This window comes from Pristis pectinata, chromosome 5, assembly GCF_009764475.1.
Source record: "Pristis pectinata isolate sPriPec2 chromosome 5, sPriPec2.1.pri, whole genome shotgun sequence".
Taxonomy (NCBI): domain Eukaryota; kingdom Metazoa; phylum Chordata; class Chondrichthyes; order Rhinopristiformes; family Pristidae; genus Pristis; species Pristis pectinata.
In genome coordinates, this window is record NC_067409.1 from 52,747,132 (window position 1) to 52,819,220 (window position 72,089).

Genomic DNA, 72,089 nt, shown 5'->3' on the forward strand with positions numbered 1-72,089 from the left:
CCGTGACTCTTCTTTTCCTTGTTTCACTTCACATGATATCAAGAAATGGCTGAGAGCACTGCCCACAGCAAATACTATAGGACCAGACATCTCAGCTGTAATACAGAAGACACGTGCTCCAGAATATGCTTGCCTCTAGCTAAGTTGTCCCAGTACAGTTACAACACTGGCATCCACTCAACAATAGGGAAAACTGTTCAATTATGTCCTGACAGCAAAAACAGGCCAAATATAATCCAGCTAATTACCACCTGTATTGTGGAGGGTCGTGGCTGTTACATGACAGCATTGCCCATTACCTGGTCGAAAGACACACCACTGCCAATCAAGGTTTGGCTCCACCCCACCCATCAGTGCACACCTGACCATTGATCCCTTTAAGCACCTTTGTACTTGGCCTCGGGCCATTGGCCTTTGTGATCGATTAGTCCTTGCTGGCACTGGGCCATTGGCCTTTTTAAACTACCTGGGCTAGACCCCCCAGCCCTCCAGCACTATAAAGAGTGCCACATGTGCTCAGTTTGTTCTCTTTTGACTGCTCCGAGGGATTCACCCTCATCCCAGGCTTCATCCCAGGCCGAGGAACCGTGGAACGGTGCTGGAGAGATCGTTGGTAAGATGTGCACTGTTAATAGGATTGGGAGCGTTCTAGTTAGTATCCCCGGTAGCATAGAGCTGTGCTTGCACTGGGTCAAGCGGTGGTGGGTATTGTATTGTTTTTCCTTGATCGTTCGTTGTGTGTGTGTGTGTGTGTGTGTGTGTGTGTGTGTGTGTGTGTGTATATTCTACCCCTGTTGCGATTTTCCCATGCTCGCTATAAACAGTGCGCGTGTTGTTCCCGTTACCCTTTCCCTGTGTTTGTCTTTTGTAAGTGAATCATTTATCTCTAAGACTGTGTTCAGAGTCCTTGCCTCTGAGACCTCGAATCTGTTTCACAACAATTGGCGCTGTGAGCAGGGTCTCAAAGGTCTTGGCTGAACACAGACGCGGAGAGGGATGTTCTGGAATAAGGGCAAGAAAGCCAGTGCAGGCACCGAGGATAGGATTCCCGGGTGGACTGATGACAGCGAGGGATTTGGGAGCTTGGCCAGCATGCTGGCGGACCATGGCAAACCAGTGGACTGGGCCGAGCAGTTAGACCCCCGTGGTGACAATATGGGGCCCCACGTGGTCGCCCTCCTCCAGAGGTCGGAGTTCCCCAAGGCTAAGGGGAGTCAAAGGGGTGCCTTCTGGCTGCTTGTGTCCTTCCTGAGATGCCAGGTCAGGATTACTGGCCAGAAACAGGATATGTGTCTCCTAAAAGACAAGGAGATAGAGGTGCTCGAGCAGTGCTGCTGTATGCTGCAGGAGGCAGTCCAGGCTGCCTAGACCTGAGCCAACGACCTTGAGGCCAGAGGTACCGAGGTCGCCTGCAGGCTGGTCCAAATGCAGCAGGTGCAGGCAGCCCCCTGGTCTGGCTGGCAACCAGACCCACTCAAAATTCGAGCCCTGGTCAAGCGCGGCGACAAGCTGGATGCATGGCTGGGAGATGGGGATATATGGATGAATAATGACAAGAACGGGGTGCCCGAGGAGCCTGGGTCTCATCACACCCGCCCTCCTCCCTATGCACCTGAACTCCTGCATGCTCGACCTATCATCACGCGGTCCCAGGTCTGCCACGGAAGGGAGGGGAATGGGGATGAGGCCCCCTGTAGGGGGAAGTGCCTGTGGTCCCTCCGAAGCTACAGAGACCTGGGATTTCTCAGTCAAGGAGCTTACCCAGCTGGCAGATCGGTACCGCCAGTGGCCGGGCGAGCACCTGGCCGCATGGCTGCTCCGACTGTGGGATGAGGAGGCCCCCAACGTGAGCCTCTCTCATCAGGAAGCGAGCGCCCTGGGGAGCTTGTCTGATCAACAGAGTGTTAACAATGCCCTGCGGGCGCCACTGGAAGGGACCAGGGACGACGCTACCCTGTGGGATTGGGTAGTGACCACTGTGAGGGTTTGGTACCCTACCCTTCTTGAATGGGATTTATACAGGCGACCACAATGGAGCACAGTCAGTGAGGGCACTAGGATCATGGGGAATGGGCACTGGTGACTGGCATTTACGAGAGGGCCAGCGATCACGAGTTTTTAGAAAATACCAGGGTGACCAGCACGCTAGCGGGATACCTGGTCGCCACCACGCACCCTGAGTTGAGGCCAGTGGTCCTGCCTGTCATGGGACTGGCTAGTTGGAAGACCGTACGGGACGCCATCACCCTCCTGGAAGGGCTAGAGTACATGCAGCGGGGGGCACCCGCCCAGGTCCATAGCGCGGAGACGAAGGCCGGAGACACAACCCCTCGTTTCACGCACAAGCAGTTATACCTGGACCTGCTGCGCGCAGGGGTGGACCGCGCTAGCATAGATGGGATCCCGACCTCCACCCTTTACGCGCAGTGGAAAGAGATCTGTGGGGGAAATCCGGCTGGGGGTAGACCCACAGCCACCCCAGGACCAAGCCCGACACAGGGGGTGCCCCCAACCGCTGGACCACGTGGGCTGCCCCCATCGACACTGGCACTGCCTCTGCCCCTCCCCCACTCGAAACAGTCTCTCCTGCCCTCAGGGCTGAGCTCTGGGACCTGCTGAGACAGGAAATGTCCCATTTCTGCCAGCAGGAACCCTCACCCATGGGATGGCAGACCTCCAACCCCCTCCCATAGGATGAAGGCCAGGGTCCCTGGCGTATTTGTTCCATTGCCCTCCCCCGCCCGGGGGACCTGAGGCCACATATACCCGTAGCAGTACATTGGGGAAAGGGGAACATACAGAGGTGGATGGCACTCATTGACATGGGTGCCCAACACACCTTCATCCCGGGCAACTCCGCCGGGTAGAAAGGGGCACCAATGCAGATAAAGGGGTGGGGGGGGTAGTTCCCTTTTGCCTGCGAGGGAAGTCACGATCCACATGGCCATTGGGAACCAACCTCCTCGACCTGTAACAGTTTTAATAGCAGCCTCGCCTGACTGCATCCTAGGGATCAATGTCTTAAAGGGACAGTCCCTTCATACCAACTGGGGCAAGTTTACATTTGGAGTCGCAAGGGCTACAGTTGTAGTTGGGGCAGCCAAATGGGAACCTGCTGTTGTTCCCCCCACCCCCCCCCAAGGTCGTCTGTAGCTGACAGTACAGAGTGCTGGGGGACACCAAGACATCACTGAGGCCGTCCAAGCCCTGCTGCAGGAGGGCGTCATCAGACCTGCAGGCTCTCCCTTCAAGTCCCATCTGGCCTGTCCGCTAAAAGAATGGGACGTGGCACATGACGGTGGACTACAGACACCTTACCAAGTCTGCCCCCCCCCTCGCTGCTGCCGTGCCCAACATAGTCACTCTAGTGGAGGATACTGTGGGGTGCCCAGACAAGTCTTGGTATGCGGTGGTGGATTTGGCCAATGTATTCTTTTCCATCCCCCTCCATCACAGTTCCCAAGATCAGTTTGTACTCACCTGGGACGGGAGACAATATACGTTCTGCCGTCTACCCCAAGGCTATGTTCACACTCCCACCATTTGTCACAGTTTAATCTCCCAGGATTTGCAAGGCATTCAACTCCCCCTCCACCCCCACCCCTTCGGAGGTGTCAACTGTCCTTTACATCGCCGACATCCTCCTGCAAGGGCTGTCTGAGACCATTGTCTCAGAGGCTCTTGATATGCTAATCTCCTCCCTTAGAGAACGGGGCTGGTCTCAGATATTCATTTAATACTGCCTGAGACTGGCCAAGACAACTCCCTCAGGTTCTGGTGGCTCTGCTGTTCAAGAGCTGCATAGAACATAGAACACTACAGCACAGTACAGGCCCTTCGGCCCACTATGTTGTGCCAACATTTTATCCTTCAAGATCTATCTAACCCTTCCCTCCCACATAGCCCTCCATTTTCCTATCATTTGTATGGCTATCTAAGAGTCTTTTAAAATGTCCCTGATGTATCTGCCTCCACCACCCCTGCCAGCAGTGCGTTCCATGTACCCACCACTTTTTGCGTAAAAAAACTTGCCTCTGACATCCTCCCATACCTTCCTCCAATCACCTAAAAATTATGCCCCCTCCTGTTAGCCATTTTCGCCCTGGGAAAGGTTTCTGACTGTCCACTCAATCTATGCCTTTTATCATCTTGTACACCTCTACCATGTCACCTCTCATCCTCCTTCGTGCAAAGAGAAAAGCCCTAGCTCGCTCAGCCTATCCTCATAAGACATGCTCTCCAATCCAGACAGCATCCTGATAAATCTCCTCTGCACCCTCTCTAAAGCTTCCACATCTCTCCTATAATGAAGCAACCAGAACTGAACACAATACTCCAAGTGTGGTCTACCCAGAGTTTTGTAGAGTTGCAACATTACCTGGCAGCTCTTGAACTCAATACTCTGACTAATGAAGGCCAACACACTATAAACCTTCTTAACAGCTCTATCAACCTGCGCAGCAACCTTGAGGGATCTATGGATGTGGACCCCCTTTGTTCCTCCACACTGCAAAGAGTCCTGCCATTAACCTTGCATTCTGTCTTCGAATTCGATCTCCCGAAGTGGACCACTTTACACTTATCCGGGTTGAACTCCATCTGCCACTTCTCGGCCCAGGTCTGCATCCTATCAGTGTCCTGTTGTAACCTACAGCAACCTTCTACACTATCCACAAAACCACCAACTTTTGTGTCATCTGCAAACTTACTAACCCATCCTTCCACATCCTCATCCAAGTCATTTATAAAAATCACAAAGAGCAGGGGCCCCAGAACAGATCCCTGCCGAACACCACTGGTCACCGGCCTCCAGGCAGAATACGTTCCATCTACCACCACCCTCTGTCTTCTATGAGTGAGCCAATTCTGAATCCACACAGCCAAGTTTCCCTGGATCCCATGCCTCCCAACTTTCTGAATAAGCCTTCCATGAGGAACCTTATCAAACTCCTTACTAAAATCCATGTACACCACATCCACTGCTCTACTTTCATCAATGTGCTTTATCACATCCTCAAAGAATTCAATCAGGCTCATGAGGCACGACCTGCCCCTCACAAAGCCAGGCTGACTGTCCCTCATCAGCCTATGCTTCTCCAAATGCCCATAAGTCCTGTCTCTAAGAATCTCCTCCAGTAATTTGCCCACCACTGAAGTAATACTCACTGGTCTGTAATTCCCAGGGTTATCCTGACTCCCTTTCTTAAACAAAGGAACAATATTTGCCACCCTCCAATCACCTGGCACTACTCGTGGCCAGTGAGGATGCAAAAATCGTCGCCAAAGGCACAGCAATCTCTTCCCTTGCTTCGCATAATGAACTTGTATATATCCTGTCCGGCCCTGGTAACTTGTCTATCCTAATGTTTTTCAAAAGTTCCAGCACGTCCTCTTTCCTCACATTGACATGCCCTAGCGTATCAGCGTGTTGTACGCCATCCTCACAAACAAATCTCTCTCACTGGTGAATACTGAAGCAAAGTGTTCATTAAGGACCTCCCTTATCTCTTCAGACTCCAGGCACGTTTCCTCTTTCATCTCTGATCAGTCCAACCCTCACTCTAGTCATCATCCTATTCTTCACATACGTTGGGGTTTTCCTTAATCCTACTCACCAAGGCCTTCTCATACCCCCTTCTACCTCTCCTTAAGCTCCCTCCTGGCTACCTTGTGACTCTCCAGAGCCCTGTTTGATCCTTGCTTTCTAAACCTTAGGTAAGCTTCTTTCTTCCTCTTGACAAGACGTTCTACTTCTCTTGTCAACCATGGTCCCTTCACTCTACCATCCTTACCCTGCCTCAATGAGACAAACCTATCCAGAACCCCATGCAAGTATTCCTTAAACAACCTCCACATTTCCACTGTGCACTTCCCCAAGAACATCTGTTCCCAATTTACGCTCCCAAGTTCCTGCCTAATAGTTTCATAATTCCCCCTCTCCCAATTAAATACTTTCCCTTATCATCTGCTCCAAGGCTATGGTAAAGGTCAAGGAGTTATGGTCATTGCCTCCAAAATGCTCTCCCACCAAGTGATCTGAAACTTGATCAGGCTCATTGCCTAGTACCAGGTCCAGTATGGCCTCTCCTCTAGCTGCAGCCTTGTATGTTCCAGCAGCATCAACAACTGTCCCAGGCCTCCTCTGGGAACATTTGTGAGACTGTAGTTGCCCATCCGACACTGGCAGTGTTCAGTATCTCAGTGTGCCTTAAGTTGTTTGTTGGTCCAAGTGCATGTGTTTGCAGTCGATGGGGCTGTTTCCTCCTATGACTGGAATCCTTCCACTCTGTAGTGTACTGTTGCTTCAATGTACACCAACTACAAGAAGCAACTTGCTACCAATTCTTTGACACTATCTCAAACCTGTGACCTCTACCATCTAGAAGCACAAACTCAGCAGGTGCATGGAAAAACCACTACCTGCAGGTCCCCAACCAACCCACTCACTGTTCTGATGTGAAAATATATCACTGTTCGGTTATCCTCGATAGGGCTAAATACTGGAACTGCATACCTCCTGTATGGCAACAGTATCTTTCATGGTGAGGGAAATAGGAGAAAATGTTGTCACAGAATTGTCACATTTCCTTTAATAACCGACTCATAAGGGCCGGCCATTTGGGTACAAATGGTAACACAAGAGAGACTGCAGATGCTGGAAATCTGGAGCAACACACAAAATGCTGGAGGAACTCAGCGGGTCAGGCAGCGTCTATGGAGGGAAATGGACAGTCAATGTCGACACGTATGATATTCTTACTGCATTTTGTTGGTACAAATGGTGAATTGTCTGACTGGATTAAGATACTTTACACACTCAGAGTAGTTGATGATTTGGAGCAATTAGTCTTTTACAAGACATATCTGTGAAGGTCACTCCTGTTAACTTGATCATTTCTACTGGCATCCATTCATTCCTTCTGAGTACTCCAGTCATTCCAAGGCCACATCACTCAGCTGAGCAGTTGGCAGTTAATGTTTCAGCAGGCTTTCTTTATTCCTGTCTAATTATCAGCTGTCTTTCCACAGCACTTCCAAATTGCTTTTGAGGTCCTGTGTGACCAGGTGACCTTCCAATTATATTGTCTTCCTTTGTCGTGAAATGCAGCAATCAGTTTCTTTACAGCCTCCCATACAGTAAGTATGATAGAGGACTTGAAAATCTACTTGTTTAAGGATAAATACTGGTCAGCACACCAGCAGAATTCTCAGACTCCTCCCGCTAATATGCCATGGCATGTTTATAACGATCCTTAGAGGGGGAACAGGTACTTTATTTCAACATCTCATCTGAAAGATTGATCCTCCAGCAGGAACAGATTAAAGAATCTGGGGGAACAGGGTTGCAGGATGCAGGAGCATTATGGATTGTGTGCTGAAACTCAATTGCGTACTCAAGTCTCTGGAATGTATGTTCCACCTACAACATTATGAGTCAAAGGAAGAAGTACTATCATGAGCTAAAGGATGACAATAGATCCATACAGTAGGCGTTTTAATATACGCAGGAACCTATATTAGCAATATTTGCTTTAAAGAGTCCTTTGCAAATTGGTGTATTGAAAGCTAACACCAACAGTTTGGGGACAATGCAATTAAAAGCAGCCAATTGGCATCAGATATCACAGTCCTCCTCCTCCAGCAGAAATTACTGGTAACAATGACTGTGAACATTGGTTTATTCACACTGCCAGGAGGAGATATGGCCTCAGTTTAACACCTCATTCAAGGAAATGGAAAGACAAAAGAACGAGAGCGAGCGAGCGAGCGAGAGAGAGAGAGAGAGAGAGAGAGAGAGAGAGAGAACAGTGATAGAAGGAAACCAGCTAAGCTGAGCCTTATTCATTAATTGTTAAGAATGGAATGGTTTAATACTAAAAGTTTTAGGCTCTGTGGTAATAAAATTAGACCTATTAAGCCATAGCAATGAATATGGAAGTTTCTCATCAACCTGACTTAATCCTACACTGAGCACCTTGAGCAAACTCACATAGTTAGCTTTAAAGTTTCTGTGATTATTTTCTTCAATGATACGAATCAAACCAATAAACATCTGAGCACATCTTTAGAAGATTGACTTCTCTGATTGGAAACATTTTTAACCTTTAACTGTATGATATTCTTACCACATATTTTACTGTAGTGTCTAACCATGTGATATCATATAATTCGATATCAGATCATGTGACTTCTTAAATGTTGCTGTATCTCTGTCCCTATCTCTTTGGACTCTGCTCCTGTGTAAAACTGATGCTCTGAACTGGAACTCACCCAAAACTGATCTGTACTTGGATTTTACCTCAAACCAGCTGGCAGTGATTGACCTTCAACCAAGCCAAGAGACCACACAAAGGTTAATTAATGGCTTGGGGTTTGAGGCACTTCTCACAAGTATTCAGGATGAATTATACCTGACTCATGCCTTGCATTTGGTTCTTGTAGGATGGCTATGATCACATTTACCTTTTGAAGTTGTGCAACCGCTGAAGCCCAGCCAACCTCACTGCTGTACAAAGAGAACTGCAGATGCTGGAATCCGGAACAAAAAACAGAACATCAGAAGAACTCAGTGGGTCAAGCAACATCTGTGGAGGCAAAAGGTGAAAGTCGATGTTTCAGGTTGAAACCCTGCACCTCAATTCGAAATGTAGACTTACACCTTTTACCTTCACAGACGCTGCTTGGCCCACTGAGTTTTTCCAATGTCCTGTTCTTTTATTAACCTCACTGCTATGATGTGGAGCAATCTAAGAAAGGTGACCTGGCTGCAGGTGACAGAACCAGAGGCCTTTCAGAACTCTGAGAGGACTTCTGAAAGCTTGTGTTGCAACAGAACTTTTTTACCAACATGCCCAAGGTCAGCAGGCACATGGAAACACCCTCGTCTGCAGGTTTTCCATCCAGTCAGACACAATCTTGACTTGGAAATCTGTTACTGCTCCTCCAACATTTGATCTCAATCCTGGAACATATGGCGGACACGACAGTGTAGCGGTTAGCATAACGCTATTACAGTGCCAGCGACCTGGGTTCAATTCCGACTGCTCTCTGTAAGGAGTTTGTATGTTCTCCCTGGGATTGCATGGGTTTCCTCCGGGTGCTCCAGTTTCCTCCCACGTTCCAAAGACGTACAGGTTAGGACGTTGTGAGAATGCTACGTTGGTGCCGTAAGTGTGGTGACACTTATGGGCTGCCCCCAGAACACTCTATGCAAAAGATGCATTTCACTGTGTGTTTCGATGTACATGTGACTAATAAAAATATTTATCTATCTTATTTACCTATATGGGGCTACAGAAGGCCTTTGACAAGGTGCCACACGAGGTTCCTAAACAAGATAGGAGTACGTGGTATTACAGGAAAGGTACTAGCATGGATAAAAGATTGGCTGACTGGCAGAAGGCAAAGAGTGGGAATAAAGGTGGCCTTTTCTGGTTGGCTGCCAGTGACTAGTGGTGTTCTGCAGAGGTTGGTGTCGGGTCCGCTACTTTTCACATTATATGTTAATGATCTGGATGACAGAATTAATGGCTTTGTGGTCAAGTTTACGGATGATACAAAGATAGGTGGAGGGGCAGGCAGTGTTGAGGAAGCAGGGAGTCTGCAGAAAGACTTGGACAGGTTGGGAGAATGGGCAAAGATGTGGTAGATGGAATAAAGCACAGGGAAGTGTATGGTCATGCACTTTGGTAGAAGGAATAAAGGAATAGAATATTTTCTAAACAGTGAGTGAATTCAGAAGTCAGAGATTCAAAGAGACTTAGGAGACCTAGTGCAGGATTCCCTTAAGGTTAACATGCAGGTTGAGTCTGTAGTAAGGAAGGCAAATCCAATATTAGCATTTATTTCGAGAGGACTAGAATATAGAAGCATGGATGTAACACTGGGGCTTTATATGGCATTGGTCAGACCACATTTGGAGTATTGTGAGCAGTTTTTGTCCCTGTATCTAAGGAAGAATGTGCTGGCATTGGAGATGATCCAGAGGAGGTTTACATGAATGACCCCAGGAATAAAAGGGTTAATATATGAGGAGCATTTAATGGCTCTGGGCCTGTACTTGCTGGAGTTTAGAAGGATAAGGGGGATGAGAAGGACAGAGTAGATGTGGCTAGGCTGTTTCCCTTGGTGGGTGAGTCCAGGACCAGAGGGCACAATCTTAGAATTAGAGGGTACAGTTTCAAAACAGAGATGAGGAGAAATTTCTTTAGCCAGAGGGTGGTAAATTTGTGGAACTCCTTGCCACGTACAGCAGTGGAGGCCAGATCAGTGGGGGCGTTCAGGGAGATAGATAGATATCTAAATAGTAGGGGTATCAAGGGATATGGGGATAAGGCCAGAAATTGGGATTAGAATAGGTTTTTTTTCTCTTTCCCCCCCCCATTCCCCATTTCTTTTTTTCCCTTTTCCTTGGAGCAGACTCAATGGGCCAAATGGCCTGCTTCTGCTCCCTTGTCTTGTGATCTCATTGAAACCTACCAAATATTGAAAGGCCTGGATAGAGTGGACATGGAAAGGATGTTTCCAGTAGTGGGAGAGCCTAGGACCAGAGGGCACAGCCTTGGAAGGACGTCCCTTTAGAACTGAGATGAGGAGAAACTTCTTTAGCCAGGGGGATGAATGTGTGGAATTTGTTGCCACAGACGGCTGTGGAGGCCAAGTCACTGGGTATATTTAAAGCAGAGGTTGATAGGTTCTTGATTAGTAAGGGTGTCAAAGGTTACGGGGAGAAGGCAGGAGAATGGGGTTGAGAGGGAAAAATAAATCAACTATGATCAAATGGCAGAGCATACACAATCGACCAAATGGCCCAATTCTGCTCCTATGCCTTATGGTCTATCTTCACAAGTTGAAGGTTTGTATCCATCTCAAGGGATGGGCAATTAATCCTGGTCTTGACAGTGAGATCTGTATCCCAAACAAAAAAAAATTAAAAATCAGCTTTATTTCAGATTTCCAGCATTCATAGAGGTCACCTTCGGGAACTTTAACCAATGATTTTGCTTTCCCCTTCACATCTCCTCGGTCAATCTTTGCTTTCCTTAACTTGCCCCTTCTCTCACCTCGCCTTCCCCAGCACAGACCACCTCATATGTTCCCTGCTCTCCTTCCCCCTCTCTCCGCATCTCAGGACCTGCTCATTTCCAACTCCCCCGGATCAGATACAAGGTCACCGATCTGCAAGAGTAACCACAATAACAAAAAACGGCGCTTGACCCGCTGAGTATTTTTTGTTCCTCTCTCACATTTCCCGCATTCACGGTTTTGTTGCTGCGATAAACCCGGCGTCATTTCTCCCAACTCTGAGCCACTGATAGCGCCGTTGAACACTTAATCCTCGACAGCAGAATCAGCACCGATTCCGGGAACATCCACTCATCCCTCTCGCCCGCCGGCAGGAGAGAGGCGGAGGCGGCGGTAGCGCCTCACCGACCCTGCCCCCCAAACTCCAGGCGGGATCCCGGAAAAGGGCGCATTTCTTCCTTATAAGGTGCTGGCGGGATGGGTGAGGTAACCGCGAGGCTTCACGCTGCAAGGATCGCCGGCAACCACCGACCATGGGCAAATCAGGTCAGTCCCTTCATCTTTATTGAGACCGTTACCTGGGAAAGGGAGGGGGTATTTTATCTGTACTCTTATAATAATAGGACCTTTTTAATTTACTTTCAGCTTCTAAGGAGTTTTCCCGTGAAGTTTTAAAAACCCACAATGATTATAGGAAGAAACATGGCGCACCAGCATTGAAACTGTGTAGCAAACTTTGCAAAGAAGCACAGCAGTAAGGAGGTCCCTCCTGTTCTCTGTTTTGCATGCCCCTTGCGTCGATGGCTGTTCTCTCTCCATCTCACGTTGTGATTCTCACCGGGATCTCTCCCTCCCTCCCTCGACTGCTGGTGGTCGTTCTCTCTCCCCCTCTATAAACTCTCTTTCTGGACGTTGACTATCAGTCTTTCCCCTTGCGTTAGCGGCCAGTCTCGCTCTCTCCTTCGCGTTGTGTTGGCGGCTCATCTCTCACTCATTCTGCCTCCCTTCCTTTAGATACGCGGAGGCTCTAGCCAGCACCCGAGTGCTTAAACACAGCCCGGAATCCAGCAGAGGACAGTGTGGAGAGAACCTGGCCTGGGCGTCATATGATCAGCCGGGTTAGTGCGCTAATTTTAATTCAGGAATGAATCTGAAACAAAACCTTAAAGGTCGACGTGTATCTTTTTTTCCCCTGAAGACAAAGTAGATATGCATTTCAAACTCTGTAAAATCTACGTTTATGATGAATATTTGGATTACTAAATGAAACTGATCACTCTAAGCTGAAGCTGCTGTTCAGGACTGAATCAGAAGCCGGGACAATACTGTTGTATAAACTACTGGGTGGATTCCATCCCGTTTATCTCTGACTGCAGTTTAGTGACTTCTTGATAAGTTTTTACATTGTTCCTGGAACTGGAATAAAGCAAAGGGTTGAAGCATGCTTGTTTTATGATTATGTATCCTGTTGAACAGGGCAGCCTTTTCTACTCTTAAGTTGTTTTATGCCCCAGGGTCTCCCAAGAAACTTTTGGGGGGGGGGGTGGGGTGGGGAGGACGGTGACAGCTTGGGAATTTTCTAATGTTACCAGATCAATAGATCAATGTTCCTGGACTGGGAGGCAGAGATGTGCTAATAGAGATGGGTGTATCCCCCCCAATCAAGTTTTTATAGTTTTTCAAGGTTGGCGGGAGATTTCCAATTTTAGTTTCTATTTAGTTGTTTATTTTGATAAGGTTACTAGCTGTAAGCATAGTGGATGAAATGCTAATTAATAAAATCCGCAGAGCTTGTCCTTGAATGTTGTTGTCTTCCAAATTCACACCTATCTTTAATGCATGCAATCACATTTCTGCCCCTGCACAGTACAGAAACAGCCCTAACCCAAGGTACCCAAAAATAAAATAACATGGATGCTGAAAAGCTGAAATTAAAAACAGAAATGCTGGAGATACTCAACAAGTCAGACAGCATCTGTGGAGAGAGGAGTTAACATTTCATGTTGATGGTCTTTCTGGAATGGTAGAATGTGAATTTGCCATTGAATACTCCAGTTTTCAGTGTTCTTAGTCCTAGACTAGTTATTGATACAATTCCATCACACTCCCTCTTTTCATCTCCAAAGAATGCATTGACTAATTTATTGAATCCATTTTTGTTGTTAACACATGCATCTAAATTTTATTATTGCTGCTGTTTTGGTAAGTGATTTTTCCTTTATCTCACCAGCTGCTACTGGTGGAAAGGCTGATGTCATTCAACTGCAGTATGTTGTTCTGACATTAGTTTTCCCTCAGTTCATGTGTTGCAAGAGTTACTACTCTCTAATTTTATTAATTTTATTTGTCCTTGATCTTCCTGTGGCTTGGCATTTGAGCTCCCCATACTCTTTCATTGATCTTTCTGGTTTTGTTTTCTCACTTGGGTTAAGCTGAGTAAAACTTTAATTTGTGTTCTGAGTACTTAAGGTTTTTGTCTAAAAACTATCTTCAGCAGCTTCCAATGTCAATAGATTCACAAAAGACTCAAGTCTCATTGTAGAATAGTGTTAATCATGGTTGCATTGTAACCCCAACACTTTTCTCACCACAAAGCAGCATCTTGCTCCAACAAGCATCCCACTGAAGTGGAGCTGATCTATACGACAAAGGGAATCTGTTCAACCTATGTCAGTTCCACCCCAGAGCCAAGGTTACTCTAACCTCAGTTATCAAGGTGCAGTGTGCATGTGACTGAAGTGTACAAGACCCCGGACCTCCAAAAAGCAAAGATCCTATATACCTCCCCTCCCTGCACAACTCCCCTAACTTCCCATATCTTGAGAACTGAAATTCACATTGTCTTCAGTCTTCCAGCCACTTTTAATTATGTGAGGAAAAGTGTTTTTGAAGATCTAAACCAAAGACCATGAGTTTTGTGCCATAGGATGGCAGTGATTTCTGCACTCCTGTGCCATCTATAGCAGAGTCCTTTAAAAATAAAGTTGGAGAGGTGACATCAATGGTGTCTCTGCAAAAACCTCGAATAGCACTGGTTTGATAAATGAACCATTGTTCCCGGCACAGAGGCTCTAATTAGACTCAGCCAGTTCCGATGGCAGACTGTGTTGTTCACATGTCTAACATTGGACATCCTCATTATAGACTAGAGTCTGACTTTGTGAGATTGGTAACTAATGTAAGGCAACCTTTTTGTATATTTGCATAATAATATGTGTGTAAAATAGTTTCATCAGTGTATTTGCTATGTTTTCTTCTTCAAAAATGATTGAGAACATTTAAAACTTGTTTTTATTTCTTCTGTCCTGTAGGTAAGGAGGTGGCTGATAGGTGGTACAGTGAGATAAAGAATTACAATTTTAGATGTCCTGGTTTTTCTTCTGGTACTGGTGAGTTGCTTTGTTGCTTTCTTCTCGGGGTAATAAGATACACACCACTCCCAAAAGTCTTTGTAGTTAATGGAATGTTTTATCTGATGTTATTTAAAAGTATAATCTTTTTGTTGTGATGCTGAAGTGAAAATGTTTATTAATTCTTGCCCTGGGTAATGATTCGCTGACAACTGTATATATATTCTCGGTCTTAACACATTGGGAATATTCTTTGCAGATGGAAAATGGCTGACTTCACTGTGGCCTATGTTCGGGAAACTTGCTTCATGTGAATTCTTCTCCCATCTGGCGTAGGCCATTGATATCGCAATGATTTCAGCCCAACTCATTGACTTTGGAGATATAATCTAGAAATTACATTTTTCATGTTATAGTGTGTGTGTAACCACATATTTCTTGGTTAAGGATGTGAATCTAGCCCACAGTGGTGGGATAAAGTTTGTTCTGTTGCTAGAAGGATCCTACTTCTCCTAAATGATTTGCCCAATCTGTTGGTATCATTATGGAAGAGTTACTCCTTGGTGAAAAGCACCAAACTATCAGAGAATGGCAGAGATGCAAGTGGTTGCTTTTTTAAAAAATGTTGGTCTTGAAGTGACAGTAGGAAATTTCTTGCTAAAATACGAAAGTATGTATTTTTCTTTCTGAAAAATTATTTATAATCCAGCACCATGTACATTATAATGTGCCTCTGGAAATATGGGAGAATGTGCATTTAACTGTCCTTTTTGTACCCTAACAATGTTGATATATGCTGAATAAATGTGGAAAAGCTAAGTTGACTCATGTTGTTGGATCAGCTACATGAGTCAACTTGTCCTGATGCCTATTATAAAAAAAGACTTGTGAAAGACAATCTCATAAATATTCTGAGGCCAAGCCTGGCAGTGGGATTTAGTCTTGTACAGTCTGGTGAAACTCTACCATCTTTCAATAAGGTCAGCATTTCCTTTGGGGGTGGGGGGATATTTCATGATCTGCAACCCAGACAGCATGTTTAAGCTGGTCAACTGGCCCTTTGTCTGTGCATAGTGAATAGTATCTTAAGAATGAGTTACTTTTCAAGAAAATAAATACAAATGAATTGTGGATATTATATTCAATATATAAATAGACAATTTTTTAAAAAATCATGAATAATTACTATCATTCTCTTCTAATTGTTTACATTGCCATGCTTGTAATATCAATTGGCTTCAAATTCCACTTGTAGTTCATATTATTTGATTCCTGATAATTACAATGTAAGCTACACGTGGCTGCAGTTTCAGTGGGCATCCTTATCCCCCAGAATCTGTCTAGCTGTCTTCCAGATGTTGAAGTAGAGAAGCTGTTTCTTGAGCTTCTGTGGTGCAAGTATTCCTTGCTCACCCTATCCTACTTTAATCAAGGTAAATGTGGATTCAGTACTGTGAGAAGAAAGAAACACTAGAGGTAATTGTGTCATTAATGTCACTGCCCTAGAAGGATTGTGTTTCTATTCAGATTAACTTTTCTCATTTTCCTCGATTGTTACGTTTGAAAGGGTTTTCAGCCTCTCTTGCTTTCTGCAAGAATCTGTTTCACTTCTCCACCATTATCCTACACATTTCTATGCAGGGTTGGAACTTGCCATGAAATAATGACATTCCAAGGGCACTGCTGACATTTCTCCACCTAAGTGTGGGATCTTCAGAAGTCAATTGTGTACTTATGAGGTCTGGGATTCATGTCCAAATGATGAAGGCCCAATCTTACTCTTCACATACGATTTCCCCACTGTACTTTGTTGGACTCCTTGTGGAGTTGCTTTTTTTAAACACTTGTGTTATACACAGGGTCTGTTCAGCCCATTCGCTGCTCCCATGATGATAATAAGTCATGCAGGACTTATTGCCATTATGGGCCTCAAGAATGGGCTGACAGTGGCAAGTCTGCAAACGTCAAGTGTGTACTTCCCATGTAGGTTAGCGATGAGCACAGGTGACACATCATTGGCAGCAGGCTCTGGAGCACTGGATGAGAAAAGACCATGATGCATATAGTTTCATCTTTTAACATTCTGATAGACCCATGATTCAAGAATAATAGCATTGGCTAGTTTTAGCATTCAATCTCCTTCCCTGAAATCTGGAACAGACCCACCGAAGAGGTGAGCAAAACTCCCATTGGGTCAAAGTTGTGTTGCTCATAAATATCTGACAATTATATTAAATAAGGCACATGATAATAGATTATATTATCTATTACATAATTTGAATGAATCAGCACTATTTGCTTCCCTTTTTCATCTAAAGACTACTCCATAGATTGATCACTCACTTACTTACTCAATTCTTTCTCTGCATTAGCTTTGAATTTTCCACTAGCCTCTCTAATCCATGCTTGTAACCATAGTCCCTCTTTCCAAGAACCAGTTTTTGTGAATCTCCTCTGGACTCTCTTCAGTATCTCCACATCCTTTCTGAATTGAACACAGTGTTCCATCTGAGGTCATACCAATATTTTATTAAGGTTCAGCATGACTTACTTCCCTGCATTTATATTCTGTAAGTCTACTGATAAAGCCCAGAATTTTGGATGCCTTATTAACTGCTTTCTCAACCTGCCCTGCCACTTTCAATGAACTATACACCCTTACCCATGGGTCCCTCACCCCTTTTAAAACAATATCCTTTATGATATCTCTCCTCATCCTTCTTATAGATCACATCAGCTCACATTACTCTTTATTAGACTTCATATGTCTGCCCATTCTATTAGTCCATTTTTATCCTGTTGCAATTTATCATTATCCTCTTTGCAGTTCAAATACTGCCAAGTCTAGTGTCACCTGCAAACTTGGAAATTGTGACTTGCATCCCCAAATCTAGGTCACTAATATAGATCAAAATAAACAATGTCCCCAACACTATTCACTATTCACCTTCCACCATTCCAAAAAAAAAGAACCATTCACCATAACCCTCTGTCTGTTAATAGGCTATCAACATCCCTTTTTATACCTTGTGCTTCCACTTTGCTGAAGGTGTGTTGAGCAGCGCTTTATCTAAAGCCTTTCGGAAGCCCATGTACTCCACTCTGACTGCATTGTTACCTCAGTTTTATTTGTTACCTCATCAGAAATGTTATCAAATCGGTTAAGTGTGATTTGCCCTTAATGAATCTGTGATAGCTTGCCTTAATTAAGCCACCTTTGTCCAGGTGACAAGTAATTCAGTTCCTGATCAATGTTTCTAAAGATGTTCCCATCACTGAGGTTAAACTGACTGACCTGCAGTTGCTGGGCGTATTCTTGCTCTTTTTTTTTGACATTCACCACTCTCCAAACCTCTGGCAACAGCCCATATTCAAAGGACATTGGAAGATTATGGTTAATTCCATTAAGAATCTTCCCAAAATACATAAAAGCTTCTCTTAATCCAAAGAGTTCCAGCAACTGGATTCAATTGTAATCTCTGGTGCTGTCAGTGTGGAGTTTATACATTCTCCCTGTGACCGTGTGGGTTTCGCCCAGATGCTCCGGTTTCTTCTCAAATTGACCACTGTAAATTGCCCCTAGTATGGGTGGGTAGTAGGAGGATTGTGGTGGACTTCAAGGACATGTGAGAGAGAATAGATTTTAGGGACATAATTGGGAAAATGAGAAAGATGGGAATGCCCTAAGAACTGGCAGAGACTTAATGGGCCAAATGGCCTCCTTCCATGTTGTAAGAAAATATGAGAAAATAGTCTGTTGTTTCCTGCTTCATCCTCTTAGTAACTGCAATAAACTTCAGTAATGTGGCAATTAGAATTCTATGCAGCATTCAAAGTGTAGCTGCATTTGTTGTCTTCTGAACAAATGTTAGACAGTGTGACTATGCAACAGGAATTGGTCTTGTTGGCATTAGATAACGTTGGAGTTATGGTTGGCTTCAATATAAGCAGTTTGCATAATGCAGATAATAGTAGTTTTCTTTTTGAGATATGCAAAAGGCTCGAATATGAAGATTAAAAGGAAGTGGACAATGTGCTTGTTATTTTCTCTCCTGACCCTATGTGTACTTTCACATTGATGTGTGGTGATGAGTGCCAAATCAAACTCCAGCATTCTGTGGCCCATATTTTGCTCACAAATGTGCCAGTGATTAGGTGGTAAATGCATTGTCCTTATGCTTTTTTTTAGGTTGTTTCATTTATTTTATGTGAGAAAATTGGTTGAGGGGGGTTGGGAGGAAGAAAGTTAACTCACTGGTAAGAAAAAGATCTATCCTAAAACTTGCAGGGTCTGTGCAGCTTATAAACAAAACAGATGGTGAATTTCTGCAGAGTTTAATGACAAATTAAGAATAATAATCAACCTTAGTTTGATTATTCCAGCCTCATTTTCCAGTCTCATGAATTATTATACAGTGCATTTTAGGACCTACTGCAGGCTTTGTATTTCAGAAAAAGGAAAATTAATTTTTACGTTGGCCATTTCATTTTAAGTAAATGACAGTCCAAATGACAATGGGCCTGATGCTTTTCAGCATCTCTTCCAAAACAACTTGGCTTGAAGATGACTTTGTGACTGCTGAGCACATCTAAGGATTTGAACTCGTAAGTTATGAAAATCTAGTAATATTATAAAAATTACCTTGTCTTTGGTGACTTCAGCGCAACTCCAAATTGGGCCCGGGCACATGAACTGGGCCTCAGACCTCTGGGCCACAGGCCGTAATTGGCATAAGCTGTGGAGGAAGAGTGATGTCTCTGCACCAACTGGTGCAGGGTCTCAGGAACTTCTGTAGGAAGCTGATATCAAATATGCAGTGAGTACTTAGCACTAGAAGGGACTTGTTAACATCACTGGATCAGTATCTTTACACACTTAATTCTAACAACCTCCAGGCATTATAGGAGGCTGGTCCTTAAGTCTGTTTATATACAATTTAAAGATATATCATTCTCAAATCTACAAACCAGTGTAAATCTTAAATGCATTGAAATTCTGGAACTGGAGGTATTAAAATTTTGGTGATGTTCTGTTTCTTGCTTATGGACTGACGTTCAACCACGTAATGCTTATTGTCTGGGTGCATTGAGTGCTGAATTGATTCTAGTTTGACATTTGATGAACATTTACACATTTGTAACACATGTCGTGTCAATCAATATGGGCGGCCTTGATTATGTATTGGGAAGGATGTTAGCAGGTACCACGTTATCACCCACTGTAAATATGCAGAATAAGTAAATCTTGGCAGCTGATACCATATATGCAACAAGCACTGAGGATGAAGTATTCAGTAGAAAGGACCCCACTCTCCACATCCCATTGCACTGTTTAAATGGGTTCCTCAGTTATAGTGAACCCTTTCTTCTCCAGGGAAATAAGGTGATGCTGTCACAGATATCCCCCACCAGTTTGTTGTTAGGTCAGTTATATATCACCTTGTTCTGTAGGAGAGAGGAGGAACGTGTTAATGATGCATAGTGTGTTTGGGGGTTTTGTGCCTGTTGTAATTGAATGCACAAATAAAAACGTTTAATGTTTCAGCTCAAAGACGCTTCATCAGAATCTTTGACCTGTTTTTGACTTGAAATGATAACTGTTTCTCTTTCCACACATGCTGGTTGACCTGCTGAGTTTTTCCAGCATTTTCTTTTTTTTTTACTTCAGATTTCCAGCCTCTGCAGTATTTGTGATTTTTCGTAATTGAACATGGACTTTGAGATCTGGATTAGGTATGGTGGAGTAATAAGTGAGTGAGTGAGTGTGCATGCAAATAATAGGCCCAGGTCCTGATTGATTGAGGTGGCTGATAGATGATTGGTGAAGGTGATGAGCATGTGAAGTCAGTGGTGCAGTAATGGAATATGCTATCTGAAGACGCATTCATTGACCTTGATCATTTGTGCGAGGTCATTGTGACACTTCATCCATGTTTTGGAACTTGAATCCAGGCACTCTACTCCAAGGTGGTTTCCTCCCATTGCTTTTTCAGCATGTGTCTGCTGGTCTCAACAATTAATGCAGATGGGTGATATCCACCAGGGCAGTATTTAATATACTTAGATTTCTCTGGCTCTACCAAGTTGCAATTGCCTCCAAAATAATTTTGCTATTTGCTGCAACCTCAGTGCACCATCCCTTTTTAGATTGAACTTTCACTGATCTGGAATGGCACAGGGAAGGAACTATATATCAAAGTGCTCCAGGGTCATTGAAGTTATTTTGAAGTGTTGTTCCTGTTGGGCTGCTAGTTTGCACACAGCAAGATCTAACAGACAATAATGTGATAATTATCAGATCATCATCTTAATGTTGAGTTGGGAATATTGGGCAGAATCCCTAGGATAATTCCCGTTCTTTTTGAAAATAATGCCGTGGGTTCTTTTACAACCACCCAAGGGAGCAGACAGGTGTCCTCCATCACACAAAAGACCTCCTTTAGTGCAGCACCATATTTGACCTACATCCCTGTGCAGTGCTAGAGTTCTCTGCTCAGATCTTTGGTGGCTCAGTGGTAGAACTACTGCCTCAAAGCTCCTGTGACTAGGGTTTGATCCTGACACCGCCCCGCCAGTTCAGTCTTTGTGAAGTTCACAGTTCCCACTGCATCTGATTGGCTCCTCCAGTTTCGTCACACATCCCAAAGACGTGTGGATTGGTAGATTAACGGGATAATTTAATTGCGCTTAGTACGGTTGGGTGATAGGAAAATCAGGGTCGTATTGACGGGCACGTGAGAGAGGAAAAGTTACAGGGAAATAAGAGGTGGAAAGGGACTGATGGGATTACTCTGAGAGCTGAGAGTAGACTCAGTGGGCTAGATGGCCTCCTGCTGTGGTGTTTTTAAAAAATACAATGTATGAAAGAATAAACAGCCTTCTTGATTCAGAGACAAGTGCCACTAACTAACCCATAGCTGACGCTCTGGTAATGCATTTAAGGATAAGTTTGATGAATACCTGTGGGAGAAGCAAGTGCTGAGAAGAGGTATTATGTAAAAAGGTTCCTGAGAAGGATTGTCTGGTGAGTAATTGAAAACGTGAGGCAGAAATGAAGTTTTGGTTGCTTATGCACAATGGAGTACTGGCCTTGTGTGGTATCCACTTCTTAAATTCAGTTCTATTGGCTTCAATGTCACCAAATTTTAGAAGCAAACTATAAAGTGCTAGAACTATGTTGTGCATTTAGTACAAGTAACTAAGGCCATATTTCTACAAGTATGTCTTGGGAGCTATATGCAACTTCAGATCTCTCTCTGCAGCATGGAGTCCAAGAAATTTAGAATGATTTTATCCGTATTACTAAAAAAAGGTAGAGACTTTCAATGTCTAACTTTTTTAAGAACATCCTTCTTAAGGTTACTTGCATGTAATCTTGAGCAGTGCCTGTGCAGCCTTGTTCCCATTGTATCACACCTCGTCTTAGCTAAAACTGCGTAAGGTTATTACCAGCCATAGGGCCAGAGAGTCATAAAGCACAGAAACAGGTCCCATAGCCCACCATGTCTGTGCCAACCATCAAGAACCTATCAATACCATTCCCATCTACCAGCAATTGGTGTATAGCCTTTTATGCCTTGTTGATTCAAGTACTTTTCTAGTTACTTTGTAAATGTATACACTGAGTTTACGACAAAAATCACACATTGCTGAATTCTGGCTATGTTTTTGTTTTGTTTGGTGTTGTGTGATCCCCATGCACGTTGAACAACTTTTTGTGATGAGCTCATTCTGTTTTTTTCAGCAACCTAGGCTTCCTATTTGTATAACATTTGGTCTAAACAATATGTCAGACCAAATTTTATTTATCATGTGGTTTAACCATAATTACTTGTTCCATTAGCTCATCTGCCCTTATTCTGTTTTAACATATTGTAAAAGCATCCTAATGAATAGTAGAATCACATAAATTTAAGAAATCACTGGAACTGTCCCATTTATTTTGAGGTTTAGGCAGTTTCTAACTGCGAAATGATCAATCAACAAAGACATAAGGATAGTATATAATGCTCAGGAGCAGTGTCAATGTTGGGCACTCATTGTGAATGCTGCCACATTGTGGGCCTCCTTGTTTAATCAGTTACCAGGTCAAAGCATTTGAGCTACTTCCCTCATCTGTTTTATGGTAGTCTTGATTGCATATTGAGAACATAGAACAGTACAGCACAGGAACAGGCCCTTCGGCCCATGATATCGTGCTGAACTAATTAAACTAGTAATTAAATGCCTAACTAAACGAATCCCTTCTGCCCACACAATGTCCTTAACCCTCCATTCTCTGCACATTCATGTGCCTATCTAAAAGCACCTTAACCACCTCTCTCGTATTTGCCTCCTCCACCACCACCCGTGGCAGCGCATTCCAGACACCCACCACTCCCTGTGTAAAACAAAAACTTGCCCCGCACATCTCCTTTGAATTTGCTGCTTCTTACCTAAAATGCATGCCCTCTAATATTAGACATTTCAACCCTGGGAAAAAGACACTGGCTATCTACTCTGTCTATGCCTCTCAAAACCAAAGGGCAGCAATTTGTATTGAGAAAAGGTAAGCTATGATATGCCGGACAATTCATGGGATCTTGCCATCTACCCACTGAGAAATGTTGATTTCATGCCACAGCTAGATCCATGCCAGTAGAGATGGTACTTCACATTCTAGTGACACTGTTCATGATGTGATTTATTGTTTTTGGAAGGGAACAATTGATGCTGTGGACTTTCATCCTACACAGTAAATTGTTCATAGAGGTTGGTTCATTTTTCTTTTCATCCCTTTATCCCTTCACTTATATATAATTTATATAAATTGCCCTCTATACACACATGACTGTGTGGCTTAGCACAGCTCCAATGCCATGTACAAATTCACTGACGACACCACTGTTGTTGGACGAATCACAACAGCTTCCCGGAGTGAGATAGGACACCAGGTTGAGTGGTGCCACAACAACAACCTCTTGCTCAATGTCAGTAAAACTAAAGAGCTGATTGTTGACTTCAGGAAGGGGAAGGAGGGCGCACATATGGCAGTCTGCAAAGACGAAGGGAAGTCTAATGTCAACAGTAATATCAGAAACATTTGACCTTAACATCTCTATCTTGAGAAAAATGTGTTTTGGTTTGGCACAACAGGAACAGTGGCAAGCAAAGTAGTAATAGTGTTCAGTGCTGGAAATGGTACCTCCCAGGAATGTGTGGGTGCTCCAGTCATTTATTTCTCCTGCACTTAACTCACATCAAAAGAAATATATGTAACAGAAGGGAGTGCACTTTAAGTACATCTCAACTACACTTCATCAGTGAGTAAATTTATTCAGTTTCAGCCATGTAGTCAGGGACCTAGATGACAAGGTGAATTTGGTTGGTGACACACTCTGAAGTATCTTGAATTTATGCTTTTACTGGAGAGGGTGTTGAGATACTAATCATGTGTGCCTTCTTTGGCATCCGTCCTTCTCTGGGATCTTAAACACTTCTAGATCTATGGGACCAGCATTCCCCTTATTTCCATCGTGGACAGTGACTGCATTTTTCTGTCCTTAATACAACTTGCCCTTTAACAGCAAGTTGAAGCCCCCTGAAAGCTGAATTTTCCAGTCCACCAGCCAAATGATGCAAGCCAAGCTGTATGGCAACTTTTTTTGTAACTATTATTTACTCATCTAGGGGGAGAAGAATCACTTACTGAAAATTGTGTCTTGGCATTCCTTTGCACCACATGTGCAGATGTTCTTGAGAACTGCTGATGATAACTTTTTTTTAAACAAAACTTGCCACTTTTATTTACATTTTAAATTGTTCCTTTATATGGAGCTAGCCAGTTCCTGGATCCATTTCAAAACCTTGTATTCATTCTGTTCCCTAGGGCATATCTGCAATGCTTATTCTTCTTGCAGATATATGTTGTCTGCTTTAAGTTTAATTTGCCTTGCATTTTGCCAGGTGGAATGTTTTTATAGAACCATAAGTATATCCAAATGTCTTTTTTGTTGTCTGGGAATTCAACAGGCATCCTATTAGTTTCAGAATCCAAGTCCTCTTTAAAGATAAGGAAAGACAAGTCCAAGCAATGACTGTTACTATCTTCATTGTGCACTTCCCATAGTCTGATGTTCTGCATTTTGTGTGTCTTCTAGTTTAGTCCATTTCTAATCTAGTCTTTGAATGAATGTGATTTGGCACCAAGCGGATTGACTAATACACCTAGTGTGAAGCAAGGCACTCAAACATTGTTCAATATTCCTTACATTTACCTGTATAACAGTGATAAGAAACAAAACATAGATGTAACTCCTAGACTGTAAATTTTTTTGAAAGCTTAAAGGGATGTGGACAGGAGGTATAGTCATGCAATTATAAAATACGTTTACTAGCTAGTCTGCTCCTCTTCTCCTGCAGTGACCACACCACCTTTAAGTATCCTAAATAAAATGGAGGGCCAGAATCTAAATTTAGCATTGGGTTCAAGGTCCCGCTTCATCTGTTGGTTTGAAGAATTTCTAGTATGGAAAACTTACTTGCTTTGTTATCACTTAAGAAACATGCACCATGCGGCAAATAATTTAAACAATTCTGAATGATTGCTGGATTTTAGTTTGTGTCCTGTGAGTGTGCAGCAGTCAAGGATTGTTCATTACTGAATCATAGGATGCCCCACATTCTGCAGTCAATGTGGTTAGATAAGCGTTTGGCTGTGATTTGTAATCTTCTTGTGTTTGCAGGTGCAGTATTTCCTGCAGATGTTAAGCCATGGAAAGTTTTTGGTTACAAGTATGGAATTTTGTGCACTTTTTAATGTTTAAGAGGGAAAGCCAGATGTATTCTTTCTTCTCTACTAATACATCTGTGAAAACCTGATTGTTGACAGCTTAGTGGGTGAATACAATGGTACGGAACTATGTATGGCCTTTGGTGAACTTGTTGATCCCTGGTGGGAAAGTGCAGGAGTTGGCCTCACCATTACTAATAGAAGGAGTGGGTAAGGATGGACAGCAGAGAAGAGGATAGCAGTGAGGATTTTTAGCCAGAGATGGGTTCCTGATTTACAGTCTATTGATGCTGGGAACAATGTCTGTTACAACAGGAATGAATTTGATTGTGATGCCTGTTGTGGTTAAACAACCTGCTCCTTTTCATTATCACATAAGAGAAATGTTTCCTTGGGTGAGATAATTGAGGATAGAAGGGCTCACGGAACCACAGTCTGAAGTTTAAGAGATTTTTTTTGTTAGTAGAGTGGAGAGGGGCAAGAACTTCTCCCAATGGTGATTGCAGTGTTGCTCACTGCATAATTTTTGATCGGTTATTGTTGGCATAGGATCTTAGCATACATTTATAATTTCTGTGCATTAGTATAACAGTCATTCTAAATTAAGCCTCCGGAATGACCATGAGGAGTTTCCAGTTCCTCCACCTGGACCTGCTAGCAAATTGTACTTTAATTCAGCAAGGCTTCCTGCATCGCAGCTTCTCCACAGTGACTCACAGAGGAGAGATATTGGAACAGAGTTATATAGAATGGGTCATTTGCAAAGCCAAAGGTTTAAAGTGTAATAATGATTTTTGAAGAAAAGAATTTAACTTTGACTTGCAGATTTGTCATCAGACTTGGAAGTGTTTCCATTTTTTTTGCTGGATTTCTGGCACCAACTTTTCAGTGTTTTTTTCAGCTGCAAGAAGTGAGCATTCATTACCTCCATAACCAGTACACTCCTCACTATTGATCTTAGAATCATTACATGTATGCAACTTTGGGATAGATGAGATAACCAGATCACTTTGCAATCATTTGACTGTTTCCTGTTGCTGTTAAGCATTGGAATTCGATTTGGAAAGTGAAATTTTATTTTAATCTATTTTACATGTACTTTTTTTAAGGAGTGGTCTAAATGAAATCCCATAAGTGAAATATCAGAAATGGAAAAAGTGAGATATTGCAGCAAGGTTTTTTAAGAATTGATTTGCTGTGAGGCATTTGGAACGTAACTTGCAACGGGTACAGATATTAATGGGCTTTTCCCTCTTTGGCAACTTCCAATTGTTTATTGTTTGGCATACCAATTTTTTTTAATCCTAGTCCAAATCAGCCAAATGGTTCCTCAGTTTATTAAAGTTAGGCTTCCTCCAGCGACATATTTTCGTGCTTGTTTGTATCTTATTCTTTTGTTTCATTAATCTAAATCTGTTACTACTTAACAACATAGAAATGGTCCATTTGGTGCAACAGGCCCAATCCAGTGTTTCTTTTACACTTGTCCTTTGTTGTCTATCTCTCTCTCTCTCTCTCTCTTTCTCTCTCTCTCTCTTTCTCTCTCTCTCTCTTTCTCTCTCTCTCTCTTTCTCTCTCTTACTCTGTCTCTCTCTCTCTCTCTCTCTCTCTCTCTTTCTCTCTCTCTCTGTCTCTCTCTCTCTCTCTCTCTCTCTCTCTCTCTCTCTTTCTCTCTCTCTCTCTCTCTCTTTCTCTCTCTCTCTCTTTCTCTCTCTCTCTCTTTCTCTCTCTCTCTCTCTTTCATGTTTATCTGGTTGTTCATTCAGTTTATTTATGTTATATACCTGATCTGTTGCAAGTAGAAGAGATTTCCACATTCTGGCCATTTATTGAGAAAGATGTTTCTGGTGAATTCTCGGTTAGGTTTATTGATCATTTTATATTTGTGGTTCCTATTTCTGTTGATAGCACCCACACTTGTAAATGACATTTCTTTCATATGGTCCATCCTTCAGCCTACTCCTTTCTGCAGGAAAGAGGTTCATTCTGCTCATTCTTATGGAGTCACTGTAAACTTATATCTTACCCAAGCATTATAAACTTAGTACTCTTTTGTAAGAGTGAGAATTCTGTGTAGAGAAAGAAGAAATGACTACTACTGCTCCTGTGCTGCTTGTAGTTTGTGTAATTTTATGTTTTATCCTATGCACAACAAGGCTGTCCCAAGTGTGCACATTCAGTGTAGATATCTATTTCAATTCTCTTTTGGCTCAGTTGCTTACCAGGTGTACAAGTTATTGGAACTCTAACACGAAGACCAGGGGGATGAGTATCTGAACAGAGCTTGTGGAGAGGTGCAGGATCAGATGTGGTTGGTGTGTCCGATAGTGTATTGAGTAAGTGGAATCTAAGTGAGAAAGAAAATGAGGACCACAGCAACCAACTTCATCTGAAAGTATCCTGGCCTGCTGAGTTCCTCCACGGATGCTGCCTGGCTTGCTGAGTTCCTCCAGCATCATTGTCTTTTTCATCTAGATTCCAGCATCTGCAGTCCTTTGTTTCTTATCCAAAAGTAAAATGTGTTGGATCCTTGTGAACACTAAACCTAACTCTAATGCAGTTTGGAAATGACGACGTGATGAAGTGGGCAGAAGGAGCGGAGGTACAACAAAACAGAAAATGTCAGAAACTCTCAGCAAGTGAAGGTGCATTGGTGGAGCAAGAAATAGAGCAAATATTTTAGTTTATTGATCTATCATCTGATTAAATATAAAGATGTGGAAGGTCTGAAGGAAATAAAGACCAGAAAAGTAGATTTAAAAAAATGGAATTAGAGAGGGAATTATCAGGTTTGTGGATTGTGCATTGTTGTCATTAATACTAGAACCTTATTAATCTATGTAACTGTAAGAATTGTGGCAATATTTGGAGTGAGAGAAGAGGAGTGTAGCCCACACATTGATGGCAATGCCCCCAGTGGATCTCCTGTTTACTAATTTGTGTTCTTAATTCTTCTGTAGGTCACTTTACAGCAATGATCTGGAAAAACAGCAAGAAGTTGGGTATTGGGAAGGCTTCAGCCACGGATGGCTCCACTTTTGTTGTAGCCCGATACTTTCCAGCCGGCAACATCATGAACCAGGGATATTTTGAGGACAATGTTCTACCTCCAAAGAAGTAAAATTGTAAAATTTGAAATAGACTGTGAATGTCACCAAATGGAGGATGATGAACAATCATCCGAAGTGATTTCCATTCAGCAATCAAGCTCTGAAATTTATTAGTGTTACACTTCCTCAGTACTGCTCACAGGGTCTGCTGCTAATAACCCTGTTGTGCCTTTGTTTGGAAAGCACCAAACCAATCCATCACACAATTATGGACACAAAATAACTAGCTGCCTGTTATGATACTTGTCTCTGCTCCATAAGTATTCATTTCACAAGTCCAGCTACTCTTCTACAGATGCTCTGTGAAATTCTACTTCACTGCTGCTGCTGCCTGGACTGTTGTGCTTCATTGAGCACACAAAATGCAATCTGTCATAGTTGGGGATCACCTTTTTCAGTCATTAGTTTTATTCAATTTTGGTTTCAGCTAGTCAATTTATTTTTCTCCACTCATTGATTCTTAGTTGTACTTTGCAGAGGAAACAGATGGCCTCTGTGTATTCCGTTCATGAGCCATTACCTGCATATTCACCATAACCCAAAGTGTTGCTAGGGATACTTGACAGTGAGCAAGGAGACACATTGGTGTTAAAATCTTTCTTTTCTGTAGCTGGCATGTGCACACACCAGTATCTATCCAAGACTGTAATAGTGATTTAAGAAAAATGGCTGACTCTGTCCCCACCTCCCATTGCTAACGCAGAAGTGCAGAGACTAAAGGTAGCATCTTATTGCCACTTTTCCTGTGACCCTACAGACAAACTTGCTACGTTGTGGTCTAAAGGGCACACTACTTGGAGCCCTTATCCTCAGAGTCACAGAGGAGCAAGTTGCACTTTAAACAATTTCAAAAATCAAATCTGCTTCTTGATTCTATTATATAAATTAGGTTAATAGGTTTGGTGATGGTTCCTTCTCCAATTGTGAAAAATGGGAAATCAGAAAAGCTGACTTCAGTGGGAGAAAGCAGTGGTTGTGTTGTAGAAAAGAACACCAAGAGGTTGTGGCAATGCAGGGGGTCAAGTGGGATTTCCGAACATTGGAAGGAAGTTCTCAGATAGTCTCAGCCTTCAGAAAGATAAAGAGATGGTATAAACATTGATACTACCCTCACCACTTATGCAGGCCATGGTGAAGGCAAATCCCAATATTTTTCATTCTTTAGTTTTGATTCCTATTAATTTTTCTGCCATTCTGCACCAAGAAGGTAGAACATTCCTGCACTTTGGCTACTTGGCATGCTTTGGGTTCAGTCAGTATTAACCGGAATTAATCTGGGCATTTTAAAAATGTAGTTTTGGTTTCTTCTGTTACAATCTATCTACAAAAGGTTTTATTTTCATGTGATACTTCAGTGATCCAGTTATGAAACAGCAAAATTAATACAACCAGAATAAGGAATTTAAACTAATAGGTATTTGACTTGAAGCCTTCCATCTTGTGGTTAGTAGCACAACATTCAGCTGCTTGAGCTACTGGGGTTGGGTGGGTGGTGGTTGTGATTTCTTGAGTTGATATGTTCACCATCTGTGGTAGTTTTCTCAATAGAAGAAAACGAAGTGGGGAAAGAAGACAATTTACAAATGTACTTTCAAGGTTAGAATTAAACGTCACTGATCTTATTGCAAACTAATATCCATGGATAAACAGATTGAAGAATGGAAATTTATTCAAGATACAGCTCTCCCACAGTTTACAAAGAAATTAGGTTCTCAAAGATCCATTCATCATGCAGATATGTTCATAGTGGGAGGTAGAGTGAGCCCTTAACTTTTGTGGGGAATACCAGCTGTCCGGTATGGTGAGAAAAGTAGTCAGAAGCTAGTCAATCTCCTCCCTGTAAGGATGCAGTAAATCAAAAGCAAACCACATTTGTTTTGACAAGTTAAACGTACAAATCATTCATCAAATGGCCATTATTGTCAGATGGAAGAGCACAGGTCCTTGAGAGTTTTTTTCTATTTAACAAGCTTGTTTATCTAACAGATTCTTTTCCATTGATGAGACCACAAAGATTGTAAAATATTACTGGTTTTTATGAACCTTGTTTTAAAGACGGTGTCCAAATCTGTTCCCTGGCTTTCATTATAGTGAACAAAGCCTTTGTTAATCGAAAAATAAAATTAAATAAACCCCTTTGTTGTAGTGTTGTCATAAATGTTTACTAACTGGGGAGGGCTGAATATCGTGATCGGCTCAATTTTTATGTGGTACTTACATTTAAAATGTCACGCAAAAAATTTTATATAATCTGTACAAGTGAAAAATTTAGATTTGATGTGCTGTGGTTTCTTTTTCCTTTGCTTGGATGATTGGTACTTTATCAACTGGTATTTTGTAAAGTATTAGATCACTAAGTTTTTAAACTTGGACATTGTGAATCATAGCAAAAAGGAAGAAAGAATTAATATTGATACAAATAGTTTTGTACTTACATGAACACCAAAACCATAACATTTGCCTATATGAAGGTGCCATGAAGGAAAGCCCAGGTCTATTTATATTAAAATTTTTCTGTGCATATAATTTCTGGGTATAGAGGGTTGCGTCCTGTTGTCAGTTTTCTCAATTATAAAATTCTTGCCCATGTCACTGAAGTTGGCTCTGCACAGTTCCCAGTGCAATGACTCACTCCTTTCAATGCTGGGGTAATATTAGTTTTGTTTTCCAGCCAATGTTTCTTTTTCCAACCAGCTTTACATATCATCTTCGCAAATTTAACAGTCATTGTTGACCTATGGAATCAAATCAGATTAACGAAATCAAATTAGAATATACTTATAAGAACAGGATATATATAATTAAAATGGAGACTATTATTCAAGACCTTCTACATATCACCTGAAACCCTGCCTTGACTGCCCATTTGATAAACCTCGAGATTAAGAAGTATAATTAAAAAGGTTGGTTTCCACTTTTTGCTATTGTCCCTCAGTCAATTTTAGGTACTGATTTGTAACTGAAAATCAAAAAAAAATGATAGATACTGGAAACCTGAAATAAAAATAGAAAATGCTAGAAACACTGGACAAAACAAAGGCTGTGTGGAATCAGACAACATTTGAAGCTTGTTGCTGACAGCATTTAAGAATTGTGTAGATGAGCACTTGAATCACCTAGACATAGAAGGCTATGGACCAAGTGCCAGGTGATGGGATTAATATGGAAGAGTGCCCACTGATTAGCCTGTTTCCATGGGTGTAAAATTCTGTGACTCTATGAAATGGGCTGTCCTTATCCTGGGACATCCCACACTCGTCTAATTCTCTGACTTCAATGAATCCACAGGTCTCGCAGCTGCTGTGCAAAGGGAAGTGACCCTTTGTTAGACCTAGAGAAGAGAGAAAAACACATTAGTTTTTGGTAGCAGTGAAGGTGGGGGAGGGTTGGGTAGAACAAAGGGAATATCTCAGATGGGGTGAGACCAAATGGTCTGTAACCGAGGTTTAATAACATTTCACTTTCAAGAGTAGGAAAGCAAAGCAGTTATTTGGAATACATACAAAAATGCCCTCATTAATAAAAACATCTTATTAACATACAACACTGGAGGCAATGATGTTTCATCTGGAAGAACTCTCTGGGTCCCTGGATGGTGGAAAAGAAAAAGATAAAAGTACAGCTGTTGCATGTCATGTGGTTGCATAGGAATGTGCTGTGAGAGCAGGAGAGGTTTGGTGGAAATGGAAGAGCAGACCAGTGTCATTGAGGGAACAGACCTTTCAGAATGCTGAAACATGAAGCAAGGAGAGTCATGTAATCTGAAGTTAGTGGTAACCACCTTTCCTGTTTGTGGCAGAAATGGCTAGCTTTGATGTAAAGTCATCCACTCGTAACGTTAACTTAGTTCTCCCTTTCCAGAGATATTACCTGATCAGGGTATTTCCAACATTCTCTTTTGGTTTAGCTTTGCAGCAACTTCGGTTTTCCGCATCTCACAGTTCCAGCACGTTCTTTTTCTTCTTGTCCCTCTAAATGCCCTGATTCATCATTTAACTAGACAGCACCGAAAACAATTATGTTACCTGAACAATGTTGGTCTCCACCCTGTTGTAGACGTCCCCTTTGTTTCTTCCATCACCTCATCCCTACCATGCAACTTAAAAAAAGTGTTTGCTTTCTCACTTTTCTAGTACTAATGAAGGGTCATTGACCTGAAATATGGATTGTCACATCAATTATGTAATCTGAAAGTCTACATTTCCTATTAATTTCATGGCAACTTTTATACTGTAATAGAGAACTTTGTCAGCAACACATTGGTGTGGAAGGTGTGGGAGAGATCTTCATTTAATGTGAATTTTAGACCATTACCTTATGATTTCCTTTACAAACCCAAATGATATTAAAAATATAATGGGCTCAATTTTGCAGGAAATGCCTGCAATTCTAGGACTTTGGTCTTTATTCCAATAGGATTTAAGTACCGGTGTAGAGATGTATTACTGCCATTATATAGGGTATTATTTAGACCACACCTGCAGTAATATGTACAGTTTTGGTCTTCTTACCTAAAAAAGTGATTTTCTTGCTATCAAGGGAGTGCAACAGATATTCACCTGGCTCATACTCTGTAGAATTGAGAATGAGGAGATCTCATGGAAACCTACAAAATTCTTCCAGGGCTCCACAGAAGAATGCTTAGTCATGCAGAGGGTGGTGAATCTTTGGAATTCTCTATTTCAAATATTCGGTCATTGAGTCTATTCAAAGCAGATATCAATAGATATCTGGACATTAAGGATTCAAGGGAAATGCAGATAATGCAGGAAAGTGGAGCTGAGATGGAAGATCAGCCAAGATCTTAATGATTGGTGGAGCAGGAATAAGAGGCCACATGACTTACACGCTGAACACGCCTGTACAAAGCAGAACATCCTGAACTTGCTGACAGCATTTCACCAGCAATCTCCCACTTGTGCTCCCGTGCTGGACTCCTTGTGCAGTCCGCCTGTACAAAATACGAAGTTGCAGCTAGCCCTCAGCCCTTGGGGTACCTACTAGATAAACCTGCGCATATTTGACCTGGTGTGGGAAATTCTACCTTATTCATTTAAATGGAGAAAATTTTTTGAGAAATTAAGTGTTAGTATTTTTAGATTTTAATTATTCATTGGATGTGATATCAGTGGTTTAAAGTGCTTTTGTATTTTAGTATTTGTATTTTCAGTTCACTTTTCAGTTTTTAAAAGACTCAGAAGCAGGAGCAGGCAATTTAGCCTCTCACATCTGTTCAGTGAGGGTCAGAATTAGCTTAAATAAAAATTGGGTTAAAGAGGAAGTTGTGGTATGTTGCTTTTCAGTTTGGAAATTCATGGACTCCCCATAGGTCAATATCTGCTGTTCCTTCTGTAATTTGCTGCAAGCTGATGGACGACATCTTATGGGACCAGTTGTTCATTGCAGAGGAAGCAAGAACAAGTGCCTATGGCCCATTCTCCCTGCAAATTGAATTATGAGGGATGGGCAGAAGCTCTGGCCCTTCCAAAGCCAAGCAGGGACATTGCAAGCCAAGGTCAAGCCCTGGCACATAAGTGTTCCTTTGTTTTGTGAGTTTGCCGGGTTTATTGCAGGAGTTGGGTGGAACAGCAACAGGAATTTGGGCCCAATATTTCAGTGCAGTTTGCCCTTCATTTTCTTACGCAGATCAGTGTGTTTATCTAAAATCTAAGACAGAGCAATCAACTTGGTCACAGTATTCAACATACATCCCCTCCATCACTGGCACAAATACATAGCTGCACCATTCACTAAAGGATACACGCCTTTGCTTGCCAAGGTTCTGCAGCCACGTCAAGTGATACCACCACAAGTGTAATGGTTTCAAGAAAAGACCCACCACTTCACAGTGTATCTAGAAGATGAGTGATAAATTCACCTCTGCCTGTGAGTGCCACATAATAAGTTCATTGCTACATTTTCAGATCATAATCATATTTGTAACGTTTTAAAGCTGCAAATAATGGTGCAATATTTTAATACTGTGCTATGTTTTTGCATGTTTCTGCTAAGTACATCCGCAAGAAATGCCCTGTGAAATTCAAAATGTTGTTAACTTTCTGATTCTATATCGGATGCTGTGCGGAAGACTAGAAGCTTTATATTTACTTCTTAGGGGTGAATAAAACACTTTTAAGATTCATTTTCTTGAATTTCATTTTTCTGTATAAAATCTTTAGTTCATGTTCACCAATATTCCCAGGTGAAATAGGAAGGATTGCACAAAGTTTGCTGGCAGTCCCATACCAGGATTTTCCTGTCTGCTGTTATAACTTTAAAACACACTGAAGGAAGAACAGATTCTCTTCTGAAAAATTCCAGAGCGTGAATATTCTGTTTTTACAGACATGCAGCATATCTGTCAACAGCGCACTAAGACAGCCATATGGAAAGTGAACTTTAGCCTGTTCCTACAAATGTGTCCAAAAACATCGAGCTGGTTCATTAGGGTGGAGAATAATGTGAATCACTAATGCACAAAATTTTGTTTGAGTTACAACTTAAGAAACAGGAGCTAAGAGATATACTGAGCCCTTGAGTCATTTGTTTCAATGCTCTTTTTCACTCTTGATGAAGGAAAAGGTCCCCTCTGATTATAATCAATGATTTTGATTAAGCATGAGTTTCCATTACCTACTGTTTTGTATCACCGATAAAAGATGGTAAATCAAAAATTGGCAACATTAAAAGAACATAGCTTGTCTGTTGGTGTTCCTGTACAGCATTGGTGCTGATGGGTGTAACCTTGCGAGAAATGGTCATTTGTAAAGTTACCATTGACTCCTGCCTCTTGGATCAGCCAATCAGTTCATGAGGTTTTTGCAGCAAAGCAGGAATTCACTCTCTTAAAAGCCTGTGGACACTGGTTCAGTTAACATTTTAGAGACTGCATTTGACATTTTTATTTGGTTGAAGGGAATTGTAGTAAATGGACACAGATTAGCCATGATTAATGGAAGAGTGGGACAGGTTCGGGGCTGAGTACCCTACTTCTTACCTGACTACCATTTCAGAATACCAAATGCTGATATAAAGGAGTGATCAAGAATCATGCAGAGAGGGACATCAGTGAGCTAGGCATGGGTAATTCAAGATTTACATAATATTTAAATACTTTTCTAGGCATTTCCTTAGCTGTGAATTTCCACCAAAGGTTCCAGCCAAATTTCTTATATTATGTCCATCTCTGCTGTAGAGATTGATTCCATTCACTTTCTTTCAGCTTCTTTATGTGTGAGTTTTCGCTATTGAACTGTAGCAGGCAATATATTTGTGTCTGAAATTCTCCACAAAAAACATTCATCCAGATGCAGTTTCTGCAGTGATTGTCAGACGGGTATCAGGGTGGGAATTCAAGTTGAATTTCCCCATTTCCACCTGTCATCACTCCCTTTTGTTCTTGGACTGACATTGGCAAAGAGTGGCTGGAGATCTTCTTGGTCTGTATTCCTAAGCAATCTGGCAAGCTAATTGGCTGAAGTATGAAGATTGCAATTAGCCACAATGTTATATTTTGTGTGTAGAAGCACATAGGCAGGAAGGAGCATGATTTCTAGGTTTTAGATCCCGGTGAAGTCACAGTAACTTGGGCGGAGACACCTGCCCAATCAGATAGATATTCAGTCAGTAATAGAAACTGAAACAGTTCTAATAAAACATTGCCTGCAATCATAAAGAACAGGTGTAGTAGTGAATAGTCTAGGAGATTGTCTTTGCAATTAATATATTTTTGTAGATCCAAGAAACCAGCTACAGACACAGATTTTGAAACTTTCCCCTTACTTTCTTCTAACTTCTGGATAATAATCGGGAAAGGGAACATTGGCTGCTTTATCTCTCCATAGCTCAGCATCCATCTACCTTCAAAACTCCACAGTAATCCTCCCTAATCATCCCCTCCAATATGTGCTGGGTGCTAGTATTAGTTGAAGCCCTAAATGTTTTTAGAAAGGTAGCTCCCGTCTTGTTGCAGGGTTTCAGTGACTTCAAGTTAGTGCAATGTGGAGCCAAATTTAAAACACATGGTTTAAAGAGAGACTTACCTTTTCAGTATAGTATTTTGTTGATTGGTTTTGTGTAATTTGACACCAGTCTCTGACTCAGCTCAAACCGAAACTTTGAATGTGGTTATGCCCTGCACCCACTTGGGTTCACACCCACTCAGGATGTTGGCTGATGAGGCAATGGACAAATATTGCACAAGTCTCATTGAACATGGGCGATATGGGTTTAGTGAAGCATACAGTCAACGTTACAAGATTTGAAGATAATTGGCCAAAGAACTTGGAGAAAATGATGACATTTCCTTTTAAAGTGATGTGTTGTTATAATCTAGAATACACTAGCTGAGGTTGTGCAGGAAGCAGATGCTATAATAATTTCCAAAGGGGAACTTGATTTATCGCTGAAATGGAAATGAAGAAGAAAAAGGGAATGACACCAAAGGGAGGGGTCCTGTAAGGCACTGGCCCTGATCTGAATGGTCTCATTCCCTGGTGTAAAATTATCACTTGTATTTATATAGCACTTCATCACATCCTCACAACGTCCCAGCTTTTGTTTTTGTTTTTGGGGGGATCTGGACAACACTGTCAAGACTAGCATTCATGGCCCATCCCTAATTGTATGGTGAGCTGCCTTCTTGAACTACTACAGAGCCTCCGGTGATGTTGAGGAGTGGGTTTCAGCCAACCAATTATTAATGAAATAGCCCATTAATGATTAACATGTCGTCACTATTCCATGCAAAAATGCAGCAGCCAACTTATATTAGGAAGATGCTGCAGTTAGCAAATAAAATAAGTGAAATAAAAATAAAATGATGGAAAGATTCAGCAAGTTAGGCAACATCTACAGAAAAAGAAATGGAGTGAACATTTCCGGTCGAAGACCCTTCTTCAGAACAGAGAAAGAGAGAAAGCAAGTTAATTTTAAGTTGCAGAGAGGGTGGGGGAGCAATTGATAGTTTAATGGGAATATTTCTGATAGATTGGGGCCAGGGATGTGGTGGGGATAATCTATAGATGAAGGCATCCATTTGAGAGGTTAAATGAGGACAAAGAGAGAACATGGAAAGAAAGGAAAGCAAAAGCACTTAAAGAGGGCGGTTAGAGGAAGAGAAAACCCAAGCAAAAGAGCGTTAGAGTTGCACAATACAGAGCTGTAGGAAACGCCCAGCAAAACAGGCCTTGCAAACAGAGAGAGAAAAACTAACCAATATTACCGATGGATGACTTAACAGAACTGGTCAGTTATGATAGAAACAGAAAACAAGTTATCTGAGTTCTAGAGTTACACATTGGGTCTGGAAGGCTGCAACTTCTCCAGACAGAAGATGAGGAGCTGTTCCTCAAGCTTATGTTGGTCATCATTATAACACTACAGGAGGCAGATGAAAGGCCATCACCAGTACCCTGTTTCTCTTTCCATAGCCACTGCCTGACTCCATGGGTACTTCCAACATTTCTAATTTTATTATGGGCAGTGGAATTTTGAATTTACTGAGAACTCTGGAGTCCACTTGGAAAAATCGAGTGCAGAGATAACAAAGGCATGGGTGAAAGTTTTGGCAGTATGTGAGCTAAGGCAGGGTGCAGTCAAAAGATGTAACACAGATGCAATAAGGCATTCGTAGTGATGGTGCAGATATAGGGTCAAACATTATATCATGGTTATAAATAGCTGGTTCAGTTCCACGTAGTGACCTAGGAGAGGGCTGGAATCGATGGTCAGGGAATGGATTTTATGGCAGCAATCAAAGTTGATGGTTTTAATCTTCCCAGCGTTCATCTAGAGGAAATTACTGCTCATCAGATAAACCTCTGATAATGTGGAAGAGGTGGAGATGTCGGGATTGTGTGTGGTAAAGTTGAGTTACACCAGAGCACATGTGGAAACTGACCCTGAGCTTCTGGAAAACGTTACTGAGGGGCAGTGTGACTGAGAAATGAGAGGGAGCCAAGTACTGATTCATGGTTACAGCACGACTAACAGTGCAGTCGTGGGAAGATATGCTGTAGCTGGTGTCTCTCGGGTTGTGACTGGATAGAAAAGAATGGAACCAGGCGAGTGTGATCCCATCCAGCTGGATAAGCTGGAGTTTGAGAGGGAGCTGGACGCTGGCCAACACTGTGAGCATTTGAATCATTGACTTAAAAGTAACAAAGATAAGTGTAAGGGTTAATGCAGAAATGTGCAGGTAAAATCAGAGGCGAAAGCTATTGTGAACAGGTAACCAGTCAATACTGTGGATGTATGAACCTGTTCTTAAAAAGAAATAAAAAGATGGACATTGAGTAACAAATGTGCAGTATTTTGGAGGAATTATTACTGCCAGGCCTCATAATCAAAAAAACTACTGTCATTTACAGTTTCTTGTACTGTTGAGTATGAAATCCTTTGGCACTTCAATAACAGTGTGATAGGCGGATGGTGAATGATTTACTGCTGAAATATGTTCAAATGCTATTGGGCTTTTGGAAACATTGCTTGCAAGCCAGAAATATTAGTCTGTGGAGAAACAAAAAATGAAGAATTGATGGAGTAGGTTATTAGTAAAAAGGATTTTATTGTTATTTTCAAAATGCAACTGCTTAGAGTAATGGCTTAGAAATTTCATCTGTGGGAGATTTTATCTTGAAATCTCTCCTCGCTCTGAATTTACAGTTTATTTTCTTTAGTTTGACTAATACTTGCACACACTTCTCTGACAGATAGGGAGAGACCTATGGGAGCCCTTCAATGGGTAACCAACTGTTTGATGTTTTCCTCATTCCTAGGAGAAGGACATGAGGCATACTATTTGGGTGGACTATGTGTAATACCCAGAGAACTGGGAAATGAGGAAATTTGGGAGAAGCCTGGGATTTTATCCTGGTTGACAGATAAATGACCCGTGAAGTCACAGGATAAGAAACAGCATAGAATAGACACACCTCCAAAAGTCCCAGTTTTGATGAAAGGTGATGGAACAATAACTATTTCTCTCTCCACAGATGCTACCTGACCTGCTGAGTATTTCCAGCAGTTTCTCCTTTTACAGCAAAATATGGCACTCAAAACCATTGTAGGAAGGGTACAAAGATTTAAACTAATAAAAGACATTTAAATTAAGGCTGTGAAATCTTTCTTCATGCAAGCAATGGTCAACAGATGGAATGGTCAATTTCTGGACTGGATGTCAGTAGAAATCAAATTAATATTGCTTTTAGAGCACCTAAAAGTGCTTTTCAGTAACTTGTTTTATTTTTGAATTGTTCTCACTGTGTAAGTAAATGTGAGCAGCAGAAGTAAAGGCCCTCGAATCATGTGATAAATGGCTGGATATTGTGAAATAGACTGGATGAACTAATGGGCTGAATAATCAGTGCTGTGTACACCATCTCAGGATCTTGTAAAGCCAAACCCTGCACCATATAAAAAAGATACTGGTTTAAAAATATTTTCATTAAATTTACTGGCAAAGTTAAGTTTTACTTAACAAAGAATGACTTCATTTTTTTTTGTTATTTCTACACTTCCTGGAAATTGGGTCTTGCAGCAATTGATATCGTTATCATCTGCAAATCTTAACTCTGTATTGTTTTCCAAACTGTCCTTCACCCATCAACCTTATATCCTTAGAGTTTCTTAAAGCTGTATAGGTTCTTTGTGCCTTAATTAACTTGCAATTCTTGTGTGGTCTCACCCTACCCACCCTTACTGACCTCCTCCAGCTACAATACATTCACATTTAAACTGATACTGAGAAATTTTCTTCATGCAAGGAACAGTCAGTGTATGAAGTGGGCTTCCATGCTGATCAAGAATGTACGAAGAAATAACGTTCCTCTTTCACCAGATTATCCCATGACCTTTCCTCCTTCCATTTTTCTGTTGCTATCTTGCTCTGTGGAACTCCCTCTGCAAACTCATTGCCAAAAGCTTCCTAGGGATTCTTCATTCAATTGCTTCCATCTGTAACTTTTCTGGTTACTCTTTTCCCTCTTGCTCACAATTCATTGGATTTTCCTCTGCCCTGTTAAACGCATTGAGGTATCTGTTTATGTATATAGTGACTATTTTGTCTCTTAAGCGGTCCCTTGGGGTTGAGAATGACTCCAGTTCTATGGGGTCCTGAGGAGGCTGATAGAGGTCAATGTGGGAATCATAGACTCCACCACAGGTGAGGCAGGAAGTGCCTGACAGGGTGGGTAGGTAGTTTGGGAGGTGGTGTGTTCCTGTTGCTTTTGTCACTGGGCTTCTGTGTGCTGTCCTAAATGCTCCTTTACCACTTTGAGCTGTTGTGGTCCAGGGATTGCAATGAGTCAATGGGAATGTTTCATTTTTTATGAAGATTTTGAAAATGGCCTTGAAATATTTCCTCCGTCCTCCTGGTCACCTCTTGCTGTGACGGGGCTTAGATTAGAGTGTTTGTTTTGGACATTTGATATTAGGTGTGCAAATGAACATGGCTGTCCATTGGTGTCAGCAGAAAGGATTGATCCTGGGTATGTTGGCTTGGGAGAGACCTCTGGTTCACTTATCCTTCCAGTGGATGTGGAGGTTTTCGTGGAGGCTACAATAGTAATGTTTCTCCATTGCCTAGAGGTGCTTCTTGTAGGCAGCCCAAGTCTCAGAAGTATAAAGAAGATTAGGAGATCATTGCAACCTAGTGGACCACAAGTTTTTTATTGGGTTTGTATTTTGATCTTTGAACACTCTTTTCCTCAGACGTCACAAAGGTGTGCAAACTCATTGAAAGTGGTGCTGTATTCCATTATCGATGTCTGCTTTTGCAGAGAGGTAACTCCTGAGATATGGGAAATGATCCATATTTTCCACGTTTTCCAGGGTCCTGTCATAGACCCATTTGTCAGAGTCCAATGTCTTGCAGTGGGGCATGTCGGTAGATGGGTGAGTGGAATATTAGCTCCACCTAGTGGTTTCTCCATGAACATCAACATCTTTGCACGTAATTTCCTTGTGTCATATCACCAAATCTCTCGGAAATATCACAGAAGTTCTTCACATATATAATTAATCACTTTGAAATGTAGTAACCTTGTTGTATGAGTAACTATCTATGTCAGTAATATTCTGTACAACAAGCTTTCACAAAGACTAGTGGGATGCCTGATCTGTTTTAAGATGTATTAGTTGAGAAAGGATTCCAGGGTCTTTCTCACCAGTGTTAGGGGATCTTCAATGATGAAAAATCCTGAGAAACTATGCAGGGCAGAAATGTGACCATTATATTTCATGCAACGATTATCAAACTTCCAAGATACTTCCTTGATAGTAAATCATTTGGGGACCAAGATCCAGGCAGCAATCTTAATAAATTTAATAAGCGAGAGGCACGAGAGTATACAGAAGGTAGGTCTCGGGACTTGTGTGATTTTCATTGAGCAGGACCCTAAAAGAGGCTCATTTGCAAATTGTTGGTTAATAAACTGATTGGCTAATTAGCTAATTGGCAGTAGCCAATAAAAAGAAGTTCGGGTCAAGCAGAGTGGCTATTTTGGAGTGGGCCAGTGAGTCTTTGGTGTGAGGAGGTTGAGTAAGAGAGCAGAGGCTAAGGTCTTTTTCTCTCTTATTGCACAGTTAGAACAGTGGGGAATGGCAGTCAGGGATTGGTGTGCTCCTCTTGATGTGGGTAGTCAGGGAGACCTCCAGTGTCCTGATGACTACACCTGCAAGAAGTGCATCTGGCTGCATCTCCTTACAGACCATGTTAGGGAACTAGAGCTGTAGCTGGATGAACTCTGGATCATTTGGGAGGCTGACAGGATGGTAGAGAGGACTTGCAGGGAGGCAGTCACACCTAGGTTGCAGGATGCAGGTAGCTGGGTGACCATCAGGAGAGGGGAAGGGAATAGGCAGTCAGTGTAGGGTACCCCTGTGGCTGTTCCCCTCAATAACAAGTATACTACTTTGGATACTGTTAGAAGAGTTGACCTACCAAGGGAAAGCCACAGCAGCCAGGTCTCTGGCACTGAGTCTCCCTCTGTCCCTCAGAAGGGAAGGGGGAGAAGAGGAGAGCAATAGTGATAGGGGATTCATTGGTTAGGGGAACAGACACTGGATTTTGTGGGTGAGAATGAGACTCCTGGATGCCCTCCCAGGTGCCAGGGTCAGATGTCTCGGATTGAGTCCACAGCATTCTTAAGGGGGTGGGTGAGCAGCCAGAAGTTGTGATACACATTGGTATCAATGACATTGATAGGAAAAGGGATCAGGTCCTGAAGAGGGAATATAGGGAGTTGGGAAGGAAGCTAAAAAGCAGGACATCAAGGGTCGTAATCTCTCAATTGCTGCATGTGCCACATGACAGTGAGGGTAAGAATAGGAAGATATGGCAGACAAATGTGTGGCTGAAAAGTTGGGGCAGGGTTTCAGACTTGAGTCATTAGGATCCCATCTGGGGATAGTATGACCTGTACAAAAGGGATGCGTTACACCCGAACTTGAAAGGGATCAATGTCCTCGTGGGCAGGTTTGCTAGAGCTGTTGCGGAGGGTTTAAACTAGGTTGGCAAGGGGATGGGAACCAGAGTGTTAGGTCAGATGATGGAGCAGTTGGTATGAAGGTAGATGCAATGTGCAGAGAGACTGTGTGGAAGGACAGGCAGTGGATAGGGCATAAATGCAGTCAGTTGGATGGGTTGAAATGTGTTTACTTTAATGTGAGAAGTTCTAAGAATAAGGGTGATGAAGTTAGAGCCTGGATCAGTACATGGAATTACGATGTTGTGGCCATTACAGAGACTTGGCTGTTGCAAGGGCAGGATTGACTGCTTGATGTTCTGGGGTTTAGATGTTTCAAAGGGGATAGGGAGGGAGGTAAGAGGTGGGGGAGTGGCATTGCTAATTAGGGATAGTATCACAACTGCAGAAAGGGAGGATGTCATGGAGGGATCCTGTACTGAGTCAGTGTGGGTGAAATTCAGAAACAGGAAGGGAGTGATCACTCTATTGGGAGTTTTCTATAGGCCCCCCAATAGCAACCGAGACAGAGGAGCAGATAAGTAGGCAGATTTTGGAAAGGTGCAAAAATAACAGGGTTGTTGTCATGAGTGACTTCAACTTCTGTTATATTGATTGGCACCTCCTTAGTACTAAAGGTTTATATGGGCCAGATTTTGTTAGGTGTCCAGGAAGGAATCCTGACAGTATGTGGACAGGCCAACCAGAGGAGAGGCCATACTGGATCTAGTTCTAGGCAATGAACCTGGTTGGCTGACAGACTTCTCGGTGAGTGAGCATTTCAGAGATAGTGACCACAACTCCCTGACCTTTAGCATAGCCATGGACAAGCATAGTAACAGACTCTATGGAAAAGTATTTAATTGGAGGAGGGCTAATTATGATGGTATTAGGCAGGAACTTGGGAGCGTAAATTGAGAACAGATGTTCTCAGGGAAATGCACAGCAGAAATGTAGAGGTTGTTTAGGGATCATCTGCATGGGGTTCTGGATAGGTTTGTCCTACTGAGACATGGAAAGGGTGGTAGGGTGAAGGCACCATGGCTGACAAGAGGTGGAACATTTAGTCAGAGGAAGAAGGAAGCATATTTAAGGTTTAGGAAGCAAAAAATCAGACAGGGCTCTTGAAAGTTATAAGATAGCCAGGAAGGAGCTTAAGATGGGACTTGGGAGAGCTAGAAGGGGATATGAGAAGGCCTTGGCAAGTAGGATTAAGGAAAACCCCAAGGCTTTCTACATGTAAGTGAAGAACAGGAGGATGAATAGGGTGAGGGTAGGACCACTCAAGGAACATATGCCTGGAGGTGGAGGAGGTCCTTAATGAATATTTTGCTTCAGCGTTCACCAGGGAATGGGACTTGGGTGAATGTGAGGTCAGTGTAGAATAAGCAAATGTGCTGGAGGATGTTGAGGTTAAGACAGAGATAGTATTGGAGCTTTTGAAAATCATTAGGATAGATGAGTACCTGGGACCAGATGGGATATACCCCAGGTTACTATGGGAAGTGAGAAAAGAGATTGCTGGAGTGTTGATGATGATCTTTGTGTCCTTCCTGGCCACAGGAGTGGTACCAGAATATTGGAGGATGGCAAATATTGTTCCCTTGTTCAAGAAAGGTAATAGGGATAATCCTGGGAATTATAGACCAATGAGTCTTACATCAGTGGTGGGAAAACTATTGGAGAGGATTCTTACAGACAGGATTTATGAATATTTGGAGAAGTATAGTCTTATTAAGGATGGTCAGCATGGCTCTGTGAGGGGCAGGTCGTGTTTCACAAGCCTAATTGAGTTTTTTGAGGAGGTGACAAAACAAATTGATGAAGGTAGTGTGGTGGATGTGGTGTATATGGATTTTAGGTGTTTGACAAGGTTCTCCATAGTAGGCTCATCCAAAAAGTCATGAGGCATGGGATCCATGGACAATTGGCTGCGTGGATTTGGAATTGGTTTGCCCACAGAAGGCAGAGGGTGGTAGTAGATGGAGCATATTCTGCCTGGAGGTCGGTGATTAGTGGTGTTTTGCAGCGATCTGTTCTGGGACCCCTACTCTTTGTGATTTTTATAAATGACTTGGATGAGGAAGTGGAAGGGTGGGTTAGTATGTTTGCAGATGACATGAAGGTTGGTGGTGTTGTGGATAGTGTAGAAGGTTGTTGTAGGTTACAACAGGATATAGACAGGATGCTGAGCTGGGCGGAGAAGTGGCAGATGGAGTTCAATCCAGAGAAGTGTGAAGTGATACACTTTGGAATATTGAACTTGAAGGCAGAGTACAAGGTTAATGGCCGGATTCTGAGCAGTGTGGAGGAACAGAGGGATCTTGGGGTCCAAGTCCATAGATCCCTCAAAGTTGCCATGCAAGTTGATAGGATGGTTAAGAAGGCATATAGTATGCTGGCCTTCATTAGTCAGGGGATTATGTTCAAGAGCTGTGAGGTAATCTTGCAGCTCTACAAAACTCTGGTTAGACAACACTTGGAGTATTGTGTTCAGTTCTGGTTGCCTCCTTAAGAGGGTGCAGAGGAGATTTACCAGGATGCTGCCTGGATTGCAGAACATATCTCATGAGGGAAGGTTGAGCAAGCTAGGGCTTTTCTCTTTGAAGTGTAGGAGGATGAGAGGTGACTTGATAGAGGTGTACAAGATTATGAGGGGGGGGCATAGATCAGGTGGACAGCCAGCACTTTTTTCCCCAGGGTGGCAATGGCCAATACCAGAGGACATTCCTTTAAGTTGAATGGAGGAAAGTTTAGGGGAGATGTCAGAGGTTGATTTTTTTTACAGTGGTGGGTGCCTGGAATGCACCACTGCTGGTGGTGGTGGTAGCAGCTGATACAATAGGGACATTTAAAAGACTTAGGCACAGGGATGTAAGAAAAATGGAGGGTTATGGGCAGTGTAGGAGGGAAGGGTTAGATTGATCGTGGAGTAGGTTTATATAGATTGGCACAACATTGTGGTTTGAAGGGCCCGTACTGTGCTGTACTGTTCTATGTATGTTTGATGTTCTAAATAAAGCTCTTCCATCTTTCAACAGAGTTTTACTGTACCAAAAAATTAGGTATTCTGTAGTTGATTTTGTCTGAACTAAATTGGTCATTTTAATTTCTTCTGTTGGAAAACAGCTGTATCTTCTGAAAACTGATTAACAAGGAACAATGGATTAAAAAAAATCCATAGCATTTTCAATCACCTCTTTGGATGAAAAGAAAAACAGAAAATTTGGGAAAATATTCATTTTAACTTTTAGCCTCTTAGTTTTCCTTCAGGTTTAATGTCCAACTCTGCTGGGTTGATGTTACTAATCATAAAACACCTTTTATATCAGTGATCAAACAGGTCTGAGTCCCTATAAGTTCACCCTACAACTGTTTTCACCATTGGGTTTTTCCTAAAAGACCTCAGATGTGCAATTCCCATTTGAAAGAGAGGGTGTTGCAAGGGGTCTTTTGCTTTCTGGTGGACACGTTGCTTTCTCCTGGATGCCTAACTCAGTCCAAAGATCTGTCAGCAATACAAACAGTGAAAGCCAAAGCATAGCTGCAATGAAAATCTCCATTTCTGCTCCAGATTTAGTGTAATGTCAGCAGCAACCTCATACATGCCAGATAATTCGGCATCAAAGATTTCTGCAATATCTCTGAATTATGGCTTGTAATCCTTTGTAAAATAAAATCTAATCTCACAATACATAAAAGGTCACACTAGCACACTTACCTGTGCAGTTGGTCATGAATCTATTCTTGCTCCTTTCTATTTCTCAGATATACATTGTCCCTCAGCACCAACATGTGGAAACCTCAAGCTTTACAAATAAGTTGTGAACAGTTAGCTGCACCTCACTATAAGCTTCCTTAACACTTCGACTGACTTTAAATGTTCCCACCATCTACCCAATACTGAGCAGAAATTTCTTCCAACTAAATATTGTTTTCAGTCCTGCCACAAATTCTGTTAGAATACAAGGAACAGGAGCAATAGTTGACCCATCGCCCCCTGGAGCCTGATCTGCCATTCGATAAGTTCATGGCTGTTTCAATCTTGGCCTCAAAACCACTTTCTATTGACTGCACTCCCAGGGACAGAAGCCATCAAAGAGAGTTATCAGGGCGTGAGGAAAGAGTTAATTGTGGCACTGACTACCATTTCTTCCATTGTCAGGACAGGAACCAAGTGCCTTTAAAAGTTCAATGATCTTACAAGGGGCCATCTTAATTCACCTGTTGGGATCTATAGGTCAGCCTCAGTGATTGAAGTAACTCTTCTTTGTTGTCTTGGGAGACATAGAAGTCTCTGATATGAAGCCACTGCAAATGCACATTGATTAATAGCTGGAGGACATTGCCATTGTCCTTTAAATTGTGGCAAACTTTTAATTCCTGGAGTTACCATTTCCCACCCCAGTCTGAGCAGTCTGCTCAATCTTTCCACAGTTGTTGCTCCAGGTTACTCATCCAATAGCCGAATGAGCTAACCCTCAATTGTGAAAGAATTGGCAGTGCACATCAGTGATAAGCTGAACTCTTGCCCCTCCGTATCAACAGCTGGCACACTTAAATGCTTTGACAATGGTGCAAAAGATGCAAAGCTACAGAATGATTTCCCATTGCAAATAATCCTGAGTCAATAATAAAGGGTACCCTTTGTGACTTCTTATAGGAAACATAATCAGTTTCTGTGATGAACCAGAGGAAGTTGGTTGGCAAGCTGCGAACCCTCATTTACCAACCGTCCTTGGGTACTGTGTTAGAATCTCTATCCACCACGTTCCATTCTAACCACCTATGCATTCACTGAAGTACAAGCTCAGAGCTGATTAAAAGTAGAATTCATGCTCTATATTAAATTATATAAACACTTTAGACACATCAGATTATATTTGAGCATTATTTCAAACCTCCAGCACACTAATGAGGCTTTTGACCGCATTATATATTTCTCCTGAGAGGCTGAGGATTTTTTAGGTGTTATAAGGCAAATATTCAGTAGATATTACGGATACTTTTCATTTCTGTATAATTAATAATATCTGGGTTGAAGCATGGTATTTGGATGGAGTTCTACATAAATTGTAATCTAGTGTCACACAGGAATGGAAGGAATCATGCACATGTTGTAGCTTTGGGCTAGTGATTTAATGTTTCATATAATCTAGGATAAGTAAAGATAATTTCTCTGTAATGTTTCCATTTATTTTTAAACCTTTTGAAACCAAAATCACCCAGTTACAGGAAGGATGTGGAAGCTTTGGAGAGGGTGCAGAAGAGGTTAACCAGGATGCTGCCTGGATTAGAAGGTATTAGTATAAAGAGCGGTTGGACAAACATGGGTTGTTTTCTCTGGAATGGTGGAGGCTGAGGGGAGACCTGATAGAAGTTCGTAAGATTGAGAGGCATAGATAGGATAGACAGAATCTTTTTTTCAGGGTAGAAATGTCAAGAACATGAGGACGTGCATTTAAGATGAAAGGGGGAAAGTTCAAAGGAGATGTGCGGGGCAAGGGTTTTATAGAGGGAGTGGTAGGTGCTTGGAACAGGCTGCCTGGGGGAGTGGTGGAAGCAGATATGATAGTGGTGTTTAACGGGCTGTTAGACACATGAATCTGCAGGGAATGGAGGGATATGGATCATGTGCAGACAGAAGAGAATTAGTTTAATTTGGCATCATGTTTGGCGCAGACATTGTGGGCCAAAGGGCCTGTTTCTGTGCTGTACCATTCTATGTTTTATGAAACTAAGATTTCAGAGAACCTGGCCCTTTTGTTACAAGCCAGGTTGCTCTTTGGTGAGTGTCCCTTTAAGACACCTGGATGGTAGTGCGGTAGTGTGTGTGGCTTTATCTGACTGCTACAAGTGGGAGCGAATAACTGTCTATAACTGGAATGATGTACGAGTCTGAAGGTGGATTCACTAATGTGCTGGCAACTGCACAGAGAGATAGAGAGAGAGAGAGAGAGAGATAGATAAAAGTTGGTAGCACTGACAGCCAGTCTCTGTATCTACGAGTGAGGCACAATCGTTGTAACTGTCACTTTACAAATCCATGTATGGATTTTTGGAGCAATCTGTGGAGTCCACTTTGTTGTTAACCTATACCAGGAATCAGGTATATCTGTGGACGGCCACGTATCGAGTGCACTCTGAGTGGCAGATATCTCTGACTAAAAGCAACAGAGTTCTTCAGCGATTGGGGTATCATATTGGTTCCATCGTGGAATTTGTGGAATTCATAAACTCCTGCTCTCAACATTCTAATGTGGTTTTCAAAAGCCTTTGCTTATCGTTTGCTTCATGACTTGCTGAACTGAACTTTGAGAACTGTTCTTAGACTTGGGGTTTGGGAACTTGCCACACACACACTTCGGGTTATTTTGGTCAATGTCTGATATCTAACGTTTTTATTTCTTTGATTATTACAAGTAGTTATTAATAAATAGATTTTAACATTTAAACATGGCTCGTTGTGTTGCTATTGTTGCTGGTACGTAACACTTTAAATGGTGATCAATAAATACAAATTCACTCTTTCTATAAGATGGTTTCTAATTTCATATGCTTCAACCTAAAATGGAATCAGTCATTGAAGTCTAGGTGAAATGATATTTCCTTTGACTTATTTTTAACTTCAATGCAAATAGCCCTGGATGCTGTTAAATAGATCATATATTTCTTTCTTGAGTATATGGCTGACAACTTTGTTGAATGAATTATGTGTAAATTTGTCAAGGTTTGGCTATTGCTAGTGCGCAAACTGTTGGCAATTGTGCACAAATTCTGTAAAGTTTGTTGATGATCAGATTAATTATACCTATTGATATATCTATGGTTGTTATGAACCAAAACTGTTTAAAAACTTTATATTGCAAACAGGCAATATTTAAATGGAAGGGAGACTTCTGGAAATTAAAATAGAGCTGATTCAGAGCTTAAGGAATAATGATGTCTTTAAAACTACAGAATGCTTTGTTTCACTGGAAAAAGTGTGTGAATAGTTAGCTTCAGAATATTAGTTTCTAAATAAATTGCTGACTATAATCTCTACAAATTTGGTCCTATTTATTTCAAATAGACTATAGACATGGTAAGATTCTCACTTAAATTCCAGTTTGCAATTTATCACAATTAGTTTTACTCTGAACATGATAGGCTCCACAAATATGTAATCTGAAGGATGTTTGCAATTTTATAAGTAAGGCCTACACATGGGAAGTGATATAAAACCAGTGAAAGGAGTTTTAAGAGCTTGATCCACAACGATCATTTTAAATAATACCATGTCATTTGTCCAGAACTATTACTTAATTTTTAATGTGAATAGTTGCTGATCTCTCGGCTTGGATTTTGGGTGACAATGTCTTAAGTCCATGTTTTGGAATGGACTTCCAGCTAGGATTCATCTTCACAGCTTTGATAAGCAAGTAAAGGAATAACACATTCTGCACATAGCACCAGCCTTGGGCAGGATGTTCAGGAATCAGTTGACAACATTTGGCCTGATTGATCTGAGTTGATGGCCATCACATGTCTGACACTGATTATGCAACTGAAAGTCTGTCAGTAGAATTGCAAAATAAAACTTAGTTAAAGTATCTGGTGGTCACTTCTAAGATGTTATTCATTATTAAGGTTCATTGGGACAAACTTTAACTTGTTGCAGTGGGTATCCAGTGGAAAATAGCTGCAACATTAACTTTTTAACCAGCAGAACAGCTTTAGGTCTGCACCTCACTGGCCCACGAAGCCATTCAGGATCAAAGTGAAAAAAGTATCTGCAACTTCTACTCAACTTTAATTGTCCATGCTGGTTTTTCTTGGGGCTAGAGTATATGCAATTTATTGTGATCAGTTAGCTGTCAACCAGTTGATTTCCCTCTGAATCAGGGGCTTTTGGGTTCCTGGCTCAGTCAAGGGACATAGGGACAAAAACATAGGTTGAGACTCCAGTGCAGTACCTAGGGAGGGCTGCACTATCAGAGACCTGGCTGATGAAATGCTAACTGAGTGGAGGCATGGATGAAACACTCACTGAGGCTCTCTCTGCTCTCCCAAAAGTTAAAATCAAATGTTTTGTGACACTTTTTTGGAAGAAAGCGGAAGAGTTACTTATTATGTCCTGACCAATATTTACTTCCTCAATCATTATTACCAAGAAATTATCCGGACATTATCTCATCACCTTTGTTTTTAGGTTCTTGTACGCAAATTGGCTTCTGTGCTTCTTACATCATGACAAGCACAACACATCACATGTGCTTTGGGTGCTTTGGGGCGTCTTCAAAATTATAGAAAGGCGCTAAGTAAATGTAAGACTTTCTTTTCTTTCTGACATGTCACCATACATTTTTAAATGTCACTATCGTGATTAATTGTTGAATCTAGCATCTGATACTACTGTTATCTGGAAAATAGAAAATCTTGGGTTCAATTCAGGGTTGCTATGAGTTTAAAAATCTGAACTGTAGTAGCATTAGGAGTGCTACAATTTCTTTAACCAATTTTGAGGATGGGGAGGGTGCTGGTGATGTCAGAAAGGACAAGTATCAGCCACAGTTTTGGCTCACACGTACTCTGTTGGAAAGTACTTGTGTTAGGATCCCAGCAAGGAGAGCCTTAGAGAGTGAACTGCTGCTGAAGTTTGCCTACAAATCAAAGCTGGAGCCATGGGCACCTACATGGGCCCTAGTTACGCCTGTCCTTATGTTGGCTAGGTGGAACAGTCCTTGTTCCTAACTTTCTCTGGTATCACTCCTCAACTCTTTCTCTATTACATCGATGACTGCAATGGTTGGTGCTGCTTCCTGCACCCATGAGGAACTCATCAATTTTAGCACATTCGCTACTAACTTCTACCCCACTCTCAAATTTACTTGTACCATTTCCAACACCTCTCTCCCCTTTCTTGATTTCTTTGTCTCCATCTCAGGAGACAAACTATCCACTGAAATTTACTCTAAACCCACTGACTCCCACAGTTACCTGGACTGCATCTCTTCACACCCTGTCTCTTGTAAGGATGCCATTCCTTTCTCCCAGTGTCTCCCACTGCATCTGCTCTCAAGTTGAGGCCTTCCATTCCAGGATATCTGAAATGTCCTCCTTTTCAGGAAATGTGTCTTCCCTTCTGCTATGGGTTGATGAAGCTGATTCTCACATTTCCTCCATTCATTGGACTTCTCCCTCCAGACAGAACAGAGTTCCCCAGTCCTCACCTTCACTCTACTAGCCCCTGCATCCAGCACATATCATTCCACCAGCCACAATGAGATCCCCCACAAACTACATCTTCTCCTCCCACCTTCTTCTGCCTTCTGCAGAGACAACTCCCTCCATGACTCCCTGGTTTGCTCATCCCTCCCATCCACCTGTCCCTGACCCCTGGCACTTTTCGCCTGCAACCACAGGAGGTTCAACACTCATTCTTATACCTCCTTCCTCCCACCATCCAGGGACATAAACAGCCCTTCCAGGTGAGGCAAAGATTCACTGCACCTCCTCCAATCTCAGCCTACTGCATTTGGTGCTCCCGATGTGGCCTCCTCTACATCTGTGAGACCAAACACAGAACAAGCAACCGATTTGCAGAGCATCAGCACTCTGTCCTCAATGGCCATCTATGAGCCCCTGTTTACATGCTATTTCAGCTGCCTCCCCATTCCCACACCAGCCTGTCCTTCCCTGGCCTTCTCCACCATCAGGCTGAGGCCCCAATGGCCAACTAGGGAAACAATACCTTATATTCTGCCTGGTAGTCTACAACCCAGTGGTATGAACATGCAATTTTCCAATTTCTAGTAACCCTCACCTCCCGTGTATCCCCTATACCCTTCTTCTGATCCACCTCTGGTCCTCCCATTTTTGTTCCCTTTCCCATAAACCCCCTTCACCCCCATTGCCTATTTTTGTCCTGCTCCACCCTCCTGCTTCCATCCCCCCACTACCCACACACTTCACCCACCGGATTCCCTTCCCCATCCAGTTCCATCTGCATTTTCTTCTCCCCTAATGGTTCCCATTATCACCTTCCTTCCTTTGTGTTCCTGCTTATCACCCTCCAGCAGTTGTCTCCACCTTCACCTTCATCCTCCCCTCCGCCAACTGCTCCATCTGCCCTTTATTTTGGCTGTTTCCACCTATCATCCACCTGCCTCTGTTTCCTACCTCCACCCCCTTCCCCCACCTGGCTTCATCTGCCCGTCATCCTTCCTGTGTCATCGGTCAACCAATCACCTTCTGGCCCATCTCACCCCCCCTCTCACTTCTTTCTGCTGGTTGTCATCCCAATCCACTCTCAGTCATGATGCAGAGTCTTGACCTGAAGCCTTGACAATTCCTTTCTCTCCCACAAATGCTGCTCACCCCGCTGAGTTCCTCCAGCAGAGATTCCAGCTTGTGTCTTTTGCTGAAGTTTGAAGTTGCAAACAATCAGAAAACAGTGGACAGAGTAGGTGAGGCACCAATGAAGGGGTGAGGGGTAACCTTTGAGAATAGGATTCAACCTAGCTGTGATGCTTGCACATGGAGAATGGCTACTGACTAGGGTGAAGTACAGGAGGGTTTCCGTTCCCTGATGTGGATCAACACCTTCTGCTAAGTAGCGAATATAAGAAAAAAATTAGACTGCTACTGTAAAATATAGTTATACACGATGCTTTAGTGCTGCCTTTGGACATCAATGAGTGAACCACTTTATGCATTAACCTGAGGTTCAGTAGTTACAAAATGTATTTTCTGCTTACATGAAATAATCCCTGTGGGGTGAGGTGGCTTAGGGTAATAAACCCATTGAATGACTTTATTTTTGTCCTGAAATTGTAAAAAAAAAATGAAAATTGTCACCTTAACCAATATTACAACAAGCTATTAGATTGCTATTTCCTTTTGCCAAATTAAAGGTATGCCTAACATATAGTTGTATAACATAATATAAATCAAGTTCTTTACAAGATGTTCAAGTTTCTCTATTCCTGTCTGCCTGTAGGTGGCTTCACTGCACAAGGAATTGGCCCCAGCCCTGCTACTACTCAGTGGAGCATATTACATCGGAACTGATCAATGATTATATTGCTGCTTCTCAGATGCACTCTTCAGTTTGAGACTTTTGAGAATGTTTGAAGTCCAGTGACAAGCTAGGCAGGAGGTGGGTGACCTTTCCTTTCTTTTTGATCTCTTCACTTTCTCCACCAAGGCTATTAATCATCATAATCAGAAGAGCAATGGCTACAGTAACCAGCAATTAACTTCACATCCATGCTCTGTTTGATAGGCTACTTTTAATTGTCTTATCCAATTATCTGAACTGGACACGCAGCTCTAAGTGAAGCCTGTGCTAATTGGCAATTGTGTAATTAAGGCTCTTGCACATACTTTGGCAAACTTAATAACCTCAGAAGAAACAACTTAATTAAAAGGGAAAGGTCTCAAGGTAAAATTCTGTTCAGCGCATTAAATCTTAATTGGACTATATTTTAGCTGCTGTTTCAATGGCATAGCTGTGTCAGTTAGTGCAAGAATCGCTTCTGGTAACCTTTTGTGTACCAGGACCTTCAAGATCACTCGGATACACGTTTGAGTGAGCATTTGTGATGTAACTGTGCTATTCCTGGCAGCTCCTATGAAGGTGTCATTAAACACCATTTACATTGAAGAACATGCATGATTCCTGGACTAGGTTGAGATGACATATTCAAGGTAAGGCAACAGTAAAACAATGAGAAATGTGCAAGAAGTGAGAACTAGTGGAAAGCTGCAGTCCTGTTTTGTAGGGAGAAGCATGGGTCAATGGTTTGGCTCTCTGCTGAAAAACAGTACATGGTATAGAGAGCGTAAATAAAAGGAAACAAATTAAATGCATAAAATATGATAGGAGTAGAGCATCAGATAAATAGGAGAAGGTTAGATTTTAAATAAAAACTGGAAGTTGTATATTTGGCACTGAACAGATGAGAAAGAATCAATGATCAATTATCCCTACATTTTCAAACTCTTCACTCTGTAAAAGTAGTCGGGCTGGAGTGTGCTTGATCTGGCTCTTGCTCACTGCCAATGCCGTTCTCATGAGTGCACTTTGAGGTCCAGAAGTCCTCGAGGCCTGGCTGCCACAGTCGTGCCGTGAGGTGGACCGTCTGTGTGTTGGGTCCTGAGGCCCTGCCCCTGGACTGGCCTAATGGACTTTCACAGCTACTGCTGTCAAAAGGACATTTTAACTGATTTCAATTGCGTCGTGATGATCTGAGATTCAAAAAGATTTAAAGTTAAAATAAAAATGTTTAAAACAAAAAAAATCTACTTAAAAACTCATTTAAATGACAGAAATTAATTTTAAAATATTAAGATTAACATTTATTAAAGAAAATCCACTTATCTGCACTTATTTTGCAATCAAGGGTGGTGCCCCTGTTCAGGTGTAAGGGGTCACACTACATGTGTCTGCCATGGCTGGTGTAGAGCTGAGAGGGCAAAAGTGAAGTGTGTCTGAACTTCAGACCCAGACTCAGTAGTAGGGTTGGGGTAGGGGTGCAGGGTTGGATGTTCTGGTATCTGACCTCCAGTTCTTTCCTGATTGTAGTACACAGGCATGAAAGTTTGGAATGAGCTGACTCATACACTGTAGCTGTTTTGTACAGGCAGAAATATTCAGCTCAGTGATATATCATAATGGTGCAATGGTCTTTGGAATCACCCATGATATTGTTTAAAAGTAGAGGAATTTTTATGAGGGATTAAATGATGAACTGAATTTCGTGTGGATGGCTAAACTCTCCATTATCATAAAATGCATTTCATTATCAGTAGTGTCAAAATATATTGATAAACAGTGGAAGCTGTCTCACTGCTGCAACTGACTCCAACTATTCGGCTATCACTAATGATTTGGAAGAGGGGACCGAGTGTAGTGTATCTAAGTTTGCTGATGACACTAAATTGAGTGGAAAAGCAAATTGTGCAGAGGATGCGGAGAGTCTGCAGAGAGATACAGATAGGTTAAGGGAGTGGGCAAGGGTCTGGAAGACAGAGTACAATGTTGGTAAATGTGAGGTTATCACTTTGGAAGGAAAAATAGAAGATCGGATTATTATTTAATTGGTGAAAGATTGCAGCATGCTGTTGTGCAGAGGAACTTGGGAGTATTTTTGCATGAACTGCAGAAGTCTGGTTTGCAGGTGCAACAGGTTATCAAGAAGGTAAATGGAATGCTGGCCTTCATTGCTAGAGAGATTGAATTTAAGAGCAGGGAGGTTATGCTGCAAACGTACAGGGTACTGGTAAGGCCACACCTGAGGTACTGTGTGCAGTTCTGGTCTCCTTACTTGAGAAAAGATATACTGGCTTTGGAGGTGGTGTAGAAGGAGGTTCACCAGGTTGATTCTGGAGTTGAGGGGGATAGCCTATGAGGAGAGGTTGAGCTGCCTGGGACTATACTCCCTGGAGTTCAGAAGAATGAGAGGGGATCTTATATAAACATATAAAATTATGAAAAGGATAGATAAGATAGAGGCAGGAAAGTTGTTTCCACTGGTAGGTGAGACTAGAACTAGGGGACAAAGCCTCAAGATTCAGGGGGATAGATTTAGGACAGAGATAAGGAGGAACCTGCTTTTCCCAGAGAGCAGTGAATCTATGGAATTCTCTGCCCAGGGAAGCAGTAGAGGCTACCTTATTAAATATATTTAAGACACAGTTAGATTTTTGCAGAGTAGGTGACTTAAGAGTTATGGGGAAAAGGCAGCTAAGTGGAGCTGAGTCCATGGCCAGATCAGCCATGATCTTATTGAATGGCAGAGCAGGCTTGATGGCCTGCTCCTGCTCCTATTTCTTATGTTCTTATCATAGGAAATGCTTATCAGCAATTACACAATGACCCATCCTGAACTCCCGGTTACATGCACTCCGCCTCCCCTCTCCTCCCTTCCTCCCTTCCTCCCTTCCTCGCCCCCTCCCTTCCTCCCCCCCTCGCCCCCTCGCCCCCGTCGCCCCCGTCCCCCCCTCCCTTCCTCCCCCCCTCCCTTCCTCCCCCCCTCGCCCCCTCCCCCCCTCGCCCCCTCCCCCCTCGCCCCCTCGCCCCCTCGCCCCCTCGCCCCCTCGCCCCCTCCCCCCCTTCCTTCTCCCTCCTTCCTCCCTTCCTTCTCCCCTCCTTCCTCCCTTCCTTCTCCCCTCCTTCCTCCCCCCCCTTCCTCCCCCCTCCCCCCCTCCCTTCCTCCCCCCTCCCTTCCTCCCCCCCTCCCTTCCTCCCTTCCTCCCCCCCTCCCTTCCTCCCTTCCTCCCCCCCTCCCCTTCCTCCCTTCCTCCCCCCTCCCTTCCTCCCCCTCCCTTCCTCCCCCCTCCCCCCCTCCCTTCCTCCCCCCCTCCCCCCTCCCTTCCTCCCCACCCTCCCCCCCTCCCTTCCTCCCCCCTCCCCCCCTCCCTTCCTCCCCCCCTCCCCCCTCCCCTCCTCCCTTCCTCCCCCCCTCCCCCCTCCCTTCCTCCCTTCCTCCCCCCTCCTTCCTCCCCCCTCCCTTCCTCCCCCCTCCCCCCCTCCCTTCCTCCCCCCTCCCCCCCTCCCTTTCATCCCCCCCTCCCCCCCTCCCTTCCTCCCCCCCTCCCCCCCTCCCTTCCTCCCCCCCTCCCCCCCTCCCTTCCTCCCCCCTCCCCCCTCCCTTTCCTCCCTTCCTCCCCCCATCCCCCCTCCCTTCCTCCCCCCCTCCCCCTCCCTTCCTCCTTCCTCCCTTCCTCCCCCCTCCCTTCATCCCCCCCTCCCCCCTCTCCTTCCCTCCCACCCTCCCCCCCCTCCCTTCCTCCCCCCTCCCCCCCTCCTTCCTCCCCCCTGCCCCCCCTCCCTTCCTCCCCCCCTCCCCCCCTCCCTTTCCTCCCCGCCTCCCCCCTCCCTTCCTCCCCCCTCCCCCCTACCTTACACCTCCCCCCCCCTCCCCCCTCCCTTCCTCCCCCCTCCCTTCCTCCCCCCCTCCCCCCCTCCCTTCCTCCCCCCCTTCCCCCCTCCCTTCCTCCCCCCCTCCCTTCCTCCCCCCCTCCCCCCCTCCTTCCTCCCCCCCCTTCCTCCCCCCCTCCCCCCTCCCTTCCTCCCCCCCTCCCCCCTCCCTTCCTCCCCCCCTCCCCCCCTCCCTTCCTCCCCCCTCCCTTCCTCCCCCCCTCCCCCCCTCCCTTCCTCCCCCTCCCCCCTCCCTTCCTCCCCCCCTCCCTTCCTCCCCCCCCTCCCCCCCCTCCCCCTCCCTCCCCCTCCCCCCCTCCCCCTCCCTCCCCCTCCTCCCCCTCCCCCTCCCCCCCCTCCCCCCCTCCCCCCCCTCCCCCCCCTCCCCCTCCCCCCCTCCCCCCCTCCCCCCCCTCCCCCCCTCCCCCCCCTCCCCCCCTCCCCCCCCTCCCCCCCCTCCCCCTCCCTCCCCCTCCCCCCCTCCCCCTCCCTCCCCCTCCCTCCCCCTCCCTCCCCCTCCCCCCCTCCCCCTCCCTCCCCCTCCCCCCCTCCCCCTCCCTCCCCCCCTCCCCCTCCCTCCCCCTCCCCCCCCTCCCCCTCCCTCCCCCTCCCCCTCCCTCCCCCTCCCCCCCCTCCCCCTCCCTCCCCCTCCCCCCCTCCCCCTCCCTCCCCCTCCCCCTCCCCCCCTCCCCCTCCCCCCCCTCCCCCCCTCCCCCTCCCCCCCCCTCCCCCTCCCTCCCCCTCCCCCCCCTCCCCTCCCTCCCCCTCCCCCCCCTTCCCCTCCCTCCCCCTCCCCCTCCCCCTCCCCCTCCCTCCCCCTCCCTCCCCCTCCCCCCCTCCCCCCTCTCCCCCCTCTCCCCCCTCTCCCCCCTCTCCCCCCCTCCCCCCCTCTCCCCCCCTCCCCCCCTCCCCCCCTCTCCCCCCCTCTCCCCCCCTCCCCCCCTCCCCCCCTCTCCCCCTCTCCTCCTCCCCCTCCTCCTTCCCCCCCCTCCCCCCCCCTCCTCCCCCCCCTCCCCCCCCCCTCCTCCCCCTCCTCCCCCTCCTCCCCCCCCTCCCCCCCCCCTCCCCCCCCTCCTCCCCTCCTCCCCCCCTCCTCCCCCCCCCCCCCCCCTCCTCCCCCCCCTCCTCCCCCCCCCCCCCACACTGACGTTCCTGTCCTCGGTCTTCTCCACTGCCAGAGTGAGGCCAAACACAAACATCTCATATTCTGTTTGGATACTCTACAACCTAATGGTATGAACATTGAATTTTCCAACTTCAATTAACCACACTCCCTATGTTTGCCCCTCTCTTCTTCCGATCCACTTGGGTCCTCCCACCCTATTTTTACCCTAGCTCGATCTATCACTCAATTTTGTCCCCCTCCCCAACCTGACTCCATGCATCCATCCATCACCAACACACTTCTCCACAACACCTCCTGGTTCCAGCTGCCCATTAGCCCTCTCTTATCAGGTTCCACTTATCACCTTCCTTACTTATCAGAGTGCAATATTTGCATCTCTTGTGCCTCCACTGATCACCGTCCAGCCTCTGTCTCTACCTTCACACTGTTCTCCCCACCAGCTCCCCACCTTTCTTTTCCCCTTTCTTATGTGTTTCCACCAATCTCCCACAGCCTCTGTCTCCCAACTCCACCTCTCCCACTCCCCCACCTGGCTCCATCTGCCCATCATCCCTCACTCCACTTGGGTCCATCTGCGTCATCCTCCTCCTCTCTTAATACTGGTTATCCTCCTTCAACAATCTTGACCCTGATGCAAGGTCTTGACCTGAAATGTCAACCATTCCTTACCCTCCACACATGCTGCCTGACTTGCTGAGTTCCTCCAGTCACTTGTGTTTTTTTTTTGCTTCATATTCCAGCATCTGCAGTCTCTTGTGTCTCCTTGTCAGATATTAGTTGGATTGAATGTAAATTAAATGCAGCAGGCCAACAAGACAATGCATTTGTGGCTGGTGTAACATTGGACTGTGTGGTGGCCAACATTTCGAACATCCATTACAATAAACAATTTGTTTCAAGGGATGTCATTTTAAGATGTTAAATCAATGAAAGTAAATTTGTTTAGGCCCTTTATTGGGCACAGAATTGACAAGACACATCAGACGTCAGAGGCCTAAGGCTCACCAGAATTAGATGTTGGACTTTAACACTTTATTACCAGTTGGCAGTGTATTCTGTTTAATCTTCCCTCCTCCACGAAACACCTGCGGGAGGCTGTCAATAAGACAGCACACCGTTTGCCTGAGAACTAATTTGGGTTGGCTATCCCACTAGCTTGTAATAATTAGGTACTTTCACCTATCAGGCGCTATTCAAATTGTGGTGCATTTCGAGCAGTTTGTGATTTTTGTTTTGTGCTTCAGACATACTAAAGATCATGCCTACATATGGGTTAAAACTACTACAGTCAAATGTGGACTTGTAAGTACAATTCAATGGATTTAGCACACTGACATTTCTACATTGTACAAATAGTGTTAAAGCAGCAAGATTAGTTGTTTTTAGAAGGATGGTCACTTTTTAGAAAATACACCATTTAGAAAAACAATCAGGATCACAGTTTAATGACATTTGACTTCTCCAATCCAAACAAAATGACAGACTTACTGCATTTAAATTCATGTTTGTTTAAAATGTTAATGTTACCTTTACTGTGTAAAAAAATTTTGCAGGTATGAATCCATCAATCATTTATCTAATGTGGATTTATGTTTTATCCATGTTCATTTTGGATAATTGTATGTGTTTGACTCTGCAACAAGGGGATTTTATTTCATTTATATTAAATAATCCTGTCAAATTCCCTAACCTTTTATTTGAGTAAATTTCCTGTGCAATAATGGACTTGGATACATTAAATAGGAAATTCCCTGGTTCAGTTTCCAACCTTTGCAAACTTTTGTTAATGACACTAATGGAAATGTTCTATAATTGGCTTCTTCCTCGTACTCTAAGGAGGACAAAATCGACTTGTTTTCACTCTGTTAAGAATCAGAGAAATATCTACTTATTGCTCCACAGATACCTGAATCTTAATGTGTCTACAGTGGAGGGTTGTAGGAAAGGACCAGCCAGCCATATTTTATTGAATAACATAAAATATAGCATTTTTATTCTGTATTCTAAATGTGTTTTTTAAAAAAAAGCCAAGTCCCAATTGGCACAATTGTAACAAATTGGTGATTTAATCTCTAATGAATAATTCAACAAGCCTTGCAAATGGATGTAAAAATTAGAGATACATGCCTATAAGGATAAATGCCAATCATGCAGCTCCCATATGGGGTGCCTTTCCTAATATCCAGCTGATAACTGAAATTGCCCAGTGTTTCACAACCTCATGATGCTTAGATTTCAGTTGGAGCTGTGAGCTGAGTTGAACACTGCCAGTACTGCCATATGTTGAAAGTACAAAATATATGGAGATGCAGGCCAGTAGAATTTTTGACTAAAATTAGGACAAGGAACTTGTTATATTGAAATGTTATACAATTGTTTCTTATGTGATGTCTGTGTGTGTGCGTACAAAAAAATATATTAACCACTAAGTGCTGAGTTTTCTGCTGTAGCTGGTGGGACCACAGTTATTATTAATAATCCTAAATTGGGAAAAGAAAATAATAGTAAAGAAACCAATCAGTTTTTCCCTTCCTCCGAAGCAGTGCGCGTGATGACCCAACAATCAAATAACTAACTCCTTGTCTATGCCCACATGTAAAGAATACAGACTTCAGTGAAGTACTGAGAACTGCCGTGCTTGTGGGTTCAAATCCAAACCTCAGGTGCTGCTTAAGAGGAAGAAAATGCCAAAGTAATTTTGAAGATCTGGCTTTATTTCAGCAAAGCACTGCTCAGTAGGCCATTGAAGTACCATTGGGCTCCTAATGTCACCATAGGATCCTGATTTGCATGCATTAATGAGGTTCTCACCTGGATTAGGTAGTTGCCATAGCTGCCCAAATATGGGGCCCAGTTAAGATAAAGCACAAGGGCAGGGACAATAGACGAAGTAGTCAATAAGTTGTTGAATATCCATTCCATCTGTTTTCCCCTTCCACACACACGCACACCAATACCCATGCTTGACGTCCTTGTAGCATCCCGTGTTTTGGAAATTCTATCTGGGAATGGAGCAAATGGAATTTCTATCCACCATGCACCGTTGTCCAGAAGTGGGCAGGACTCCTGCAGCTTCTGTCACTGTTGCTCGATCGACCCAAACATTCTCGTGATGCTGGTATTCAGGGCAATGGAGTCCAGAAGGGCCGAGCAGATTTGGTCTTGATTCAAGGCAGTTTTAGTCAAATGGAACTCACCCTGGGTGTGGGTATGAATTTAAATTTGTTGGACTTTGGAGGGCACGTGCATTTGTCTTTAATATTGTGATGAATATGTGCATAAGTTGTAACCCCATCCCGTAAATACTGATGTTGGATGGTTACTGTGGGAGCCCATGCACTGGCTTGCCTCCCTTGCGCACATCCCAGGTCTTTCCTAAGAAATACCCTTTATACAGGACATGATGGGTCTAGCAGGTTCAAACAACAGTTTCCTGCTGCCACACTTTCCAAGTCCCTCTAAGTGAATGTCCATTTGTCCACATGTGCCGGCCGGAATTATTACCTTACTTGCCCATGAATTCTGGAGCATAGGTCATTGACAAACCTCCAATCCCTTTCCAGAGGCATAATGGAGTGATGGACCCTGAGCCTTGAAATTTACAAGAGTTCAATTTTCTAATTATCTGCATTCAGTTGCCGGAGTCTGGTGCTTGCTTTCTGGGGTCTGGGTGTAGGTTGGTTATCTTTCTTACTTGACCTGCTTACTTAGGCCAAGTTGCACATTTGTGACAATGGAGAAGTCGAAGGACAGACAGGTTGGAGTGGGAAGGAGAGTTGAAATAACTCTCCATTTCCTCACTGACTTGTCAACCCTTGGCCTTCTCCATTGCTACAGTGAGGTCAAATGCAAATTGGAAGAACAAACTCCACTCATCTCATATTCCACTCAAGTAGCTTACGATCCAATGGTATGAGTATTGAATATTCCAATTTCAGGTAACCTGCACCCCCAGTGTTCTACTCCCACACACACTCACCTGTCCACCTAGGTTTCTTCTCCTTTAGTTCACCTTTCTGATTCCCTCTCCTACCTGGTTCCACCTATCATCTACCAGCCTTTGACCCACCCCTCTCTCCTAATGACAGCAGGCACAGTTGTGTAGTGGTTAGCGTAATGCTATTACAGTGCCGGCAACCTGGGTTCAATTTCAGCCACTGTCTGTAAGGAGTTTGTACGTTCTCCCTGTGTCTATGTGGGTTTCCTCCGGGTGTTCCGGTTTCCTCCCACATTCCAAAGACACACGGGTTAGGAAGTTGAGGGCATGCTATATTGGCACTGAAAGTGTGGCAACACTTGCGGGCTGCCCCCAGACCACTCTATGCAAAAGATGCATTTCACTGTGTGTTTTGATGTACATGTGACTAATAAAGATATCTTACATCTGTATACTGTCAATCTTTCTTCTACCCTCTCAGTCCTGATGCAGGGTCTCAACCTGAAACGCCAACTCTCTCTTTGCCTCCACAGATTTTACTTGACCCGCTGAGTTCTGTTTTTCATCCTAGATTTGTTTCATCTCTCCCTTTATAGTGCTGCTAGTTTATTGATTCGTTTCTCAATTTCTGTCCCAACTGTATTAATCTCTTTGAGTTCATTCACCAGGAAAATGTCTGTTTTGTGTTCCTGTTTGTTTGTATCAACAGAATATTACTACTTTTGTAATTTCTCTTCACCATCTGGTAGACTTTTAACTTCCTTTCCCCCCCCCCACCCCCACCCCCAATTATTTGTTTTCTCTTTTTTTTCTCCTTTAGCATTTGAGTACTTCAGTTGAACTCTGATTTGCATTTTGAGTTGGAGCTCCCCCCTTCTTGTCCCTTCTAAACGGACGCTGCATCTGTTTTGCTCTCAGTGGCTTTGATGCACTGAAATAAACTTTGACTTTGTCATTTCAAGGATCGAAGACTGGATTTCTTTACCTCCTTCAATTTTTCATTCCTCCTCTAATTTGCTTCATGGGGATGTGCAGATATACAATATCTGTACAAAGTAGCACCTAAATGTACCAACGTTGTATCTTAGATTTCTTTCCCTAAATGTTCCAGTTCTCCTTTTTGCTGCAAGTTACTTAAAAAATAGATTGAAAGGCTCATCAGATAATATTAATTATCCTGATTATTGGAATTCAATAGCAATTGCCCTTTTTGTGTAGGAAATATTCTATTTTAGATGTTATTTTCCAAAAATATACTTAATTCATTATTTGCAAATATGGAATGCAAAACATTAATATGTTACCATTCCTCGTACAAGCTGTTTCATTCCCTTTATATTTCAAAGGCATCACAACAACGCTTCCTTGCGTACATTCCTTGAACAAACAGTGGGAAGGATTTTACATGGGTTCCAGTCATTCAGTGTGCATTTGGGACAGAGCCTTAAAACATTTGCATTTACCCCACAGAGCCTTGCAGTATGTATCTTGTAATACATTTGTAGTGTTCCTAACAACTGTGTGATTTTTTTTCATTCTCTGCAATTGCAATCATTTGTACTCCATTGTTAAATTCTTGACAAAACTAAAACAACAATTAACACGGATAATATTGGAAATATTTTGTAAATAAAATTACTTGGTAAAATCAGTTAATTGTTTTGTACTTATGGACCTTTTCTGATATTTTGTTGAGATTTATGGAGTGATCCTACATGAAAATCTTGGATATGTTTAGCGACAAATAGAACAGTGACTATAGCACAGTTGATTAAACTTTCATTTTGCTGTCGAGTACAATTTTTTTATGCTTGCCAAAAGCACCAGATTTTTTATGATACAGTTGAAATCATCAGGTTTATTATATCATTGTACTTGTGGCATTTTGGCCAAAACACAACTCAAGATTGCAAGGCTGGATTTAAGGCTCAATGATTGAGATTTATCATTCCTAAGAAACTGGCTAATGTTAGCTGCTGCATTTGTATTGAAGTCATTAAATCTTGCTAACATAACCTAATGTGAAATCAGAAACCATTTCACATTTAAAAAAAATAAGGGGCAGTGGAATTTGGATTGATAAGCATTCTCAGCTTGATGAATCATTTTTATCTTTATGATGGATTGTGTGGGGTTGTTGTCTGCATTTAAACACATCCTTGAACAATTCACAGAGGGCTTGTTGGTTTATACCAAGGCAGGAGAGAGTTTGCCTACTTGGATGATTACAGTCAGCATCACTGCATCATATTGTACAGTGAACCACACCAGTATTCATCTGGCTGTTGACTGAGCACACATTTGCATAGGGCATTGTCCATAGTTTGCTGCTCCAGGCACAGAACTGATTGTTGTTAGGTTTCTGGAATTTGCTGAGGGGGAGGGGAGGAATTCTAATGACTGATTAGCACCTCCTGTTTTTTTCTCTCTCCCCTAGTGATCTTGACTGTCTCCCAAGATTACGGAGGACCTGGCAACATGGTTGGATTCCCATTTCAGACTGAGGACTGATTGTGCAGTTTATTCCTGGCCGCCATTTTCCAGAAAACATTTTGTTGCAGCCTGGGGATGATTATGAACCCATTACTGTAATGGTTCCTTCAAAAGCTCCATCATCATTGCAGGAAAATATTACAGCAAAAGCCTTCTGTTATGGGGGAGACAAAATATGCTGTTGATATCATAATTCAATAATAACATGTGACTAATATCCACTTTAAGTTCACTGACTCTGCTTCTGTTTGGCCAATGTCTTGTTTTCATTCCGTTTTTGTGTTTCTGAGGTGACTAATCAGTCCGATCTGGGATCTGCATTCACTGATGAGGCAGTTGGAAACTTGATGGGATGGCTGGGTGGATGTTTTAAATTGTTGTGCACTTCTTTCCTTGTCCTGATGCAGGGTTTTGACCTGAATCATTGACAATTCCTTTCCCCTGACAGATGCTGCTTGACCTGCTGAGTTCCTCCAGCAGATTGTTTGGTTGCTCCAGATCCCAGCATCAGCAGTCTCTTGTGCCTCCTTTCCTTGTTTGCACTTGGCTACCCTGTGCTCCCATTAGGGAATCCTGAAGTGCTCAGTACCTTCCTCGAAACTACAGAGCAGTTTGATGTTCTGGCCAGGAATTTCCATGAATTGGTTTCTATTTCTCAAGGAGTGCTTGAAACCTTTTCTCCATTCTCTTGGTTGGAATACAGCACTTGCTTTAAGAAGCAGGTGGTTGGTTGGAATATAGCGCTTGCTTTAGGAAGCAGGTGCTAGGCGCAATGATGAGCTGGTTGACTCTGATCAGATCCTCAAAGCTAGGAATGTTGGCCTGGAAAAGGACAGTGACCTGGTTTCACCATTCTGCAAATGGATTTGGAAGATTTTGCAGAGATAGAGTTGTTGGTACTTCTCCAGTCTTATGATGTACCTGCTGTTGGTTGTCCATGATTCCAAGGCATACAGGAGAGTTGCGACCAGTAGACCATTAGTTTGGTGGTAGGCTTGAAATTCTTGGTCTTCAAGCATTATTTTTTCTCCACTTTGGTAAGTTGCATCATCATTGCATGTCTGCCTTCACTGGGAAGTGGCGCCTCAGATTTGTGAACTTGATCACAATGATGAAATGTATTGCTGATTCCCACAGCTACCTTGAATACACACTTCCACCCAATCTCCTGTAAGTTGGCATCATGGTTGGCATGGACATCATGGGCTGAAGGTCCTGTTCCTGTGCTGTACTGTTCTGTTTTACTATTTCTTCCCATTTTTTTTGTCTCCACTACATTTATTCTGGCTATATTGTCTTCCACGTCAGTGCTTTCAATACATCTTCCTTTTTCCTTGATTGTGGATTCCACGTCAGTGCTTTCAATACATCTTCCTTTTTCCTTGACTGTTGATGATGGGTTCCTCTCTGTTCATTCCATTTCCCACACTTCTGTTCTCACGCCTTTCCCCTCCCCCTCCTCAATGAGACTGCCCTTATTTTCAGTTCCTACCCCACCCCAACATTCAAAGGTTCATCATTGGCACCTCTAACATGATGCCACCATCACACAAACCCTTCCTCCCTATCCATATAATTCAGAATTCCACAAGGACCTTTCTCTCAACACCCTACTCCACTAAGAGTAAGACGCTGGCGACTAAGAGTCCCTCCCTTTCACCAAGAGATGCAATATCTGCAGTTTTATCTTCTTCCTCTTCCATTATCCATGGACCCAAATGCTCATTCCAGGTGAGATCGTGATTTATTGGTACTACCTCCAATTTGGTCGATACAATAATGTGATTCTCTTCTGACCTGGGAAGACTAAACCAGATTGGATGTCTGCTTTGTAGAACACCTCCATTCAGCCTGCACCTGTGTTTTACAGGGCAGCACTGTAGTGTAGCGGTTAGCGTAACGCAATTACGGTGCCAGCCACCCGGGTTCAATCCTTGCCGCTGTCTGTAAGGAGTTTGTATGTTCTCCCCATATCTGTGTGGGTTTCCTCCAGGTGCTGCGGTTTCCTCCCACATTCCAAAGACGTACAGGTTAGGAGTTGTGGGCATGCTATGTTGGTGCCAGAAGAGTGGCACACTTGTGGGCTGCCCCCAGCACATTCTCAGTAATGCAAAAAGAAACATTTCACTGTGTGTTTTGATGGACATGTGACTAATAAATAAATATCCTGAATATCTGATCGCCTGTCAATTTCCTAGTCCACTCTGATTCCTCCCCAGACTCCCACCTGGTGAAGCCTAACAGTAGCTCAAGAAGCTGCACCCCATTTCCTGACCAGACACATTAAAATCTTTCGAACTTACACTGAGTTTCACAGTTTCTGTTAATTGTATTATCCCCATTTATACCACCCATCCACTTGCTCCTTGTGACCCCCCTTTGCCTCGTGTCATCACTCCTTTCATTATATCATCTCTTTGGCCATTCACCCCATCTCAGATTTTCTTGTTCTTTCCTCCCCATCCACTCCCTAACTTTCCCTGCATCCCTTTCCAGTTTGTTGAAAGATCTGTAGCAGCTTTGTGGGCCAAAGGGACTGAATTGTGCTGTAGTTTTTCTATGTTCTATTAACTACTGATGCTTTTTTTTTTGTCCATTTATGTTGCCTGACCTGGTGTCAATTTCCAGAATCTGTCTCAGCTTCAGATTCCCAGTATCTGTGGTGTTTGGCGTTGTTAATGAAACGTGTCTGATGACTCATACCAGTCACTACTACATCCGGGTTTGTGTCCGTGGATTTTCTTTTTTATTTGGAGTGGAGTGCAAACAAAACATCGACAACTGACATGTACTGTTCGCACTGAACAAAGGAAACATCAAGATAATAAGAGATGATAAACTTGAATTATCCCAGGAACCCGCACTGCATGGTCTTGTACTTATCCTGTTCTGTTCAGTTGCAACAGAAATAACTTGAGAGCAACCTGACATGAAAGTGGGGCATTTTTTTTTAATATAAATCTGGTTTCAAGTATGCTTCCCTTTTGCTTTCCTTTTTAGGCAGGATTGCATAATCAGCTGCAGCAAAGTAAGGGACTTGCATCACTCATCTTTCAGCTGTTTTGCAGTCTGAAATTATGATTAACAATCAAAAATTCATTTTAACATCTGAGGGTATGTCTTCAAGCAAAAGTAAGCTTGTGATTCCCTTCCGAGCCATGTTCTTCAATACTAATCTCTATTTACGATGAAGGGTCTCAAATGAAAGGGTTGGTTAGTCTAATTTTCTTTTTGAATCTCTGATTGGAAGTCTGGTCACACAGACTTTATACAACAGATGATAGACACAATACAAATGATGATGGAGTTTTCTGAATCTTAAGGCTTTTTGATGTTTACTTTTTACATATTTTGAGTATGCTTTAGCTTTCACATCTTCCTTTTCCTTTTTCTGAATTTAAGTTAGTTCTTCTGACTCTTTGTTTTGTTCCTGCAGTGCCCTTATTTTTAATTATCCCTTTACTGTTACTGAGGGGAACAACTGGACCTTATTGTATCCATGTGCTGTGCAAAATGAGAGCCAGTTTTAAATATCAACACCCTGAGTCCAAAGTACATCTGGAAGATCATGATCAGGTGAGCTTATTTTTAGGCATATCTGGGAATCACCTAAAATGGGCTTTAATCTCTCTCATATGGGGCCAAGTAGCAGTTTCTCTCTGGGAAAGTAAACAATGAGGAGCACAACTCAAGATACATTGACAAGTTCACAGGCCTTTGCACTGCTCAGCAACAATAGGTGCATTTATTGCCTTAATGAAGAAAAATTATTGCTGCAGAGCCAGGAGTGGAAAAGTGCTCCCAATCATGTCTCCCACAAGTGAAGTCACTGGGGATGGGGGAGGGGACTTTGGGCATGTGGTGGCTGGGCCCTAAAGGTAAGGTTGATGGGTCCCCCACAACCGTTCACACCCACGTCTTTGTGCGTGAGTACCCACACACACGCACAGCCTCTGGAGAAAAATTCTCTCACACTGTGCTTTACTCCACCCTGGACTCTCCTCTGGATTATAGGCCATGAGGAAATTCCCTTCATGTTTTCGGTGCAAGAGATATAAGCAACCCAGCCAAGAATATTAATGAGCCCCAGCTTTGGGATGAGCTGGGAGCTTCAGATTTTGGGCTTGAACTTCATCAGAGGTGGCTATTTAACTGAAAAACTGGCCTAAGGGAACTATTAACCAAAGATGGTTTTGTTTCCAGAATAGCAGCAGTAATCAGCAAAATGTCAGTGCTTTTTTTTATTCTGGATTTCTAATTTGTGGTAAATTAAGGTAAGACTGATGCATAAACTGGATATGCTGAATTAGGATGGGTAAAATTGCCTTGTCGCAATGGTTACACTGATGAGAACCATCTTCAATCATCAATAGATGAGGGTTCTGATTTAAGAAGAGGGCAAAATGGATATTGCGTATACTAATTTTCTGGATTTTATTCACACACATCACATAGGTTCCAGAGGCCTTCAGGGCCGATGTGGAACAGTTTTGGGTAGGATTTCACATAGATTAAAAGACAGAAATGGAACATCTAGTCCAATCAGTGCATTATTGGTTTTAACCCTCCACTATAGTTTTTAATCACATAACTGCATTGCCTTCATTTCTCTTTTTCCCCAACCTCTTCAAGGTGTGCAGGTCCTCCCCAGCTTACAAATGCCTGATTTATGGACAGCCTCTACGTACAGACAAGTGTTTGAGAGACCAGCAGGATTAGCCAGCTGCTGCTGGGCTACATTCAACTTCTGCCATGTGGGAACTCCGTTCTTGGCTGCACTTCTGACTTGTGAACTATTTGGATTACGAACACTTCTCAGGAACGGAACCTTGTGGTGTTCCTTGGAGAGGCTGAAATTATGTTCAGAAGAAAGAACGATGACTAATATACAAGATCCTGAGAGGATACTTCCCTTTGTGGGTGAACCCAGATTCGGGGTCATTGCTTAAAAATTAGGGTTTACCCCATTTAAGACAGATGAGGCAAATTTTCTTCTCTCAGAAGGTTGTGAGCCTTTTGAACTCTTTCCTCAAAGGGAGATATAAGTAATGCCTTCCCTCAGCACCACTCAGGGCCCTAGATGGTCCTTCCAGGTGAGGCAGAACTTCACCTGTGAATCTGAGCGTGTCATTTATTGCTCCCGGTGCGGTCTCCTCTACTTTGGTGAGACCCGACACAGATTGGTGACCACTTCTTCGAGCACCTTTACTCTATCCGCCGCAACAGCCAGGATCTCCCGGTGGCCAGCCACTGTCAATTCCACTTCCCATTTCCATACTGACATGTCCTACTCACAGCCTCCTCTACTGCCACTTTGAGGCCAGATGCAGGTTGGAGGAGCTAAAACCTCATATTCCATCGTGGTAGTCTCCAACATGACGGCATCAGCATCAATTTCTCCAACTTCTGGTAACCCTCCTCTCTCTGTTTTCCCTTTTTTTTTTCTTTTCCTCCTCTCCCACCCTCACAACCTGCCATCACCCCACCCCCCCCCACCTCCTTCCCTTTTATTCCATGGTCTACTGTCCTCTTCTATCAGATTTCATCTTCAGCCCTTTGCCTCTTCCACCAGTCACCTCCCAATTTTTCACATCATTCCCTTTCATCCCCCCTCCCCCACCCACCTACCTTCTCCCTCTCACCTGGACTCGCCTATCACCTGCCAAAACATCAACTGTTTATTTCCCTCCATAGATGCTGCCTGACCTCCTGCGTTCCTCCAGTATTTTGTGTGTGTTGCTCCAGATTCCAGCATCTGCAGAATCTCTTGTGTGTCCAAGTAATGCGTTAAATATTTTTAAGGCAGAGATAGACGGATACTTGATAAAGAAGGGGATGAACAGTTACCACCAGTATTCAGGATTGCAGAACTGAAGCACAATCAGATTAGCCATATCTTATTAAAGACAGAGTGAGTCAAGGGGCTGAGTTGCCTATTTCTGCTCTTACTTTGTATGTTCGTATATGAATTATTAACAGGGAGTGGACCTCCTGGCCTTGGAGCCTGCTCCATCATTCATCGAGATTGTGGATGATCTTCAACCTTGGCTCCAATCTCCTGCACTATCCCCACATGAACTCAATGACTGAACCTCCACAACCCATCAAGGTAGACAATTCCAACATTCAGCAACCTCTGAGTGAATAAATAGATTCTCATCTCAATCTTAAATAGCCTACCTGTTGTTCTGACGCTGTGACCCTCCGGTTCTAGTCTCCTCAGCCAGAAAAACGTTCTCCCTGCATCATCCTGTCAAGCCCTACAGAAATTTGTAAATTTCATTGAGATCTCTTCTTATTCTTCTAAACTCTGCAGAATACAAGTCTAATTTTCTTAACCTTTCCTCATACAGCAAACCTGCCATTCCAGTAAACAGGCCTGGGGACCCTGTGTTTCACTGCCTCTCTGCCAGTATATCCTTTTATTTGGATGAGGATACAAAACTACCCACAATACTTCTGGTCCAGTCTCACCAGAGCTCTGTTATATTGTAGTAAGACATCTTTACTGTTGTATTCAACATTTCAGAATGAGGGTCAACATAGTATTTGCCTTCCTATTTGCTTGCTCTACCTTCATGTTGAGTGTCAGTGTCTTGCATACATGGGCATCGAGGTGTTTCTTAACATCAACCTGACCTTGAGCTGTTTACAAAAATACTCTGCTCTTTTGTGCACCAAAGTTGTAACATGATGCATTTAAAATGCTCTCACCACTCATTTAGCTTATCTATATCCTTTGAAGCCTCTTTACATCCTCCTCCCTACTCATAACATTTAAATTTGAAATTTAAATTTTATTTGCAGCGTGGTAACAGGCCCTTCCAGCCCAACGAGTCTGTGCCGCCATTTTAAACCCAAATTAACTACCCATACATCTTTGCAATGTGGGAGGAAACCGGAGCAC

The 72,089-nt window shown here is 43.2% G+C and overlaps 1 protein-coding gene across 1 annotated transcript; it reads left to right on the top strand.

Moving 5' to 3' along the window:
- The first annotated feature begins 11,137 nt into the window (after window positions 1-11,137).
- Window positions 11,138-30,411, top strand: glipr2l (GLI pathogenesis-related 2, like). Its single transcript, XM_052016279.1, has 5 exons — window positions 11,138-11,571; window positions 11,671-11,779; window positions 12,040-12,143; window positions 14,337-14,414; window positions 28,107-30,411. Exons 1-5 carry the CDS (start codon window positions 11,559-11,561, stop codon window positions 28,265-28,267), a joined length of 465 nt encoding a protein of 154 aa, XP_051872239.1. The 5' UTR covers window positions 11,138-11,558; the 3' UTR covers window positions 28,268-30,411.
- The last annotated feature ends 41,678 nt before the right edge of the window (window positions 30,412-72,089 follow it).

Bases quoted from the DNA above. Each gene is read 5' to 3' on its own strand.
- glipr2l (XM_052016279.1), top strand. The intron at 11,780-12,039 runs GTAAGGAGGTCC...CCCTTCCTTTAG, and splicing joins CTTTGCAAAGAAGCACAGCA to ATACGCGGAGGCTCTAGCCA. The intron at 14,415-28,106 runs GTGAGTTGCTTT...ATTCTTCTGTAG, and splicing joins TGGTTTTTCTTCTGGTACTG to GTCACTTTACAGCAATGATC.